The 72,089-nt window shown below is 34.2% G+C and overlaps 3 protein-coding genes across 3 annotated transcripts; all 3 read left to right on the plus strand.

Annotated features, from left to right (window-relative positions):
* The first annotated feature begins 18,055 nt into the window (after positions 1-18,055).
* Positions 18,056-37,971, plus strand: LOC118737375 (major royal jelly protein 1). The gene is made up of 5 exons (XM_036467829.1): positions 18,056-18,309; positions 35,340-35,712; positions 35,847-36,186; positions 36,468-36,654; positions 36,736-37,971. Exons 2-5 carry the CDS (start codon positions 35,389-35,391, stop codon positions 37,604-37,606), a joined length of 1,722 nt encoding a protein of 573 aa, XP_036323722.1. The 5' UTR covers positions 18,056-18,309; positions 35,340-35,388; the 3' UTR covers positions 37,607-37,971.
* Positions 37,972-45,981: 8,010 nt separating this feature from the next.
* On the plus strand, positions 45,982-53,363 carry LOC118738446 (protein yellow-like). Its single transcript, XM_036469384.1, has 6 exons — positions 45,982-46,201; positions 50,779-51,023; positions 51,126-51,310; positions 51,390-51,617; positions 51,907-52,419; positions 52,486-53,363. The coding sequence occupies exons 2-6, from the start codon at positions 50,816-50,818 to the stop codon at positions 52,615-52,617; spliced, it is 1,266 nt and encodes a 421-aa protein (XP_036325277.1). The 5' UTR covers positions 45,982-46,201; positions 50,779-50,815; the 3' UTR covers positions 52,618-53,363.
* Positions 53,364-65,524: 12,161 nt separating this feature from the next.
* On the plus strand, positions 65,525-71,464 carry LOC118738447 (protein yellow-like). Its single transcript, XM_036469385.1, has 4 exons — positions 65,525-65,666; positions 69,916-70,172; positions 70,242-70,429; positions 70,495-71,464. Coding segments are annotated over exons 1-4 (1,308 nt in total). The 5' UTR covers positions 65,525-65,664; the 3' UTR covers positions 71,356-71,464.
* The last annotated feature ends 625 nt before the right edge of the window (positions 71,465-72,089 follow it).

The following is a 72,089-nucleotide window of genomic DNA, read 5'->3' on the forward strand; positions in this document are numbered from 1 at the left end:
AAAAATTAGTTCAAATTAAGCATATACAACTTGCTCATGTCAAGTATTAACAAATTCTTTAAAGGGCTAGCGGCAATTTTAAATCTATATGACCAAAAAACGTATGTGGTAGCTAAATCTAGCCACGAAAGGAATAAAACGGCAACACTGGTCGAGACTGACAAAAAAAAATATTTTCGCGGAATTAAATTTCATCTTCCTAAAATTTGGCTTTTATGATGCTAATTTATGGTTATTTAAATTTCAATTAACAAGCAGATCAACCATTATTCAAAACCGTGTGAATTCTGCATGAACGCATACCACACCCGCAAATAAGAGCTTATAAATTTTTAAAATTTGATGTTAACATGTACTTATTTAATAAGCAGTCAGTTAACGAAACTAGCAACACATTTTGCCAAAGATGCATTGCCTCACTTAAATATTATTGAACGCTTAGCTGTCAAAATAAATTAGGTCTAAAGTGTTAGTATAAGTAATTAATGCAGATGATATCGCCTGTGAAACATTCTCATGGCACTAGAAATGATACACTGAGGGAAAAAAATATTCAAATCAAATAGAAACGTAATTGATCTTACTATAAACGTCAACAAAAGTACTGTATACCAATATTCAATTTAATTACGCGCATATTAAAATGACCGCGTTCGTACTGAAAAAGCATCCGTCAAGTGAATATACAAGACAAAAACTAAAACAAAAAATTTATTTGCATGTTGGCTGCAGTGGAATTCGAACCCGACCATCTCCGGATATCAACAATTTGTGGCAAGCATCTTTGCGCACTCAGCTACACCCAGCCATATTAATTTGCTTTCAAATGTTGAATATCCATCAACACCACAGCACGCGATTTGTACTATGTATGTATGTGTGTGTTGTCACCGCTCTCAGAGCAGCGCTCCCCTGCAGGGAAACCGCGGACTGGTGCATAAAATTTCTAGTTCCGTACAAGATCTTTATCGCCAAAAACGAACCAGTCCGATAGTAAGTAGATCCCCACCAGTTCAAAATCAGCGAAATGTGGGACTCTTAAAAAACTATTTTGTTTCTCTTTTTTCATTAGAAATCTATATGTAAAGTGACGAATTTAGAACTGGTTCGGAAGTATAAAAAAGGGGACGCAGAACGAACTAGATCTTATCTGTCGAATTTAGAACTACTTCGAAACTATCGAAAAAGGGATGCAGCTTGTTTACTTTACATAGATATGTGTTTGGCGGCTTTTTCGTTCAAATGCACTTTCATTCTGCACTTCGCAGATGCTATTTCATAGTTTGGTAATACAAAACAAAACTATGTGTTAACATATTAACATCTTGGGGCCGTCTGAAATCTGACCAATAACAGCGAGCACCTCTGCAAAGTCAGCTACAGCCAAAGGTATGTAAACGTACATGTCTTACAATCATTCAAACAAATGTAATTTCAAATTGAAAAAAAAAAACGTTTCTTTGAAAATAATGTAAAATCGCACACGGAAGGATCGAAAATATTGAAAAATCATGATCCTTTTTTCTTTCGTCTGGCGATTTTAAAACTGGTTCGGAACTATAGAATTTAGAACTAGTTCGGAACTGTCGAAAAAGGGACACTTTCTAGGACATCGCCATGTTAAATTCGCCAGTTGTTTGTATGCAAAAGAGATTTATCGTGAACCAGTGCTGGGTCTAAACGTACTACAGGCGCACCAGTTCAGAACTAGAGATTTTCCCCACAGGGTCTGCATGCTTGGGGTGCGTATGTACACTTACATATACATACTCAGATGTAAACAGTCAAATACGTGCGTAATAAATTTTGTATGAAAATATTATTTTTAAATACGAACATTTTTAAACGATAATCAAATATAAAGTATTCATTTTTACTATGCATTATTTCCCTCAGTGTACACATATCTTAAATACACGTGCATACATACATACATACATACATACATACATACAGAATGAGCTAAATATGTTATGTACATATATACCCAGCAGGAAATGTATCTAACTATAAGTTAACTTGAAGTTGATTAGGAAGGAACTGAAGGCACTAAATATTATTTGAATATTTGCTTTGCGGCAAGTTAACTATATTCGTATGGCAATGGCCGCGAAATATTTAAGGGTGGTTACCTCTATATTAGGTGTTAACTAACTTGTAACTAACTACTTTTGTGACATAAATTACACGGTGTTGCAATGATCATGAACTCTATAAGTGAAGATAAAACAAAAATCCCACGAGCTTTCTAAGTTTACTTCTAAAAGAAGTAAAACTAAATACCATTTATAAAAATCAATAGACAAATTCGAAAGTTATGATTTTTCTAAAGATTTTTCCAAAATCAATTCGCTAATATTTCACATACTACGTTTATACGCATGCATAAGTCGCTTTAATTCATTTCGCCGCGATTCAAAACATATGTATAAACTGAATTTCAATTCGCTTTGAAAGAGCAAAGTGTTTTGGCTCACACTCCATTTCAAATCGGTAGTTTATTTCTCCAGACAGTTAGAAAGAGTGTATAAACACCACTTTCACTCAAAGCGAATTGGAGATCAGCTGTTCCGCTCAAATTCCAAATAATCGCCTCAGTATTTAAAAGCTGATTAATAATAATCGTTCCTTTTCTTTGCCACGATTTTATAATGCCGAATAAAACTAGATTTTTATCACTTTCCATTATGTTAACTTGTAAAAGGTCAAATGAAAACAGCTTATTTTGTTAGCTTTTGAAGACGGTTACTTTGATGCCGATATAAAGCCGTAAGTATAAACACTAGAGCGAAATGTGTACGGTGTCAATGCGCTTTCAATTAAGTCGATTATTCTGTGCGTATAAGCGTAGTAACAGAAAATTTTAATCATTTTAATTGAATTCGCTTTGAAGCTTCAATAGTTCGTCTAGTTGCATTCAACAAAATTTAAAAAAAAATGTCATAACTTCATAATTTTTTGTTGATTTTAATGAATGGAGTTTTACTCGAAAATAAACATTTTTTTCGAATTATATAATGACTAACGATTATATAATGATTAAAAGTTTGGCAAAAAATGTTATAGAAGTAAAAAAATTAATAAACATTTGTATAAATTTCATACTCATTCCAAACATTTTCAACATATTTACAATGTTTTCAAAAAACTTATTATTTCTTTAAAAAGTATAAATATACTTCTTTCTAAAGCCATACAAATAATTAAGTTGAGAACTTGATGGTGTTATAAAAACTCTCAAAACCCGTTTCGTGAATTTTTGTGCAATTTTTTATTTTATTTTGTAGGGTACGGCGGTGTGCCTTTTCAATGGACACGTTCAGCAGGCGCAACAGCTCAGTAACTGTTGCAAATGCACCTTCTTAACGCGTTATTGTGTACTTCTGATCAACTGAACAGTTGAGTGTTCGATGATCGTAATATTTCTCTGACAATTTGAGATAACATGCTGTGTGCAGTGTTGATATTTTAAGTACAATTGTACTTTTTCAGTACAATTAGTTTTAAAAAGTACAATTTACCGATTTTAAGTGCAATTTCAACATCAAAAATACTTTTTGAACAAAACGCTGAAATCTCTGCCACTTTGATTATTAATCCGTTTGCGTTTAAGTAAATGCATACATGCCTACATTTCATATTTGCTACGAAACGAAAAGTCTGAATTGTAATTTTAAAAGTAAACATGATTGTGAATGGTAGGTAATATTAGTGTTGAGCGTTGTGATTACTGCGACTTTTTTTTTATAACCGGTGGGTGAAATATCCCTCATCGCTATGTATTTATTTTGAAAAAATCTTTGGAAATGCAGCTTGCCTAATGATGATCCGGCAGAAAATGAAGGAATTGAATAACTCGGGGAGTTGAAAGTAAAAAAGTTGTACGTAAATTTCATGCGTTGAAACTAAAAATTTCTACTCTGGACTTCCATTTTAGTGTTACTGATCTAATTTTATGTGATTTATTTTTCCCTAATATAGACTGATCTATCTTCTGTATTTATTTTTTGTCGTTATTGTTTTCATATTTGAATATATGTACATCTCGCGACAAAATTATACGGTTACCCGGGTTGGGCTATTTTTTTTTTTTTTTTGAGATTAATTTTATTTTTTTTAATATAATTTTTGAAATATAATTTAAGAATTTATTTGTGGTCTTATCAGCTAGCTACAGAGGTCTCCTTCATAAGTTACGTTAAATTAAATCTACACCAACTTAGCTGTACAATGAACTGAAAGATAAACTCACTGCAGTAGAAAAAAAAGGTGTATGTTTAGTTGAAGGAAAACGGGAGGTAGTACATTGACAGAAATGGTGAAAAGTGCAGTTATGCTCAAAAAGTTACAGTTTTTGTAGTTAATTTTGTACAATTTAAAAAACTCAAATATCAACACTGGTTGCGTGTATCTTTGGCAGTTTAATTTGACAGCTAATATATCAAGCCGTTCAGAAGACACATAACGATCACCGATTTTTTTGTTTTAGCAACGGTTGCGCTGAACTGCTGCACAGTCGGAACCTACCCAATAAAAACAAATATACTTCATTAACCCTTTTTCGAATTTACGACAAATCAAATGAAGATCGAAATTTTATATTAACATTTTGAAGTTATGTCGGACGTAATGCGAATTTAAACAGGAACGTGTTTAATGAAAATAAACTCACCATTACTTCGCCATGGTTCCTGCATTACTTTTCAATTAGTTTCAAGTTAGCATTTTGTAGCTACCTGAAATATATACTGAAATATATACACTTAACTCTCTTTTTATGTGGTTTTTTTATGCGGATCTGAATTTATGCGGGTTTTCAAACCCTTTTTTCGCTATAGCGATTTTCCTTTTTAGAGTTTTTATTAAATTTTTTCGGTGTGTAAGAGACAATGCTTCTGATAAATAATTTGTTTTTGTATTCTAACATAATTCATGTATTTTTTGTGGTATTTTTTGTTTTTGGTTGAAATACAGATACAATGTTTTTATTTCATTAATGTTCAGTTTTACACGGAAGAATAAGTGTTGAAGCGAAGAAATAAATTGTTTTTTCCCCTCTGGATTTTTTATGCGGTTTTCAGAATTTTTTACATAGAGTATCTGAAATTATGCGGTTTTTGAAAATGCTAGAACGCATGAGCTTTTTTTGTATGAAAGTAAAGAACTTTTTTATTTGGATTTTTTTTATGCGGCTTTCTGAGGAACGCAGCTACCGCATAAAAAAAAACCTAAGTAAACGTACATATATACATATTTAACGAAATCCCGCAAAGGCTAACTGCAATTGGGTTATTTTTATCAATTGATAATTTTTTTCTGCGGGTACATATGTACATATGTCCATATGTACGTATGTGTTAGCTTTCCCACAGCTGCGGACAAGTGGATAGAGAATAAGAATAATTGATTTTACCAAATTGTATGTGGAACAAATCTCGTATGAAATCGAAATTAAAAGCAATAAAGACCTAAATACATATGTATAAGCTGAGAACAATACCATTATTAAATTATATATAAAGATACATATGTACATCCTATATGTACACATGCACGACTTTGCTTCGTTTTGCTTTGGAGCAAGAACAGACTCCACCAGAGCGCCAACACCTTCAACATAGGCAACAACAACAATTGCAACAATATTACTAAGCCATTCTTGGGCATAATTGAATCTAACGCTAGGCAGTATAGCAATCAAACAAAAGTTCACCGTTCATTTACTCAACCATTGTTCATTCTTTTGCATGGTGGTTGCCCGTTCAATTTAACGATTTACGCTAATGCTTTTGCTATTTTTGTTGTTGCTGCTATTTTACTGTTATATTGTACAATTTTCGCATTCAAGTGCAGCAATGCAATTCGGAAACGGCGAACAATCGCACAGCCATATGTATGTACATATGTATGTATGTAGATACTAGTACATACTTACCTATTGGATCCATTGCCAGTGACTGGCAAGTTTTGCTGCCGCGACTAAGTGGCTAGCTAAAGTCATACCAACCGCTGTGGCGCCTGCCCGACCCAACAATGCGCCCAAGGGGCGAACACTGTAGCCTTTGTGTGGGTGTGGGTGTGTGTGTGTTGTTAGCTGAACGGTGTTGATATTAGCATGACTTGCTTTTTTGTTGTTTCGCTGCTCAAATTGGCTTTTTTCTATTCTTTTTTATTTAAAATTTTTATTGTTTCTGGTGGCAACTGGCATTTAAGTAAGTATCGATCCCGTGCGTTGATCAAATTGTTAATGCCACAGCAAGCTGCTTTGTCAAATTGAGAATGTTTGTATGATAAGTTGAGCAAATGGTTGCTGCGAGTCGTGCAACAGATGTTGCCTAGCCGGCTTACTTAGTTTTACTTTATTACATTTTAGTTTTTTTTTTTATGTAAAATAAATGGTTTTAAAGCACACAACTGGTAAATTTAAATTATTTCAACATCTGCGGCGTGACATGAAAGGGCGAGGCTTTCGCTGTGACAGTAAAGATGTTTATGTTCGTGGAATTTGTATGCAGGGATGTACATACGTATGTATATGTACATATATAGTAGACTGGTTCAGGGATGGGCAGATTTTTGGATCTTAAAGCCACCAAAGAGCCAGCAAGTGCTACGCAAGAGCTAAATCAGCTAAATCAGTTCTCCGGGTGTACAAAATTCATTAAAATCATCATATATATTAGTAATGAGAGTCGGAGTAACTGAAATTTGAATATGCTCTTCTTCCCCCTTCATGCTGGCTCTTGATGTTACCGCTCATCTACCACCTAAAGTGGTAAAGGCTTATGGGAGCCACTTTGCCCATCTGTGGACTGGTTTCAAAAATCCATTATTCTTATCAAATCCCTTACGAAATATTTATATTTTATATTAATATTTGGAAGTCGCTAATCGCGAATTTCTATTTTCCATATATACAAAACGGAATTTTTTAATTCCATTTTGAAATGTTCTAACTCGTTTTAAATCAACGTATCGTAATGACCGATATATATATTCGAAGGAAATTAAAGACTGCAATCAAGGTTAAATGCTTTTTCAATATTATAAAATCTGGGAAATTGAATGGTTTTTAATTTTCATTGAAAAAAGATTAATTAACAATTTCCGAATCGTAAAACTTATTATAGTGTGTATCGCAATTATATTTAAGCCACCCATGCATTGATAAGTTTTGACTATTAATTTTTTTATTATATAACTATAATTGTTTTTTTATGAAAATATATCTTTAACAAAAGCCATATAAAGTTTCAAACTTTGTGAAATATATAAAAATATTTCAACAAACTTTGTTAAAAATTTCGAAATTTTTAATAAGTGTTTTTAATAAGTGTTTTTAATAAGTGTTCCTGAAAATATTTTGAGTATGCAGTTTTGTAACCCATTAAATTTTCGTATACCAAAGTGCAAGTGTGAAGTAGTTGAGACTTACATACCTTGTATTTTTGGAATTTTTTTTCTTGACGGTGTCAGTCACTTTATTCTACGATAAAAAAAAACCTTTTAAATAATTTTAAGCTTGGTGATTTAAGTGAAATGATCTTTGTGTGTTGGTGTTGGTGTTGGATGATCTTTCTTTAAGAAAAATTAAAAATTATAAAATTTCCAAGAAAAATTTTTTATATGAATTTAGTATGAAAACGAACAGAAGGAAACACTTATTTCTTTACTCGGCATTTCCAATTGGCGTCAGTTGGCACAGAAGAGAAATGACTGGCGTGCTGTTTTGGACTCGTCCAAAATGGCTTAGGCGGTTACAGCGCCAATAAAGAAGAAGAAGAAGAAGAATAAGAAAATATTTCACAAAATATTGTTGATTTTTTTAACCAGCCTAATGTAAGAAACTGAATTATATTTTGAGACTTTACCAATTATGATGTATTTTTATGCGACTTTTACCCTTTAATGTGCTTCAACGCATTATATAGTTGCATGTAATTGCCTGCAAGCATTTTCTATAGGCTGCGCAACCATGCAGATAGTAGATGACAGCTGAATTATGATGAACCTGTGCTTTTGCCACACTTTTCCCTTTTCAATACCAAACTTTACCTTATTTCTATTTCAATTTCTCCATAAGCATTCAGCAGTGAAAACAAAACGCATCCATGAAATCCAATCTTCAGTTTAAATTCAATACCTGGTAAGTGTCAAGTAAAGCACAAAAATTGTGCTCCGTGTTGCACTGTTATATTCATTCATAACTTTTTACATCCGGCATATGCATTCGGAAAACAAATGCATTCATATACATATACATGTATATTTACATACATATGTATGTACATATGTATGTATATGTGTACAATTATATGCCACATGCACATTTACCGTATCTTCCGGTTGCACTGCCACATTGTATCGAATTGGAGCAATTCCATAGCACCGGTGTCTGTGTTACATAGAAATGCCGCCGCAATGCTCACGTACTCACCATGACCTCGACGCGACTCAAATGTCAGCTGGCATAAAATAAATCCGCAACACTGCTGGTATCTGCTCATACCATTGCTGCATGAATTACCCAATAAACACAGAAACGAGGGCGCCATCGTATCAAATTTGAGACGAACTCGAGAAAATAAATTGCTCGAATGTCTTCGAGGCACAATCAAGAAAATAATTTATGAGTGCTCATTAAGGCATCTAGTACCGGGATTTGGGTGATTCTTTTATGAATTCGAATTCGCCGATCTGTCGCCGCGAAGTATCGTCTCGATAGTTCTATCCAAGGCGTATTTAACAGGGTGGCGTTATCCGTATATAAAAATTACACTAACAAATTATACGCAGATATCCATACTGTCATTGGTATGACTTACAACAAACACATCATTTTGACGTAATGCCCTTCACGGCGAAAAACTCACCTGTCGCCCCAACACCACCTTGGTTCTATCAGCGAAAACGAGCTCGTCTCACATTCGAGGCGAATTCGTTGTGTTTATTGGGTATTTACAATTTTCGCTCCCACCAGTGTGATTAAATCGCATTGCATGCATATATAAATGATATGCATATGTATGTGCCTGTACACATACCCACATATGTATGTAGTAAATACACCTTTGCAAATTCTCATTCTTTGCACCGAAATGTGCTGCAAGTATATTCAAAAAAGGGAATTCCCAAAAACGGGGGAGAGGCAGGATCTTAACCACGTTCCAAACCGTGGAGGCTGCCATACATGCCGAGCGTTTATCGCCCTCTTTACACGCTCGACTCAATGGTAAAGATTCTAGGGAGAATTATTTATAATGCACTATTGATTCGTTAAAACTTTCCGCTGAAGCACGATGAACGGTGGAAGGGTGGAATAATAAAGTATTCTCGGCATTAAAAACGCGTTAAAAATGGCAAATCGGCTGAAAATAATGTCGAACAATTTTCAGTTTCTAAATATTTTCTTGAAGTGTATAAATACGAATCAGAGATCGAATATTTTAATACAGCACAGTAAAAAGCAACAGAACCACCAGTGGTGTTCCACAAGCTTAGGCGATGGGGCCGCTCTGTTGGAATGAAATATTACTACTTCGTTCACCGAAGGAGGTGACATTCACAAAAAAAATATATATAAATAGTTAGACAGATATTACTGTTCGAATAAGTGGCAACCCCAATTAAAAATATTTTCAAACTAAAGTTGTTTGAAAACGCCTTCGGTTTACACTCATATTTTAATTTTATTCAACTTGTGTAATCCTTGTTAAAATTATTTTCAGATTAAATTTTTTCTCATCTCTTTCGTCTAATATTGTTACAAATATTTAAATTAACAGACAAATTAAGTTGAATTTGTTTTTCAAACATGTGACAACCCTCCAAAATAAAGTTCAGAAATAAATCGTTTTTAAGCGCACGTAATTTGATACCCATTTAATTATTAATTTTACTTTTCAAGCTCCTCGAAAAAATTCGTTCAAACGTTCAAACAAAAGATTTCTTAACACTCTTATTTTAGTATTTCATATAAGTTGCGTACAAGTCAACTGAATTCGACCTTTGAAACTGGTGACAACCCTTTTGAAAACTATTTTCAAACTAAAAACTTATTAAACCTCTTTCGCCCGACATTGTAATACCTATTTGAATTGACTAATGAGTTAAGTTGAATTTGATTTTTTTAAATACGTGACAACCTTCTTAAGTATAGCTCAGAAAATAAGCCTTTTCAAGCCCGTTTCTATAGATATCCACATTGTAATGTGATTTTAGTTATTAAATAACTTAAACCTAATTTTGTAAAAGGTGGCAATTCTTTTCGAAAAACAAATTTACACCCCATTTTTGAAAGTCGATACAGCAATGCAGATCTGATGGCATTGGTAATTAAATAATTTTAATTTAACAGGCCAAGCCTTTTAACTCGACACCTCTGGTCTGATTTTACGACCTGATCTGATGACCTGAACAAAAAAAATCGCTTTGCATATTACACTCAGTATGTATACTATATAGATAATGCGAGATATGTGGCAGAAGAAATAAGACGGATTTTCCAATGGACACTAGATACATCGCCCGATCCCAATAACTCACGATATCGCATATATGTATTTATATGTACAGATAAAGCAACTACATATATTGAATAGCGCAAATAATTTCTGAGAAATTATATTTTATATAAAACCAAGTTTAAAACTTAGTACGAAATGTCAATATTCACAATCGACTTCACAATCTACTATGCTTAGCCACCAGATTAGCAAAAAAAAATTCAGTAGTCGAGTTGAAGTTTTTGTTCTTCTGTAAAATTCTATCCTTTTCTTGAAGATTTACAAAGTAATTATCCGATGCTGGAGGAAAAAACGATTAGCACCTAAATTAAAAATAAAGACTGAAAAAGATCATTAACCAAATTTAGAGACACCGATCTAGGAGGTTTGGGTTAGAGTCTCACGCTGACAGATCGGGAGTTAGGCTTTGATATGATAGAAGTTTTTTATCACAGGGATTATGTATGAAGGTACATATGCTAAGTGTTTTTCTAATCGTTCAATTTTTGCTAGTTTTTCAAAGACAGTCTGCAACTCGACCACATCCCTTAAGTGCTCATTTACATATACTTGCAGTGCTCAATTAGATGAATGACAGCGATAGATCGTTCAGGTTTTATATATGCACATATTTTAGAAATAAAAATGTTGAATAATTTATTACACAAAAATTCAAATTTAAATAAATAGTTCGCGCTAGCAAGTAAGTACGTCGTGAGCATAAGCTTTTGACTACCAAAAGGTTAATCCAAGGGGACTTGAACTTCCGTAATTGTCTTTAAACTTTTCTACTCGTTGGATTTCGTTGTGTATTTGTATTTTTGTACACTATATATACATACATACATACAATGTATCTAAACACAAATGTATCTATTTGACGCGTATTGACGCTCCATCAGCATAAAAACAGGATTTTTACAAAATAAAAGAATTGTATTTTTTTATGTTTAGATATACTACATTACCATATACATACATACATGTACATATAAATTAAATGACAAGACCTGTTGTGCAAATCTCATTTCAAATCCTGTGCTGTCGGGGAAAATTTCTTTTTTTTACGCAGTAGTATCGATACCTAAACGAAATTAGAGGATGACTGAACACGAGCGCATTGCGTGCTGTCTTGCAAATACAGCCACCACAAGTGAACGATGCTTATAACTGCTCATACTGATATTGACTTCGGCAAATCTGTACTCTGAATGATCGTGCACGAAACCAGCAAACGTGGCAGTTGAACGGCTCCGAAAACATGAGAGTCATTATTTGTTGCAGAAGTCGTTTGACTTGTTGCTGAAAATCATCTGACTTGTTGCTGAAAGCCATTTGACTTGTTGCTGAAAATCATCTGACTTGTTGCTGAAATGACGACGAATGTGGTAAAGGGTAATTTATCGTCTCGTATGCATGTATGTATGTATTTATAGCGCGTCTACCATTCAATTGCATTGCTCACTGCTGGCTAGTTGGGAATATGCATACGTACGTAAGTATGTATGTATGTAAATATCAATGCTTCATTTCAAACAAGCAAGTGTCTTTGAATGTTTTTGAACTACAGTATCATCACTTCGGCAACACGTCAAACGCGCCTTCAGCAACAAACCAAAGGCGGCGGTTTAGCAGTGTTTGCATTATTCAACTTTGCGTTCAACAATTGCGTTCAACTCAACGGAGGGTTGCACGAAAAAAAAGTTGAATGGCTAAATGTTGGCTGGCGACCAACTTTGTTGAAAGCGATTAGTTGAAAGGCCATTCAACCAAAAGTTGAATGCAAAGTTGAACAATGCAAACACCCTTTTATGGCGAATATTTTGATATTTTTTCATATTTTGATATTTTTAGCCATTCAACTATTTTTTCGTGCAACCCTGCGCTGAGTTGAACGCAAATGTTGAACGCCAAGTTGAACAATGCAAACACACTTTTTGATTTCTGCAACAAATCAAGTTAGCTAACTGCGGCATCTCGCCTTCGCCAGTCTTTCACATAAGCTGTCATGCTTTCGGCAACCGTCCAAAGCAGTATCGTGCTTTTGGCAGTCGATCAAATACGGCGGTTGCTGGTTTCATGCACGATCATTCGGAGTACAGATTTGCCGAAGTCAATATCAGTATGAGCTTTATAAGCATCGTTCACTTGTGGTGGCTGTATTTGCAAGACAGCACGCTTTGCGGTGGTGTTCGTTCATCCTCCGTTTTTAACGTGAGTAGGCTTAAAGTCACAAAAACAGCACCCTTTGCCAATCCCTGGTCACCAGTTCCGAGTCTATTCGATTTATGAGTATGAGACCTAATGTTGCACAAAAAGGAGTAGTATAAAGGACACACAATTGAGGAAATTACCTTATGGTTACAGAAGATATGGAATAGGTAAATTGGTAAATCGAAATAAAATTTAAAATTTAAGGACTAATTAATAAAATCGAAGTAAAATCTGTGGAAAACTAACAATCAAATACTTTTTTTCGCAAAATATATAAAGGACCTTTTTATTTTTCTAAAAACCCTGGATAACAGTTATTTGTTGGCACCCTGCACTATTTTTTTATAAAAGTATAGTCCCTTCTTTAACAAAAGCTGTATAAATCAAAGTTTCAATGTAGAACAAACTCTCATAAAAGTTTCAAGCTTATTAATTAGATTTTCTAGAAAGATTTCGAGTATGCAGTTTTGTAGCCAATTCAGTTTTAATAAAATAAGATGTAAGTTTAGTGATTTTTTTAATGTTGCACGAAGATTGAAACTGGACTTTTGGTTAAAAAATAACAATATTTTTATAAAAAAAATATAAAAACTAAAAACTACTAAAATAACTAGTCAAATATAACATATTGTCTTTAGTCCTCGCTATATACAGTATTTCAAAAAACTTTCCCCGCCTTTATCTTCCCAGTCTATCACACATCCCTGAGGAGCCCCTTGCAAAATCGTGGTTTTCAAGTTCTACGCAAAAATATTGCAGACAGCTTTGCACAGTGGTTCGGATAGCAGATCTAGCTGGACGAAAGTCAAAATTTTTTTTGTTTTTAAAATACTTAATGGTACTTGGAATACATTCCTGACAATACATTTAAATAGAAATTGCATTTATTAAAGCATTAACATATGAAAACAAACAAAAAAAGGTAAGTCAACGCCGCCTATTTGAGAACTCTATTTTAAAAGCTGAAATTTAACTTAAAAGATTGCTAATTGCACTCACAAATATTTGCATAATTGCAAACAATTTATAAACAAAAAATTACACTTATTCCGCTATAGATTCAGAGGTCATAACGCAATTTATGTCCACATTGGTATAAGCAAATTTATTCTGAAAAATCATCGTTTTGATTAATTAAAAAAATCAATTAAAGAGTAGGAAAAGTAAAGGCCGCTGAAGGCCGCTATAAAACCACTTGCATATTATTCTTTACACCTTCGCAAATGCAGAGGGTAAGTTCGATAACCAAGTCTAACCAATTGGCTTAGCTATTTACATTTTAGTGACAGTATGACAAATCTTAAAATTCAAAAGTAATTATTAACAGGAATGTATCTGAATATAAATATGAGATCAGTGGCGGATCCACGGGGAAGAGGGGGGGAGGGGTGGGGTTGTGTGTTAAAACAGAAAAATACTTGGAGTTATAAAACCTTTGGTTATGAAAGAGTTAAAAAAATAGTACCCAGTTACATAGAAATCTACCGATTTTTTTAAATTTTCGTCCGCCATATTGGATCCGCCATTTTGAATTTTTAGTAAATGACTTTAGATATGTAATCAGCGACCCAGAAAACCCCCAGGTACCCAGTTTCATAGAAATCTACCGATTTTTTTAAATTTTCGTTCGCCATATTGGATCCGCCATTTTGAATTTTTGATAAGTGACTTCGGATTCGTAATCAGCGACTCAAAAATCCCCTAGGTAAGAAGTGGTGTAAAGATCCATCAACGAGTATTTGTTTAAATAGTTTTGTCCAGCTAGATTTGCCATCCGAACCACTGTGCGTTGTCGGTGTTGGACTGGCCAGGGATAGTTTTATGAAATACATTAAAAGAAAATGCCCTTTTCCTGAAAAAGTTACATATGTTTATATTAAATTCGATTGGGTGGAGCTTGGCCAGCACTTTGGGTAAAAAAATTAAGTCAGAAAGCAAGTTTTTAGTACATAACATATTTCTGAAACTTTGCATATTAAAAAAAAAACGAATACATAGTTTAGTAAGTCATTGGCTATTAGAAGATCGGCTTAAAACCTTGTTCTTTAGTTAAAAATAATGGCGCACATAATTTGCGATGGAAAATTTTTTATTCATAAATTTTACTACACACTGACACTGTGGCACGTGAGCGAGCCCACAAGGCACGAGCCTTCGCAGCTGTCGGCACATGCGGTGACACATACAGGTGAACTCAATAAAAAATAAAATATAGAAGTTTGAGGTAAATGTGTAGACACAAAAGTGCATTACTTACTATACCAGAAAAGATAGCTTTGCAAAACTTACCTACCCAATATATAGTATACTCTTAAGGCTGTCCCTAAATGTTATTGAGATAAGGCTTGTGTTGCATACTGAGATAGTGGCAACTTTATTCAACGATTCTCTAGATAGTTATGGACATCGTATTGACTTAATTAAATATTGTCCTAATATTGAAGTCCTTGCGAACTTTTTCCGATAATATTCAACCTCTCGTAAAAAACATGAACCTCGATCTTCGTCACGTATGCAATAGTAAGAGTATTATTTAAAGTTTCTACCCTTCTTATGGTTATAGCCGAGTTCCTGTGGTCTCCTTCAACAAACAACAAAGAAAAGCACCCAGACTAGTTCGCAATACAAACATTATCTTATACTAAGCATGTATTATAAAAGAGTTTTGGGGGTAGAGTACTCGAGTACTCAGCGAAAGGCATTTGTGCTACACCCTAATGTACAAGTGCAAAATGCAACTTTGTATGTGCACTTTAACGCACGCGTGTATATTTAGGCGTTCGATTTTATTTTTATTGTTCCTTTTTACCAACTCATGATTTACTGCCATATCAAACGTGTGCGATTTGAATTGGTTATGTAAATAAAATCACTATTTTCTCTATTAATTAAAGTAAGCTTTCCATATTTACGATGTTAATTGAATTCTCTGAATGATTTTGAACAGGCAATTAACATATAATAAGCAAAGTTTATGAGACTTAGTTTTAAATTACTTACATAAAAGGTATACAGATTTTAATTGGAAAAGCCGAACCGCAACTTAACATTTGAGTAATGATAAGTCATTGTACTAAGTTTGCAACATTTACTACACAGTTCTTGTTCCTCTTTTGCCTAGGCTCAGATAAATCAAATAACAGTTAAAGCTTCTCAATGTTTTATAAGAGAAAAATTTGGATAGAGAAGAGAGCTGGTAGTGAAAATCTCTTTGCGACTAAATCAGCAGTAAATCATTCAGAAAATGAGTTAAAGAAAATCGACATGAATGGATATGCAGATTCGCTACGGCGCTTATTATTGTTTACATTGTAAAAATCATTACAAAGACAGTGGGTTCTTGAGTTTTTGCACCTGGCCATAGAAAGGCCAGACTCTTCGGCTAACCTTTCAAGAGAGAGAATAATTTTAGAAAAGAAGACGGTCGAACTTTGACCAGACAAAAATTGATAACTTCTAAAGCGTCAATGGGTATTAAGAATTCGCATAACAAAGCCCCTTTAAGATTCATTAAGGAACCCAAGGTATCTTGACCACACGGGGTTAGGTACTCTCTCTTTAAGAGATACAAAACATATTTAAGGTCGCGGTTTCTCTTCTTCTTTTACATCCAGGAAATCACTAACACCGACTTCTCGTAGCTTTTGAAGTAGTATTCAGTGTCCTTTTTCTTAGTAACAAAATAAAAATAAAAAATTTGTTAGTGTGCAGGTATAGAATCAAATTAATGTCTTGGTTGGATATTTCGAAACATTTCAAAACTGACACACTCAGACCACTGTGCGCCTTAGTGGTGTGGTTAGAGCTACCACAAGTTCGATTTCTGGCCCAACCAATACCCAAAGAACTTATCAAAATGTGTAAGCGATTTTTTACTTTTTTCATTCTCTAAACAGCTTGGGACTACTTCGTTTCAAAAAATCGAGGCAATTCAAACAAATGCAGACAGAGGTATTTTTGGTAATCATTAAATGTATTTCTAAAAATATATTTTACTAAGTAGTCTAGCTTTTTACACTTTACCATTCGCTCCTAACGAGAGGATTATCAAAACAGAACAGAGAAGTGCTTATATAATCCGGCTAGATATAGTATCTAGACTTTTTGTGTCAAATTTTGGCTTTTCTCCAAGGCATGTCAGATTGTTTGCCTAGCATAATTACGCCAAGACTGAAATTTATCGCAAGAACGATCGATAGAGCTTCACCAGGCTAAGTTAGCCCCTTAGTACATACATATGTACGTAATTGTATATATACATTTTTAAGTCTAGACACTCAAAACCAGGGTCATTTTTTCCAGAGAAATTAATGCCCTACAAGATTATGTCTAGAAAAAAATTATCTCAAAAGGTTTAATAATTATACATGGTATTTTTTATGAAAAACAACAAATTTTCCATGTTGTTGACATGGAAAATTGCTAATTCCCACCGTCACGTTTTAAAACTGAAAATCAAAATTTTTCCGTATAGGAGAATTTTCTTCTCACTTAATAAGTAATTTCAAGCATAAATTCGTTAGGCTAGTTTATTTGTATCACCCTAATGTACTGTATTTTTACTTCCAAAATATGGTCACCGTAGCTGTAGCGCCTACAATCAGCTATTTACTTACAAAGAGACAAAGTCCCTACTACGCTTCGCTAAAGGAACGGCAATGTTCTGTGATATTGCCTCAGGTTCGTAAGTAACGATGCATTGCTCGTCAATGTGCTTGGCAACACTATACCAACAGTCTGTTGGTCTACATAAGGCTTTTACATTCCAATCAGCTTAAACTAACCTAACCTAACTATCAGATTTTCAACGAATCCAAGGCTTTTGACCAGATTTTTCTAAAAATTTCTAAAAATATATATATTACAAACTACCCATTATTCCAATAGTCTACTGTAATCAACTTCCGAGTGCAACAAATCACGCCGCTTCCAGCACTCTCCAAACTGGTGGCAATGAATTTGCGCCAGTTGCAAGCGTCTCGCCACTGACCATCCCACAATTGGAGCGCATAAGCTACCCAGCAAAAGCTATTATAACTGATGAGATTGGCTGTACTGGTAGTTTTATACTCGTTTTAACATAGCACTGAATGGACGACTTTATGTTTTCGGCTGGCTTCGAAGAGATTTTTTGTTTTACACTCTGCATTGTAATTGCAACAAGTTAAAGCAAGGAGCAACAAGCGCTCGTTGGCTGCTCTTATTGTTTGTTTATTTAGCTGTTGTTGCTGTTTTGCTTTGTTTTTTAGTGCTACCACAATTTGCTGGCTGCTTGCCGCCACTTTTAAACTGAGCGTAGTAATTTATAGTCAAACAGTTACTTCGTGGCCATCTTACCATACTGACGGACCTAGTTGGCATGCTCGCTGCCAACAATCGCATGTAACCGTTAAAAAATAACGAACGGCGGAATATTTGAACTAGATAAATAAAAAAAAACTTATTTTCGTATCGAAAAAGAAGCTAATCCATTCACCATTCAAAACAGAATTGTATCGAATTCAACTGAATCGTTCGCAGTGTTCGTGAATTTGAAAATTTGTGAACTTTAACGCGCTGCATTAATCAGATAGAATTGTGTCGAGAAGAGGTAATAATACTATAATTTAAATATTAATGCAGAGTGGCTGGCGGCACATTAAAATATGGAAAGTGTTGAGAAGAAAGTGTTTTTAGCAACTAAACGGAAAATAAAATGGCAAACAAATGCATAAATAAAGAAGATTATTAATATTGCCGCACACAAAGCTACGCCGCAAGCTTAGCTGATGGATAATCGCTTAATAATTACATGCGCATGCGTTGACTGTGTCTATTTGTGCGGTTTAAAGCGCGTTTGGTCAATTAATTTTTTTATTGTGGCAATAAACTTCCTCCGGGTTTATGCAGATGCTAATAGTTACCAATTCAATTTGCGCGGAAATGCGGCTAAAGCAGCTAATCGCTGATGGACCGTCAATGATAAATGTGTTAGAAGTGTTTATTGAAACGTGTGCAAAAATATCTACATACATACTTTCGTTAATTATGTGCAAAAGAATTTTCAAGCGAATTAATTGAGGGAAAAGTAGTGCAATCATAAAAAGGAAATATTTTATTTATTTAATTACAATTTTATAATCGGCAACTCAAATTAAAAGTGAATGTAAAACTAGGTTACTGTCTCCGTAAATAGATCTAAAAAAAAACACATAAATTTTTGTGGTCAACTCCGAGTGAATGTACACATAAATATTTCTTTCTCATTCACTTTTATTACACTGCTCCCTTTTCGCTGAAGGTCTGCTGTCCCATATTGCAGCGACATATGTAACTGTACAACGTCTAAAAAATAAAATTTACATTTGACTACCTTGATAAAACAATACACAACTAATATGCATACATACCAAACATCGCCCGTTTTCTGGAAGAACGTCATAATCCAAGAAATTTTTGTTTGAGTTAATTATGCAGAAAGAGATGTCAGGCTTTATTTTATGTTGTGTAAAAATTTCCCGACGAAATACATACATATCGTCACCTGCAATGCAAAACAAACATCAAATGCATGAAATGCAAAAAGTCATAACTAATGAAAAATTTAAAATTCACTTTTTGATTTATATGATGGATTTCGTCGAATTACAACTCCCCACATCATTTTATCAAAAAAAAAAATTAATAAAATATTAGTCACTTCATTTACGATGTTGTTACGTCTTTTTTTAGTTCAGGTGACGATATATTAATTGTGGCTTTTAGAAAAGAATTCGTCTTTCTTATAATTTCAATCTTTTCCACTTTGCTAAGCTACTGTCTGCAGTTCTCAAGAAAAATCACAAGAAATGTTTTTTATTATTTCTATACCGAAAAAGTACTTTACTTTTGCTGAAAATTTTCGTGAGGAAATAAATATACAAGTGTTTTTTTTCTGGAAACCTATATACTTATTTAAGAAATTGTGATAGAAGAAAGTTCCTTTTTTTATATGAATTTTTTATTTTTCTTGAGAACTGCAGAAAGCCTTATAAGTGGAAAGCAATCAATATCTAAATTTTTTATTTTTAGATGATCCAAAGTCGTGGTTCTTTGATTTTTATTTTTTAATTCAAGAAAAATCTTAAAATTTTTATTTTGTCGATAATTTTTAGCCGAGACTACATTTTTATGACCGATTTAAATTTTTTCTGGTCTAAAAAATTAAGTTCGAAAAAAATAGTTCAAATATGAAAAAAAGAAAAAAATGAAGAATAACTATAAAAAATGGTTCGGAAAAATAAAAATCCAAAAATAACGATTATTCTTTATTGAATAAATTAAAGTCATAAAAAAACGGTTAAATTTTATTGGAAAATATAAATCCAATTTTAACAGTGAAATTATGATTTTTATTATATAGATCACAGCCGTTAGTCATCATTCATTTTTATTAGTGAAAACTAGGATTAAAAAGAGTCGATTTCTTGAATTTTTATTTGTTGATTTATGACATTCTTCCAACAAATGATCATTTTCTACGTATATATCGCTTATTTGCTTCAATAGTGTCATAATTAAAAATATGCAATTATTGAGTTAAGTACGCTGAAATTAGCGCTACCTTTTCTTCAATATTGTGTAAAAATGTCATATGTCGGTATACCAATTACCAGTAGCTCACTATACCAAAATATTTAACACATTAATTTTTTGCTAAAAATTAAAACCGTTTTTCTTGAGTTTGGTTTGTTTGAGTTATAACAATATTGAAGTAAATGAGCGATATGTACATGTATGCATACATATATTTTTTTTATTAACGTTCGCCTATGGCCGGCTGCTTAACTTCACATTTTAAAGCCCTAATGCTTTATCCGTTTGCGCATGCGCAAGCTCTTTCTTATACGTTTAGCCCATTGACCAAATATTTTCAACAAATTCTAAGTTTTGGAAATTAGTTTAATCGGAATAGCTACTGAACTGTGACCTTGACTCATGTATTTATACACAAATATTTTACTATACTTGCATACATTTGTATTTAATTACTATTTATGTAGTCTGTGTGAATGTTGTTTAGCAAATTTAAATTATGTTTTATAGCATGAACTATGAAAAATTAGTTATTGTGACACTGAGATACGAATACATACATATCGTACCTTTGCTGCAAGAGTGTCATATCATAATCCAAAATATTAAAAACTCCACAGAATCGGCTTTAAGGTTTACACAGTTTACATACACTTCCGTGGTAAAAATTAATAATAAAGAAATTGTCTCCTAATGAGCTATTGTTAATCCATACACGACATAGAAGAAAAAGTGGTGGTCATTTCTGCATACTTAATTCGATTTTTTTTTTTTGTTTACATATATACATATCATGTACCTATGAACATATATTACACCGATTAAAATAAATCGACTATCTTTCTAAAATCCCCTTTGAAATAATTTTTGGTCACTGAAAAAAACGGCTATCACAAGCGCCGCCCTTAATATTAAGATTTAAAATTTCTGTTTTCCACGTAAATAACAGAGGAAGAAAACTGTTTTCAATTTTAATATTTTATAACTAGTTTTAAATCAACGTTTCGGAATGAGCGATATTCAAACATATGTATGTTCATTAGGCCGCACCATTCCCCATACAAAAAAATCAGTAGTGTTCCCATTGAAATTATAAACTCTTTCAAATATTAAGACTTCCACCAAAATTTTCGGAAAATATTGAGATGTACCTGAGCTGGACCGATTTGAAAATACCTCCATAAATTGAGTTTGTTATGAATAAAAATAGTTGTTTAATGTATTTCTTTGAAAAAAAAAACGCTCTTAAGATAATAAACAGTTTGAACTTAAAAAATTTGAATAAATACATTTGATTTTTTTTTTCAACGGAATAATGAGATTGTTAATGTTGTTTTTGAACTTTTTTCAAGCATTGGTTTAGGAAAAACGTAAATAACTTAGCCAAAACTTTACCCATTTAGACTTATGAGGTATCATTGGAATGGTATTTTTTCACCTTTTTTATTTTTTTTTTTGCAAAAAGGTGAACCTTTCTACTGATACCTAATAAGTCCAAATAGGTATAGTTTTGGCCCAGTTTTTTTAAGTTTTTCCAGAAACCAATCCTTGAGAAAAGTTAAGAAACAGCATCAAAAATCTCATTATTTGCATCCGCTGAAACATATTTTTTTTTTTAATCTTTATTCAGAACTGTTTTATCATCGGACAACAACAAACAAACTACATTTTAGGAGGTACAGAGTAATGTAAAAGATAGTAGATTTTTTTTTTGAACCTGTCTAATGTATGCATAGTTATATACATATACGCAGCTACTACAAAATTTGACATAACGTGATATTATGGTCCTGTAATAGTCGTGAACTATCCCGAAGTGGTCCTAAAAACGTCTTCGACTAGTCCCGAAATAGTCCTAAAATAGCTTCAAAATGAAGAACTTTTGCGTTAACAAATGTCAAAATACCGTTGTAAAGTAAAAATTCATAGTTTAGGTTCAAACACTAAAGAGCAGAACCGTCCTCACACTTTGGCCAATAATACATAGTATCGCTGTGATACCATGTGGAATACTAGTCCCTTTCGATGTCATGAGCTTTATTGATGTCTTATTTCCATCTATCTAGTCAGAAAATGTCCTCCAACCTCCCCAACGAGTTAAAAGTCCTCCTTGAAAGCTTAAAACTTAAAATTTTTACATCTTTAATTGCTAGTAAACAAATATCGTAAATCACATTCAGGAATAAAATATAGCAAAGAGAAATCTGAAATTGGTAACCATGAAATGGGTGGCATTTCATCAACTGCCAGTAGAATAAATATACTACACAATACTGCAAAAAAACTAGTTGCATGCACTTTTTTTGTCATGTGGTAGCACCTCTAGAGAATTTTAAATGACTCCGTGAACCAAAAAGTTTGAGAAAAATTCGAAAAATAGTTATGGTGACTTTGGGTTAAAATTACTTTTGTTAAACCCATACCTAATGCTTTACCTAAAATATCCTAGATTTTCCCCTCTTTTAAAAGAGCTATCCGTATCCCATTTGAAAATTTAAATGTAAACAATTCATATATTTGACAACATTAACCCCTTTTTGGCTTTTGTTCATGTATGACACGATGGGCTACATAATCTTAAAGTGTACAAAACCCACACGCTTTGCTTTGGATGTATGTATTTATAAGAATGCATTATGGTTTAGCGAATTAAAACACGACTTCTTCACTTGCTAGGCCACGTCGTCCTTAAAGATAACAATTCCATAGCCCTTAAGGTACTGGAACCTGCTGGCGTTGGCAGGAGAAGACCAAATGAAGTTTGACTTGACTTCATTTTGTATTTCTATTTTGCGCTAGTTAATATATATATATATTTTTTTTAAATCATATATTTTATTTATCTTTATTGTGCATTAAGCAATATTTAAAACTTATTACTAGATAAAAATAATCATGTATTGAGTACACCCAGTGGTGCAACCATAGTTTATTCGCAGGTGTTCAGTATTAGTAGAGATCTAATATTGACTTCCTTTTAAGTCGCTTAAATGATACTGTATGAGAAATGAGTATAGAAGTGAGAGGATTTGGGTGATCATGTATTTTTTGTTGGTGCACCAAGACGTAATTTTTACTGCAGGAGCACCAATATGGATCACGGTCACGGTGTTCGCAATCAATTTAAGATTTTTTAATAGGAACCTTGGAAGTATCTATTTCTTTATGGGAGGAGTCTGCAGAGCCATATAATTGTATTCCATATGTCTCCACCGAGTTTAAAACATATGAATAGAATAAAAGCTTATCCCAGATTGAGACTTGAGATTTTGGGTTCAATAACCAGTAATATGAGAAACAAAATGAGTGGCGCTTTAAGGGATTTGTCCAAAATCGCTTAGGCGGTTACTGAGCCAATCAGGAAACAGAATAGTTAAATATATATGAAAATATTACGAAATAAGGCAGTTGAATAATTGATTTCACTCGATTGAAGTGCAGGGCGCAAACCGTGGATAGATAATGCAGTCAGCTGAACACCACACGCGTTCATCGATTCCCTTCTCCCTGTAACATCCTACAGTTTTATTTGTGGTTAGTTCTGCATAAACAGCAAGTCTCTGAGGCATTTTTTATGAAATTTTTTCTTCGTTGTGTTAAGAATTAAAAAGAGGTCAGGGTTGAAAAATCGTTTCGTGAGGACCATAATTATTAATTCTAAGTCTGATGAAAGCTGGGTCATTTCAACTTCCAGATCGTTTATCATTAACTTGAACTGTTCATTTATGGAATAATTTTTTATTTTCTTTGCAAGAAAAGTTCGTGTCTTCAGTCTTTCGTTAACTTTATTTACATAGATATCTATTGGTTTTTTTTTTTATACCCGAGCGCACTTGTGCACAGGAATCGAGATAGATATAGACAAATGTATAAATAAATGATCAGATTGAAAAGAGAAGTTGACTAAGCTATGTCTATCTGTCCGTCCGTCTGTCCGTGAGATATCGCAACGAAATTTGTTATGTAGATTGGCCTTTATCCAAGGTAGGTTGCGAAATCGGACTGTAACCTTCTCATTTAACGATGTTTTCCAAAAAAAAAAAAATAAGATATTTCAGTAAATATTGAATTCAAATCATTGAAAATTAGTATGTGAAGTAGAATTTTGGTGCAAAATAATAATATTATGAAGTTTTTGGAAAAGGTGCGTAACCGACCCCGCCCACTTATGATGAAATACTGTATCTTAGTAGCCGCTTCACTAATCCTTACCAAGCTCGGTACGAGCCTTTCGTAGGATCCAGCAAAGAAATTTATTGCAAATCATTGAAATCGGATAATAGCCATGCCCAACTCCCATATAACGGTAATTTACAGAAACACAAAAACTGCGATAAATCAGTAACTACTGAAGCTAATTGACTCAAAATCCATTATTGTAATGACCACTGAGCAGAAAATTAGATTGTTATAAATTTTTGGATTTCGGGCGTGCCCTGCCCACTTGTGACGAAAAACGGTCACGGTAAACGATTTATCAATTTCTACCACACTCGGTGAATGGCATTTCGTTTCGATGATACCTTTTGTTCTCGGTCCCTGTTTTACAGTCCTCTGGACGATCTCAGATAGAGGTCGAAATATCGACAATAAAAACTAATTAAACTAAAACTTGAGTTTTATTTTTTTTTGCTGGGCCCCGAGCTTAATAAATAAAAATTGTCATAGTTATTTTTTTTTTTTAATAAATTAACTTACTAAAATGCACAAAAGCCTTTAGCGCTAATTTTTTCGCGAAATTAAACGAATGTTATGTCCTCCCAAAGCAAAAACGTCATCCTACAAAGTCCTTCTTAAGAAAATTTCTGTTCTTCCTTAGGTGTTTTAAAAGTTGGCAAGCTTGCAGCTGTTTTTCAACAAACTTTACCAATCACAGCCAAAAAGTTCAAACTTTTTATTCAGATGTTGATTTTTAATAATTTTTTTACTGACGGTGCGAGGCACTTTCTTCCATATAAAATAAGTTGTCGGACATACTTGAAGTCTAAGAAAACGCACATCACCGTCAGCTAAAAAAATTATTATAAAGAAATGCGCCTTGAAACTTGCACTGTAGTAAAACGTAAACGGCTATAAAATTGCATATCTGAAATTTTTCTAGTAATTCTAGTAATTCTAAATAAAAAGTAAAGTTTGTTGCATTTTAATAATTTTTGTACAAATTATAAAATGTAAATTTGTACCATACAAATGTATATATGCTTGTGTGCATATAATGGACCTTAAGAATAAATGTAAGCACTTGCTTTTTCTCAAAATTTCAGACCTTTAATTCGATTTTTCCAAATAAATTTCAGTAAAAGGTTTGAAATTTTAACAAACGCAGTTGCTTAGTTTTTATTCATAAGGCCCAATGGGCTAGACTTTCATAAAAAATATAATAAACAATAAATAAAGAAAAGCAAAATAGCCAAAACTGGTCCGAATGGCACTTAGATATAGATATAGATTATATCACTTGTATTTGTTTTTATCGTACATATCAGTATTTTATTGCCTTATGTGTGCATGCCTTAAGCTCCTCCATCACAAGTAAACAGCATCAAACCATTCAATATGCGTTTGCAAAAAAAAATCAAAAAAATTTTTTCAAATCTCATTGGTTACTTAATATGTATGTAGGTATGTATTTATTTTTGTTAGTCTATTTGTCAATCAATCGGCACCATTTGAACCAAGCCTTATTAAATAAATGCGCGAATGAATAGAATCAGTTCTTTTGTTTGATGATGTAGCCATATTTAGTGATTTTAATTACCGCTGTGGTTTGCACATAGTCTCTACGGTACTGAAAGTGAACGTTGTGAGTAGTTTAGTAAAATATAATAGAAGAAATATTAAAAGAAATAACTAGTTAGAATATCCAATTAAAATTCGCACCCATAACTTAAAAAAAAAGAAAAGTTATCTAGGTCATATCGAAGGAGCTTTAGTAAAACTTTCTATGTTAATTATTACCTCGTTTATTTAAATGATCTCCTAACTGCATCTAATCGCGTCTCCTAATAGTTCAACTTCATCGGCCAAAACCCAACTGCTTTGTTATTGGTTAGGATCAACTTTTTCTGTTATTCGCGGGTATTCCGCGGCCGAGGCATCGAACCTGGCTCTATGTAGCGTTCGTAGCAACCTCCAACCACTCGGCTATGGCGAAAATAACATAATTCCATTAATTAAATACCCAAATATAATCACTTATTTATTATATCACTAAATGGCATTGTTTTATTACTTTGTTTCTCCTCATATGTAATGAAATCAAGCAATTTAGCCACTCATTATGACCACTTATAGGTGATTAACAAAGTAATACTTCACGCTGGTTAACTGGCTAAAGATGCTTATTACGGAAGACAAAAACTCATGGAAGAAATTTAAAAAATTTTCTTTCTATTTATTACACAACGTCGCGCCAGCAAAGCCACATAAATGGTATTATGAGTAGGCCTATACGGGCAATTTGGGTGGCGAGCAACGTAAAATATTTGAATACTTATTTTATTTGCAATGTGCATTTTCTTCAACAAAAATGTGCATAAGCGCGTGGTAGGTATGGTATTTAAAGCTTTTTCTTTTGTTTTCGTCGCGCCCAGTCGTCGTCACCTAGCCGTCGTCGCCTAGTCGTCGTCACCTAGTCGGAAGCATTAAGTTTTTATGTATTCATGTATTTACAATTATTACGTTGGGTTGTCGCGCTTGCGTGCTTTAGTATTTCTGAAAAATGCACAAAACAGTTGAAGATTCATAGCATTTTTATGACTGTTCGTGTTTATGTTGCGTTTCACCGATATGCGTTAGTATTACAAAATTTAAAATAGTCTGGAATCCCGCTTTTATGAAGTAATTTTTTTTAGGGTTCAAGTTTTCACAGATAATCCTAATTTGAGGTTAAAGTGGTTCGCAGAAGTCGTCTTGGCTGATTTGGGGACTAGATGAGAACAGAAGCCGACGAGCGCAAAAAACTTGTTTGATCCTCTGGTTTATTTTACTAATACAACCTTCATCTAATATATAAAAATCTCGTGTCACGGTGTTAGTGGTCGAACTCCTCATGATCCATGATGGTTAAAAACAACTTAATATGGATATAAAATGAAATGCATTTTTTTTTTCAAAGTGTTCTATTTATATTTTGTTTCTCTGAACAATGAGGTGCCTTTTAGGCTAAAACATTAACGCATTGATAACGCCGTCCGCCAAAATAATAAAAAAAATTCGAACACGCGCAGCAGTTTTTAGTTTTTCTCTCTGGCGCGAATACTAAAAAGTGACTTTGTTATTTCAAAAATATCATTGATTCCAAAAAATTAAAAAAAAATTATCAGAAAAATAAGAGTATGTAAGAGAAAATTCTGTAGAATTAAAAAAAAATATTTAGTTTATTTTTTTATAAAGCTTATGAAGTTAGAAAGTTAAAATATAATTTTCTAAAAAAAATTTAAAATTTCAAGAATACAATTTTCAATACCTACTTGTCCTTTTCTTCTTTGATTCTATAGAATTTTCTCTTTAATTTGATACCCATACGGTTTTTCTAAGCTGGACTGAAATTCGTAAATAATTTTTTTAGGTAATCATATTTTTTCATTTCTTCATGTGCTTTTTACAAAAAATTCTGACGTCTGAGAGAAAAACGCATTTTTTCTACACTTGGCCCAGGGTTTCGCGAATATATTTATTTTTTAGCGCGTAAAATTGACAGCCCTCATACATGACATACATGACATAAAAAATATTCAAAAGTAAAGCTATCCAAATGACCACCACTACTTGAAACCTAAACACTGAAAATTTCAAAAGCTATATGCACTCCAAGCAAAACTTTATTGACCTGATACCTACTTAATTTAAATAAAAAAATAAAAAAAACCATTACTAATATTTTCTAAGTTCCAACAACTAACATGTACATACATACATAGATTTGCAGTTATTTCAATATTTTATTTCACTTGCGTGCAAACTTACGTGTGCCAAACGTAAAACGTGATCGATGACTCGACAAATGCTGACATCAAAAAATCATTGGAACAGTTGAACTTTTCAACTTCGAAATGACATTTATAGGTCGGAAAATGGTTTTAATTGTATTTTCGGCTCATTGCAAAGTTTTTAGTAACACCTTTTTACAATCACACATCAACGACTTAACAAATATTGCTGAAATCTAAAAGCGTTTTCGTTTCTAGAAAAAATGTTGCCTTCTCATCGCCCGCTTCTTAGAGTTTTGTGAGTAGAGGGCAAAGAGATGGTTGCATTTTTCGGTAGAAACGAAATCGGCTTCAGTGTTGCATGCGATGCAACAAGCCACTGCCAGCGTAAACTAACCACATACATACGTATGTACACATATACACATTGCAGTCATAAGAGACTAGACGTAATGAAGATGGAAAAAGCGTGGAAAAAAGAAGTCAAAAATTGACATTTCCAGCGCGCCAGGAAGGTGATGAATGCACATAAACTTGCGAAAAATGGATCAACGTAGTTGCTAAAAACAAGTAGCAACAAATCCAAGCATTACCTGTGAGCATAGCAATAAATAAAAAAGAGCATAGCAAAAAAAAACAAATTGAACAACAAACAAACAGTCGCGAATATATAACTATTCGTATGTAAAAACGTATATAATTCGTATGTACGTAAGTATATATGTATGTAGAAGCAGCAATCATCAACACTACCGACTAGTTACCGGCCTCCAACAGATTTTTAGCATCTGGCGGAATCAAGTATAGCAACGACTTTTCACGCGACTGACGTTTAACACATCTAGATAGGTATATATGTATGTACATACAAATGTATGCTTAGTAGATATAAAATTTCTCACATGTATGTAACCCTATTATTTAAATTTCAAATAAAATTCAGAAGGCTTTCTATTTTGCTTAACTATGAAATATTGATCAGTGAACGTAACATCAATCATAGAACAATATAAAAAAAAAAATCATGTGGGAAATAAAATTATTGCTCAGTCGCACAGTGTGAAAAAGTTGTGTGTGGATCCTTCTTTCTCTATTAATCCTATTACCACATTACTTGTGAACCCGCATGGCATTAAAACGTCAAAATTGAATTTGGCATTTGAATTAGGTGCGACTCTCTTCAAAAACCTAACGGATATCCCAAATGTTAGTCACAGCTGCATACATACATATAAGCGGTTCGTGTGCCAAATTTCATCTAAATCCTGCCCACCGTTTCTGAGTGGATGGAAGTCTCGCAAGGTGGGGTTTCTCTCAAAAGCTCTAACTTCAAAAGAAACGTTAGTTCACATCTACAGGCACGCCTCTTTAATATGACATCTCATTTTTTAAATTCGAAAGAACATTGCTGATCTGATCATCTTCATAAAAAATGTCTTCGCGTATAGATGGATACTACTTTTCAAATAGGTGGCAACCTTAATCAAATGTATTTTCAAACTAAAGCTTTCATAAAACTTTTTCGTTTGACACTTACATATTCGAAGACACTGACTCAGACAAGTGACCACATTTTTTTTTTGTCTGTTTGTTTCAATATTTAAATGTTTTTTTTTTTTTTTTTGTTATTTTATATAGAAGTATTGTCCAAGCTTTAAAAAGAAACATGCATATAAAAGCTTCAAACTTTATACAAAATTTAGGAAAATGTACATTTTTGGGTTTCATTATAGCCCATACAATATTAGTTTAATGAAGTGCGCGCAACTTTTTAATATTTTTTTTTTCTGTCCATCCATTACTATTACCTTGGGCGAGAAAATATACTAAAAAGTTTGAGAAACACTCTGTTTAGGCAATTCAAACCTAAACTATATTTTTACTTACAAAAAATATGAAATTTAGTTGGTGTTACATGAGTAATCAAATATGTAATAAACAGGGAACGGATTTTTGAGACCTAAAAACCTATAAAAAAAAGGCAAAATAAAATAGTAAAATAGGCAGGAAAAGGTACTAGAATACGCAAAAAAGGCAAAGGAAGGCACTAAAAAAGACAAAAACCGCAAAATAATCAAAAAAATACTTTTATTTTAGGAATATTTTTTTTTTTCAAGTAAAAAGAGAAAAACTATAAACTAGTTTGATTATATGAAAAACTTGTGCTTTAAATCTTTGACAATTTTCTCTTTTCGTGTTTTTAACTCATAAAAGTTTTAATTTCTATAGTTGTAGTAACATTGAACCACAAGATGTATTTTGAAGTTTTCTGGCAGCATTTTCATTCGATTTTTGCGAGTAAAAGCCTTATTATATTAAACGTGTGGTCCTATATTTAGACATGCCCCAGACGTAGCAGGTACAACTTATGTATATGGTGGATATATGCACAGGAAGTTAGTTTGGCCTTTTGGCATCATATTCAAGTCCATATGAAAAAAAAAAGTATTGTTCGTGTCACCTTTGCCGTCATTTAAAACTTTTTCCAAACTTGGCTTACCTATTTAAAAAAAAAATGTACTTCTGCTGTTGCGAAAACGCAATAAGGTCAATTGATTTTATTTCGCACCAGTATGCGAAATAGTGTAAATTGACGTTATTTCCGTTGATATTGTTAGCAACCACCTTGAAATTTAGATGAAACTTGTTGAATTTTTCAAAATTTTACATAAAGTTTAAAACTTTTTTTTATATGATTTGTTAAAGCATAAACAAAATTTCAAAAATATTGTGTTTGAATCACTGTATATCACCTATGTACATTAGACTGCATCACCAAAAAAAGTTACGGGTTTTCCACCGGGACTACAAAATTTATTATATTTTAAGACGTCCGCCAAAATATTTCGGAAAATTATTAAGATTTGAGCGAGCTGACTCCATTTTTGGAGGTATTTTCAAATCGGTAAAGCTTGCTTACATCTTAATATTTTTCGGAAATATTTTAGTGGACGTCCGCAAATGTAATAGATTTTATAAATCCAAAGGAAAATCAGTGCCAATTTTTTTTTTGTGGGGAGTGACGCAGTCTAATGTACATACATATCTTGTGTATAAGTTAACTAAATTCGACCTTTCAAAGTATTTTCAAACTGAAATCGTTTTAATCTCTTTCGTATGAGTTTTCAAACATGTAACGATCCGGGATTTCTACCTCTAATCGTACGAAAAGGCGCAGATCGTTAAGCATGGCTGATTTGTGGAGGATGCTCCAGTAAGGGGACGGAGAAGAGTTAAAACATTTCATCACCAATTTGTTATGGTTGCACTCTCGAATGGCAAGAAAGGCTTTTTATGTGAAGTTTTTTCATGTCAGAAGTAAACACGAAGTTCTGTCATTGAAAAACGTTTTTGAATATTGCTCGGATCGAATTAGGGTCCTAGCGGTAGAATATCACATCGCCCCCTCCCTATCCAAAAATTATGCATACACCCCTGTCGATACAATCGATGAACTAAATGAGGCGAATAGATGAATGAACAAATGAGTGAACCAATTTAAACTCAAGCAACGTAACGAAAATATGTACATATGTATGTACATACATATATGGGAAAGCATTCCTGGGAACTTTAATGATGTTAAGTCACTGAAAGTTCCCTCAGCATATACATATGTATGCATACACAATCGAACTATTTCTACATAGTCGGTGGCTCAAACACAGTATACACCTCTTGTAATCAGTGATGTTGCGAATATTTGCATTCGCATTCGTTATGCGAATGATTCGCATCATTTTATACATTCGCATTTGCATGAAATGATACGAATATTTTGCGAATGCGAATCTGCACATAGGTAGAGCGCGCAGTTAACGACCACTAATAAGCACACAATCGCAGCGTAAAGCCCATATGTACATATGTTAAAGGTTGTTTCAATTTAACGTTTAGTATTTAGTCCTTAGCATATAATTTTTTCAAAATAAATATTGCAAAATTTTAAGGATAAAATTTTTAAGGACATTTTCAATACCTTATGCACCAAAAAATTTAATCTGTTCTTTCTCTATAGCATTTTTTCTTTAATTTGATACCTATACTGTTTTCCTAAGTACATTGTACTAAATTTTTCAAACCATTTTCTGAATTACTCATATTTTTTTTTTTAAATCCTGACTTCACAGAGAAAAACTAAAAACGCAATTTTACTGCATATATGTATGTGGCTTCGGGAGTATATTGATTAGTTGTGTGTAAAATTGCCTGCCGCACGGTGTTATGTGTATGTATAATTAGCTAGACATTTATAAAAAAATATTAAATATTAAATAATCAAAAGAAATATAGCAAAAACTGGTCAATATAAGGCTTTTCTCTTATTGCCACCATTGCAAATTACAAATCCCGAATATCCCGGGACTCTTGGCAAATATTCCCGGGATTTTCGGCTCTTAAAAAACGCCGGGATCCCGGGATACCGGGATTAACATCCCGAATAGTAACTGATGAAGTAAGTGTACATGACGTCTTGAGACCGTATTGGCATAGGTGGAGCCTAGGTCAAAATGTACTTTAACGATTATAAATGCTTATAATGCTTTTTCCTACAAATCAAAATATGAAATATGTGATTATTCCGATTTCCACCTGCATTAAAAAATTCCTTCAATTGTATGAAAATTTCATCCTTTTAGAATCTTAATTTCACAATCTTCTTAATTATAAGAAAAAAGAACACATGGATGCAAAACTTGTAATCAGAAATTGGCTAAGCATTACAATTATTATAATTACATAATTGTTTTCCAACAAAACTATGTAAACTTACAGCATTTAAAATTACATTTGTGAGAATATTAAAATGATAAAAAATTAAACATCCACTTACCTGTGCGTGCCTTTTAACTTATACGCGATTGCAGATTATTGCGTAAATTAAGCAACACTATGCGATTGGCCTTAAATTGCAAATTGAAAAAAAAAATATGTGAATTGCCTTACATTTAACAATTCCTTGCTTTTTCACCAAACACGCGTACCTATTACCATTTCAGTAGAGAATACCATTCTTGAGTGGTTAAAACATCGACTTTCAAAACTATTCAACCGTAGCTAAGCGTAGAAACAATAAAACTGACTCATTAGTTAGCCATAAAACGGCTTGCCGCAGTTAACCAAGTAAAGTAATTCGCGAGTGCGAAGAAAAAAATTAGTTGCAACGTTTTTTTTTTTCTTCAATCAACTTAATTTCTGGACAGTTGGACTGACTTTGTCGTTTTTGAAGTGTCGCTTTTGACGCGCAAATGCACAAATATGAGTCAACAAATAAAATAAACACTTGCATCTTTGTGCCATTAATACGTTTTGTGCATTGCCACTGCTCCATATAAGTTAAAATGTATGTATGGTATGGTTGCGGGGAAAAATGATTAATTGTGGCTATTTTAGCCGCCAGCATATTTTGCAATGCCGAAACTAAGGCATTTTATTTGGAAACAAAGTAGCAAATTTAGGCGCCAACGCTTGGCCTCGTTATCGTGCTTAATTACAAGCACATACATGTGTAAACACGTAGTAAATCTGAACATAGGCATACTTTTGAAAACTACTTGTTACAATTAAATTACCAATAAATACATATTAATTAAGTGTGGGTCCACTTGCATTGTATTTTGGCAATTAAGTTATTAACAAAGCACGAGTGACAGACACTTCAAAATGCTTTGCTGCGTGATGGTTTCATTAGCTGATTGGCTCAAGCGATGATCGATAACAAAAAAACACACAAGACAATAATTACCATAAAATAAATATTTTATACCCAACGCACGTATTAAATGTAGTTATTTCACCTTTCTGTAAACAACATTATAGCAACAAGGGTGTTTTTCTGCATTTGAGACATTTTCGATAATATGCTCAATTAGAATTAATAAAATAAATGAATCTAGATTGATAGAAACCGATAAATTGGTTACGTAGATTCACTAATGTTGTCATAGATGGGCGGTTCCACGCCCATTTTCCAAAAATCCACAATAATATTATTTCTTGTTAAGAGATTGTTGTAACTATTAACTTGTAATAAATGAGTGTCTCTAGCTATTGAAATATCGGAGTTTTCGTATTTCTGTAATTTGCCGTTATATGGGAAGTGGGCGTAACTTTGGTCCGATTTCAAAAATTTTCGACATAGATATACATATACATATATTTTTTACCACCGCGTCGAGTTTTGTGAATATTGATAAATCGGTTATCGAGATGCACATATGTATGCAGGGTGTCCTAGACCTCCTCTAACATGGAGCGGAATTTTTTTTTATTGAAAAAAAAATGCAAAAACGTAACGTATCAAAAAAGGGATGTTATATCTTTTAAGGATATTACCGACTTTCGGTTTCGACCAGAAGTGGGTTAAACATACCGGAAGTGCATTATTTTATGCGGAAGTCCATTCCATTCGTTTTTCAATAAAAATATATTGGTAAATTTTAGAAGTAGTGGAAGTGCGAAGATCATATCCGGGCGAAACCCTTAAGATAATGTATCCCTGATTTGGTAGGTCATATTTTTATGAGTTTTCAATAAAAAAAAAGACAAATTCCCCTCGGTTTTAGAGGGGTGGACGAGCGGTCTAGAAGACCCTATATACTTATAAGTGGGCAGTGCCACGCCCATTATCCCATTTACTACCAAGAAATTATTTTAAAAATCGATTTTGAGTGAAATGGCTTCGGTGGTTACGGATTTATAGTAGTTTTCATGTTTTTGTTATTAGGACCCCCCCTAGATAGAAATAGAGCTTTTCTACAGGTGAGCCACGCCTATTTTCTAAAAGTTTCATATTTTTTTTATTTTATGCCAAAGTTATAATAAGTACCCTTGTTCGCAAGTTCACTCGGGTATAAACATGCTTCAACAATTGTCAGCCTGTCTTTGACGGCAATTGCTTAAGCTTCGACTGGTCGAAAATCTCACTCAGTCACAAAATCTGAAATGATTATCCACGAATAATTGACTGTACAAATTCAAACTGCAACTAGATTTTCGTCACATGTACATACCTACAAACATAGCAATACATACCTACATACATATGCAGACACATATTTTAATGTGCCATTATAGCTCAGTCATTAAATCAATAAAAACGTAAAATTTTCGCATTCATTCATTCATTTTACAGTCATTTGTGCCGCATTACAGTTGTAAACAACTTAATCAATCAGCCAGCAATGATGAAGCGATTTACAACTGCCGCAACGCTCTTGATCTTTGCTATCGTGACTGCCGTCTGGCTACCGTGGACTGGCGTTAGTGCGTTGGCTGAGTCCTCAACCTTGCAAACGGCTAAGCAGTGGAAGCTGTTCACCTATAATTTCTTACCGCATGCACCCATACACGATTTGAACTTCTACAATCCATCCAATGTGCTGGCAACCGGTATTACGGTTTCCCACGACCGGATTTTCATTGCGACGCCGAAATTGTTCTCTGGCGTTTCGTCGACCGTGAATGTCGTCTCGAAGGCGGAGTTCGGCGATTCACCAGTGCTTCAGGTGAGCAAACAAAATCTCCAATATTTAGGCAGAGTTGGAAAAAGGTCCAAAATATGCAAACACATACTTGCACGTTTTTGCTCTTTCTATACTCACACATACTTATAAGTATTTTTGCATGCATTTCCTTCTAGGCTTACCCAGATTGGTCATTTTCAACAACCGGTCGCACAGATTTCAATTGTAGCGACTTAGTTTTGGTGTCTGTCTACCGCATGCGTATCGATTCGTGCAATCGTTTATGGCTTTTGGATGCTGGTGTTTCACGCTCACTCGAAGACTTCGAAGTCACTTGTCCGCCAAAGATTTTAATTATCGACTTGAATACCGATCAAGTGGTGCGACGTGTAGACTTTCCTAAGGAGATACTACGTGGCGAGTCGTTGTTCACAAATCTGGTCATTGACGAGACGACAGCGAAACATGGCAACTGCGATGATGTGTTTGCGTACATAACGGACACTGTGGAGCCTGGTAAGTGAAGCAATTAATGAATGCTTAAGGAAATGTTAGTAATGGACAGTGAAAAAGCGACTTATAAAATATGGCAAAAAGTACTAATTGTGCTCCAATTTTGGTTTATTTTTTTAGCTGTAGTGTATTTGCTTTGGCAAACTACCACGCCCACTACACTAGGGGGTGGCAGGGGTAAATGTTATCAAATTTTTATCAAATTCGATTCGCAGCTTAGCTTTAGCCATAAAGACATAACTTTTTCAAAATAAATAAAAACATAACCACTCTATACTTTTCAGGGATCATCGTTTACGATAGCGGACGCGATGTTACCTGGCGCGTTTCACATCCTGCTATGTATCCCGATCCAGATTTTGCGCAGTCAGAGATTCTCAACGATCGCTTCATACTAATGGATGGCGTGGTGGGCTTAGCATTCGATCCCAAATTGGGTGTGGTATACTTCCAGCCGCTGGCAACTGATCGGTATGACATAAAGATAACAAACTCACAATAATTAATTTCTAAACTTCATTTCTCTCACTCCACTTCTCATCTACTTCACAGCTTATTCTCTGTCACCAAAGAAGTATTGCGTGCCGGCCCGCTTACGCAAAATGAAATACTTAAAGTGAAATTGGTCGGTAAGAAATCTTCACAAGGCATCGGACTCACCGTTTCGCCAGTGGATGGTAGCATTATTTTTAGTCCACTTACTGAAACTGCAATCGCTGCATGGAATCCACGCAATAACAATCAACTTGTGCTCGCTCACGATCGCGAACGCCTGCAATTTGTTGCCGATATGGCAACAACACCACATGAGCCAGGCGTTATCTACGCTGTTTCATCGAAATTCCATCGATTCTTTTTGAAAAATCTCAACCACAATGAAGTGAATAATCGTGTGCTTCGTTTGCGCTTAACCAACGATTACGTGTCAACACACGGCGCTATCGGCGCTCAGCCCTATGATTTACATACGATCAACAAAGCTTCCAACTACTTCGGAAGTCCATATAAAAAAAATTCTTTGGATCAAACGAATGTTATTGGTTACGGCAATTACATCTACAATAGTTTACATGCTGGGGTTAAGTCCCAACCGCCCTATAACTTCGAAACTGTCGGGTTAATCAATTTCTCTCTGCGAAACCCCTTCACTGCTCTTAATGCGGGCGAAGCTTTTCCGCCGCGCAAAGAACAACGTTCGAATGATCAACGGCCTTCGTATTTGGATAGCTTGAATGGTGAGCGAAGCACTGCTAGTCCAGATCTACGTTACCACATACCAACAACAACATTATCTCCAATACTTCACAGCGGTCAGCACACGTCGATACCATTCAGTGTCGAATACGATCTGCCGCGTCGTGTACGTAATGCTGAAGGACAAGAAATAAAAGGGGCCATAGAGTCAACCACTGTGAAGCAGTGATGGCGAGCGGTATTGTGGTTGGTGCTCTGGCGTGCCTTAGTAACTACTTAGCATTTATTCGGCTGTCGAAAACAGTGTGTACTATGTGCAACTGTTTAGAAGCATAATTTTTGTATTGTATGTGCATACATACATTGTTATACTCATATACATATGTACATATAAGTATTCAAAATTGGTAGTTCATTTAGTAAAACTTATTTTTGTATGTAAATGTATCTACGTATACAAATACAAAGAAGTGTATATAAGTAAATAAGAAGTTGTTTATTCTAAGTGTGCATAAATTGATTCGAGTTAATTCAATCACAAACAATAAAAATCAGCTAATTTGTATTGTAAATAAACTAATAAAATAATTTATATACGCCAAAATTGTGTTTACAATGACTTGCAGTAGCGTAGTTATTCATTTCTGTGCTACGGAGTAACAAAATAGTTACGGTAACCATAACGCCGGATTTTCACCAGGCATTAAATGACAAAGTTAGGCATTAAAACTACTTGCGCCATTAGGTTAACAGCAATTGTCATTGAATTCGTTTCCACATGGCATTTTTTAAGTGTCACACATTTTTCGTCAATACAATGCCTAGTGGAAATACTACATAATAAGTGGGCCGAAAAAGCACCACAACATTGGTAAATATGCTTGCAAATATGCTCGAAAAAAAACACACAAAAGGTTAAGTACAGTTCAATTTTTATACCCGAGCGCACTTGTGTCCAAGGGTATTTGTTCACATAACGATTGTTTGTAACAGCCAAAACGAATTACGCTATGTGTCGGACGGACACGTCTATCTGTCTGGAGCACAAATTGAGATATGTCAACGAAATTTGGTAAGTAGGTTGGTTGCCCTTTATCCAAGGTAGATTGAGATTGCAAATGGGCGAAATCGGGAGATAACCACGCCCACCTCCCATATAACGTTTTTTCGAAATATGCAAAAACTAAGATATTTCCGTAAATATTGGATCCAAATTGTTGAAAGTTGGTATATGAAGTCGAATTTTGGCATAAAATAAGATAGTTGTAAAATTTTTGGAAAATAGGAGTGGCCCCGCCCACTTATGATTAAATGCTGTATCTGTGTAGTCCCTTTACCAATGCCTAGCAAACTCGGTGAGAACTTTGCTTAGGGCCTCACTAAGAAACCCGTTGAAAATTTTTGAATTCGGACAAGAACCACGGCCACTTCCCATATAACGGTAATTTGAAGAAATACGACAACTACGATAAATTAGTAACTATTTAAGCTAATTTACTCAAAATCGGTATATGCAAAGACCTCTTAGCAGAAAATGATTTCAGGGAAATTTTTGGAAAATGGGTGTAGCACCGCTCACTTAGACATGTGTATCTCGGTACCCGGTTTATCACTTTTTACCAAACTCGGCACATTTAGCAACCTTGGCGCAAAAGAGCAATATGTTGAAAATTTTTGAAATCGGACTAAAATTACTGCCGCTTAACATATAACGGTAAATTTCAGAAAGACGAAAACTCCGATCTTTCAATAACTAAAGATGCCAACTTACAACAATCTTTTAACAAAACACAAGATTATTGATTTTTGTGAAGTGGTCTTGGCACCACCCATTTATGACTATAGAAGTATATTTCGATAACCGCCTTACCGATTTCCACCAAATTTGGTCCAATTAATTCAATATAGCATAGCATATTATTGAAACTGTTTGACAGTGGGAAAAATACTCTTCCTTATCATGCAGTTTACTGAAAGGTGAAAAAACGTTATTTAATACGTGCGCCGGGTATTTAAAGTTCGGTTTCGCCGGAACGCGTACCTCTTTAGATGTTCTTTATTCAGTTTATTTCAAGGATTGAAAAAATTAATTAGAAACGTAGAGAGAATAGAGAAATACGAATATGCCTAGCAAACATTTTTTTTTTTAACTAACTAAACCCATAAATATTTCGAGATAAGATGAGAACCTGCCTAACGTCCGAACACAAGTTTAGAGGGTAAATAAACCGCAATTACTTTAAATTTAAATTTCTACTATTTGATTCGCATAAGTACTGCTGTAAAACCCTTCCCTGAAACTATAAAATTTTTTCAACTTATTTGCCCATATCATTTAAAACTGCGTAATTTAGTGCTTTCGAGTGAAAAGGGCTAATTATTTTTTTGTTTAACGAATAACCTTTTTTTTGTCTTTCAAATAAATAATTTTTATTATTGGCTCTATCAAATTAGTACTTAACGTCTAACATTAGCAAACCCTCGATTGAAATTTCATGTTTGAGAAATGCGAATTCATGTTGTTTGATTGACTTGTTTTTTGCTTTTATAATGCAAGTTTACTTTTACATTTGCAAAAAATTTTCATCATTTATCATTTTGAGTTATTCATTCAATAATTGCATACTAATATCGCACCTAAGCAATGCATGTTCAGCTAATTTTTACACGTTGAGAATAATTACATACAAGTAAGAAGCAATTTGTAAGCAAACAAGTAAGAAAGTCTAAGTTCGGGCGGATCCGAACATTAAATACCCAGCGCAAGTATTAAATATACGTTTTTCACCTTTCCGAAAGCTGCCGCTACATGGTAAGCCGGGGTGTATCAATTTTGAGTAAATTAGTGTCCTTCAATTTCGAAATATTGAAGTTTCAAGCATTTCTGAAATTTACCGTTATATGAAAAACGGCCGTAATTTTAGTCCGATTTCAGTAATTTTCGACGTTTTGCTTTATGTAATGGGGCAAGCACAATAACCATACCGAGTTAGCTACAAATTGGTACAGCAGTTACCGAGATACATATATGTGATCATAAGTGGGCGGTGCCACGCCCATTTTCCAAAATTTGATCATAAACTTATTTATTCGTAAAGAATTGTTGCAAGCATCAATTTTTAATAAATTAGCTTTAAATATGTACTAATTTATCGAAGATTTCGTATTTCTCAAAATTACTTACTATTATTATTTTTAATTTTAAGTGCACAATCAATCTCACAACAATTACATACTTCTAATTGATCGTCAATTTCGAATTTTTCGATATAAAAAGAAGCCGTTTCTTCGTCCAACACTGTTGTGAAAAAATTTAAATCTTAAACATGTCGCCATCCTTTTGTTTACGACAAAGTATGTGCATGAAAAAGAACGTGGCTTGCGTTTTTGATATATTGATGGACGGTGGCGTTGTGTTCCATAGGGTGCAATAAAGCGGGTCAAAAACTTATCTTGTTGAACTTTACATTCGTTCTTAAAAAACAATTGCCTTTGTTTTGCTATTACAGTGTTATCTGGCTGGAGTGAACACCCGATGCTACGAACAACTCGAAAGAGTGAACATGAAAATTTTTCCATTGAGTACTCTATAGAGTGAACAATTTTGAGTCTTTGTAGAGTGAACAAAATTTAAAACCAATTCCTTTCAAATTCAAAACTATAACGACGAATTTGATAACAAAAAAGGTAATCTCTTCGCCAGGCCGATCCCGTAAATCCCCGTATCAGGGATCTCAACTCGGAAATTCGGCAACTAGTGAACGTACATAAGCGGAAGAAATGGGAAGACCATCTGAAGACCTGTAACTTCGCCTCTGGTGTGAGCAAGCTTTGGTCAACCGTGAGGTGATTGTCCAATCCGACGAAGCGTGATGACAGAGTTGAAATATCTTTTGGCGACCACGCTACGTCGAACCCGGAGCGATGCGCGAGCTATTTTAGCCGAAGGATGCAGTATCCTCCGGCAGACAAAGCCAAACGTAGAGCGACCAGAAGGCTGCACAAACTGTCAACACTAAGTGCGCCTCTTTTTTCTCCAGCGACAAGGTAAGGATAGCCATCGGGAAGACGAAAGTCTCCAAAGCCATTGGACCCGACGGAATTTGCATGCTGATGCTCAAAAATTTGGGTCCTGGAGGAGTGGACTATCTAACCAAGGTCCTCAACCTATCTATGGCCACTCTCATCGTACCAGACATCTGGAAAACGGGGAGAGTGGTTACACTGCTTAAACCGGGGAAACCGTCCAACAATGGAGACTCTTCTCACCCGATAGCTCACCTTTCCCCGGTAGCGAAGACACTAGAGGCCCTTCTACTCCCACACTACACAAATCACTAGACCCCAGCGAAGCATCAGAATGGGTTCCATAAAGTGCACAGCACAACAACAGCACTTGACGCCATAAACTCCCAAATAATTCGTGGCCTTAACCGAAACCCCCCATGTAAGAGAACTATTCAAGTAACGCTACTAGAAGACAAACGATGGGCCAAATGAATTCCCGGCATACGGAGAGACGCGCCATGACTCGCAGCATATCTTCGCATGCCCACTGAACCCCACCTGCTAACGCCTCTGGCCTTATGGACAGACCCCATCGAGGCTGCACGCTTCCTTGACGACAACGATACAACAACAACAGGAAACCTGTGTTGGCATTAGCTGAGGGAAAAGACGACATTTCAGAGTTCTTAAAAATCTAACTTTAAAAGACGCACTGCGCAATAAAATTGACTTTAAAGAACAAAAAACTCAATCTGGATATAGTGAACAATCTGTTTTCTATGAACTGGTCTTGCATTAATTAGTTCACTCGACCCAGATAGCACTGTACTTGCATAGCAATAATCGAACACATCAATTTACTATTTCCCTTATGAGTACATGCCCTCTTGAATTGTAGTAATAAAGGATCCTTATTTGCATATCTAAAACAACATCAAACATAAAAATATAATTCCTAAACTTTTTCCAAAACTCGTAAAAATTCAGCAAATTTTCATCAAAATTTTCCACTTTTTAGTCAGATTTTTTAGAGTATGCAGTTTTGCAGCCAATAAATTCTAGTAAAAAATGCAAGTTCCAAGTTAGTCTAAAATCGCGTTGATTTTTGAGACTTTTTTTTGTTGAAGGTGTTTTGCATTTTTTCCATATAAAGTATTTTCGAAAAAAAAAATTATATCCAGGAGTTACCGTTGATTTTTGGCAATTTTTTTTCATGCTCAGGGACCCACAAAACGTCACAAACAAAATAAAAAAAAGTGTGTGAAAAAGTGAGGTGGTCGAATTTTGACAAATGGGCGATACCAGTTTATATGAATTCTTTTATATATTCGTAATGCCACATATACCAGATATTTGCTTCCTTTGTCAGGTGTTTAGCCAAGCTGTCGTAGCAATACTTATGTGTTGAAAGCTTATTATATTTATTAAAAGACTCAATTTAAAAAAAATATTTAGTTTAATTAAACGAGGCATCGTGCGCGTGCGTAAACGTAAGCAAAAATCACTCACGTGCCCACCGCCAGTCGCTACCACTGAAAATGATACATCGGAAATCACGCCAGTATAGCTTTTGAGATAATCATTCTTCATTAAGTAAGAAAATAAAACGCAATCATATCTTTGAGCGAAAAAATAAATGTTAAGTAATAATATCTTCTTCTTTCTCACGCGTGAGCATGTGTGGTTTTGAGAGAAACTTAAAGTAACTTCCGTGATCGTGCGTGACTGAAACTTTGGTTAACGTGAGCGTGCGTGAGTTACATTTTCTGTCAACCACGTAACTTTCACATCTCTCGCCCTAACTTCCAAAAAGATTTAAGCCACATTTTTTCAAAATTTTCCTTTTCGATGCAGAGATGTTCTTGGAGCATCTAGATGCATTTCTGGAACCAAAATAAATAAAAAAAATAAAAAAAATCGCTTACGTCTTTTTGGCGTTTGGAGCTCGTATGATGTACATATGTATTATGAGTATTTTCAACCAAAATAAAATCGTTAACTATTACTGTTTAATTTATTTACTGTATACACTCCTGACGACTTCCCCACAGATGAATCTGCAAAAATTGATTTTGAAGACATTAATGCAGAAATACCGATTTATTTGAAAAAATTAGAGAACAAAAGTTGTGACGATGCTTTTCAAGGCAAATTTTACACATACCAACTAGTTTTTCTGTGTCAGGCAGAATTCTAGAAGAAAGACCTAAACGACTGCTTGGTGGAAACCTCGACAAAGTAATATTTTTAAACAAAAATATGAGCTAATGTCAATTTAAATTTACATTGAATGAATATTGGTATGTGAATTCTTTTTTATACTCGTAACACATTATTATTATTATAGTATTTGTAAAAAATAAATTATAGAGCGTTCGTCCCAGGCAAGGCATTTGGCCAAGCTCTTATAATAATATTTATATGAAATTCTGTTTATATAAATAAGGTTTAAGCTGAAAAAAATGTCCGTGAAAAAGCGTGCGTGATTGAAAAACTAGACGTCGTGAGCGTGCGTGAACGTGAGCCAAAATTACTCACGCGCCTATCTCTAATCCTAATCTGTTTGCATGGACGACGGGTAGATGATATGACGAACTGTCAGATGTTTATAATGACATGAACATAATTGATCGCCTAAAAATAAAACGATAGCTTCGGCATTTGATCGCATCTCTCAGCTGTTTGTTGATGGAGTTAACCAATTTGTGCACTGAACGGCTCAAATGGTGATTCGGCTCGGCACCCATGGGTGGACAACGAGACTGCAAAGGGCGCCCACGCACTTTATGGAAAGATCAGGTACCAAAGGGTGTGAGCAACTGGCGGAGCTTTGGAAAAAAGAATGGAAATCAGCGAAGTTTTTTTTTTGGTCTCGGAACAAACAGTTGTAGCGCCAAAAAAGAGCACTGTCACAGAAAACACAAACGGCAACTAAGTACATACATATGTATGTACTCTATGGTAATCGCAAGCTGAAAACATTAAATAAGTTTATGGCTAATACAATGAATATTTAATTTCCGAGTAACTGTCAAAAGTAGATTGTTTCAAAATTCAAATACGAAATAAATAATGGCTGCGTTTCTTTATACATTCCGGATAATCCCATTTCACAGCCGGAATAAACAGAATGCGTTTGAAATATACGTCAACATATCATCAGGAACGTTCTAAAGAATAAATAAACAAAAAAGTTTATTCCAAACATTCAGAATGAATAAAGAAATGCAGCCAATATATATCAATACTTATCATCGTTTGGAAAAACCATGTTACGTGCATAAAAAAGCCTCTACGCGTATTGCATTACTCAATTTTTGCAATTTTAGTATTTCCCCATCTAAAGTAAACAGAAAAAAACAGAAACAATTCCATAAATTTCTAATATTTATAGCCCGCCAAACAAATATCAGTAACATACAAGTGGGAACATACATATGCATACTTACATATACATACATATGTGTACATTAGTGTGAATCACCAAAAAAAAGTTGCGGAATTATAATGTTTATTAAATTTTAAGATCTCTGCCAAAATAATTCGAAACAATTTAGATTTACGTGAGCTATGCCGATTTGCAAATACCTGCAAAGATTTTATTATTTTCATTCCGTTGATGAAATATTTATACACATTTTTATGCATACCTACCAACATATAAGCTTAAACTCTTCTATCACCTGAGGTGATTTTAAGAAAAAAATATTTTTAAAAGCTAATTTTATTTATAAAAATTGGATATTTTTGAGGTATTTTTCAATAAGTTAATCTCACATAAATCTAAAAAAAATATTTTTTTCCAAAATATTTTGGAGGTAGCCCTAGAAATATTGAATTTTATATTTTCGATGGAAAAAGAGTACCGGTTTTTGTTTTGGGTGGAGAGTAATGCACCCTAATGTACATAAGTACATGTAAACGTCGACAACGCCTTAAACTACTTCGTGTCCGTCTCAATCTAGATTTTAAAACAAGCTCGGCGATGCGACATAACTACCTAAATAGTATGTATGTTGAACCTGTACGACATCCGCGCATCATAAAAGAAACCAGGCTTTAAAGATATGCTTACATATACATATATGTGCACTATGGTTACATGTATGTATGCATGCATCCCTGCAGAAAAAAATTATCAATTGATAAAAAATAACCAACGTGTAGTTAGCTTTTCGCGGGACTTCTATAAAATATATAACTTTCAGTCGAAAAGTAATGCAGGAGTAATGCAGACGTAATCGGAATATTGTTCTCTTTAAACAAGTTTGTTTTTACATAAATATCGTCATACAAATTTTACTTTGAATACACTTTCTTTCTGCCCTTCACAAATACTTTTTCGAATTGAGGACAAATAAATGGAAGGTCGAAAGAATTTTGTTTTCTTATCAATACTTTATATCCAAAATTAGTTAGTTACAAGTTAGTTGACATCTAAAAAATATCAAATAATAGTGACCTTTAGTTACTTAATCAACGTCAAGGTAACTTATAGTTAGATACATTTCCCGCAGGGATGATATAGATAACAACGTATGAATGGGGCGAACTTGACGCTGTTGTCATAGCGTTCGATGCTTCTGAGAGATCTGAGTGTGAGTATCGATTTTCTGCGAATATATAAAATAGTTTCTCCGTGTAATCGCACACGATAACATCGTTTCCGTTATTGTTAGAAAACAAAATATATGTATTTGTACTAAGCAGTGAAGAAGCGTAATGTTTGCCGGAAGAACATTGGAGGACTAAAACTCTTCAAGTAAAAAAGCAAATCGATTTCGGTGTAAAAATTTATTAAAGCAACACTGATTAGGTGAGAATGAAGAGAGTTTATCATAAACCATTTATTCATGATGAAAGAGTGGTATTTTTCTCAATCCGGAAATAATTATTTCTTGAAATGAGTTTAGCCCTTATTTACTTCGAAAAAGATTATAATTCAACTCAAAAATTAAAGAAGAAAGTGATCTGTTTTGGTATGTTTGGAAGCCTTTTGCTGTGAAAGTAGTGAATGGTGTCAAAAAAAAATATAAAAAAGTGACTCGAATCTGCTGATTACAATGTCAAAACATTAGTATCTGTGAATGGTAATCGAATCATAATTTCTTTTGCAGTGGGTTTACGTTTACACGTTTTGGTCAAAAACTCAATAGATCAACAATTAAAAAATAAAATAAAATTGCGCCGACATATTGTTAGTGGTGTATTAAGCATTAGCAGGGCTTTCAAAAATATACCAGAAAAAAAGTGAAAATATGCGCTATAGAAAGCTTGATAAATTACCAAAATATACTCTTAAATATGTGAAATCAATGAAGGTTTACTCAAATTTTTCAATATTTTTATTCAAAATTTAGAAAACATGCTTTTTTAAATTAGCAATCTAAACTGAACTCTTGTCGTTTAAATTGTTGAATAATTAGAAAAACTCCATTCCACATCTGTAGATGTAGTTGGGCAACATTTAAACAAACTTAATTCTGCTGGGGAGCACTTCGATAGATCTTCACTACTAGTTGTGGAGCTAAGAAATAATATCTGGCCAAAATACTTTCACGTTTTTTGAATGCATATACATATATTTGTGCTCAATATTTGGTAATGCTCTTTCACAGGTGTCACAATTTGCAAACTATCTTTCATGGTCAAACATTTTTTTGCTTGAAGCTTTATTATAGCTACTTTCACAAAACCAAAATTTTCCTAAATGAGTACCAAATTTGTTCCGACTTCTTCAAGCTCTAGCAGTATCAAGGCGAATTCATACCAGGTGGTAGCAGAAGTATAAAAACATATGTACATATATAGGAATTCACCTTGTCACACGCATTTCTATCGTGTTTCCCCAAAAAATGTGTGAAATGTTTTCAAATATTCAAAAATAAGCACTTAAGTCGAATATATGCAAAAATCAAAAAATTTCCAGACATATGCAAAATAAGCTTTTTCAAGCATTTGCCTAGATTTGCCAGCCTTGGTTATTAGGCAAAGAACATAGTGACGCGATAAAGAGAGCGACAAGACATTATCGGATAAAATAGGCAAAAACAAACCTTTATTTTTCAGAAACGCAAAGAAAGCGGCAAATAGCATAGCGACAAAAATATCTTAAATTTTCGAATTCGCCGCGTAACACTCTCATCTTTAGTGATCGCATTTTTGGTACTTTAACAACTCTCAGTAAAATTCTGCACTTAATATTTAATAGGATATTTTAACCTCTCCTTAATAAACTTTTACAGAAAGGAGTCAAAGCGACCCATAAACAGCGGTGTTAAAGGGTTAAAAAAATGCACGAAAGAATTGCTCGCTAAATTTTACTATAGGTTTTTGAAGACAATACTTCGACACATGTACATTTTATCTTTTAATTCAAGTATATATTTAAAAAGATCCTCCTACACCAAATTTATATGAAGGCCTATAATATTTCTACATTACATCTTTGTAGCTCAAATGTTACTTCTTTACAACAAGCGGCATAGAAACCCATTACGGTTAAAGTTGAGAGTTTAAAATGTTCTACGAAAAAATTGCTGTCTCAGTTTTACTATGTGTAGTAGATCCCTGTTGATAAGAATTATCTTTGATGTCACTTTTTACAAAAAACCACATGATATACTCGTAGAATTAAAATACATAAGTGTGACAAATAAGTGTAAACTTTAACCCACCGCAAAAAAAAAAAGTTGTGACGACTTGGCGCGTAGATGCTACTTAACATTCGTACATAATTTTGTTGAAGCCCTAAGACAAAGCCTAATTATTTCGCAGTGTTATTAAATATACTAATAAATATTCACAGATCATTACACATGTACAGATAAACATAGAAACCTGCATACATATTTAACATATGTATACTTATTTAAATACTTATCGATATTATTTACAATTAAATTTCTACAAAATTTTGATACATAAATACATATGTATACATACATACATGTTAGTATACATATGCACACTAGTAATTTCCAATTGAACAAATTTCTTGCCGAACTTTAATCTTGCGCTTTGTACAATTCAGCAGCATTTAATAAGAAGTGATCTTCAAAGCGTCTGATTTTTTTTAGTTTAAGTGGAAAAGTGATAATTTTGTTTATTTAAATAATAAATGAAAGATAGTGATTACTCTATCACAAAACCGTTTAATATAGTGTTAATCTTTTGAATAAATGTGAGAAGTACGGGTTTGCTATTATTAATCAAGGGGAGGGACTCGTCTTCGCTTCCACACGAAATTTAAGCTGCGTGACAAACTAACCAAACGAAAGCAACACTTTTAATATTTCCAAAAGCATAAATCGCTATTGTTATTGTGCTGTAGTGTAGTGCTAGTATATTTCAGTTAACAGATGTACGTTTTTTATAATAATTAATTCATAAACACGCGCCCAAAAATTCAAAATCGGTGAAAGTGTTTACGTCAACACACCACACAAAACAAAAATTAAATTATATTCATTAATTAACATTTTTTGGTAAGCAATATTTGGGTAAGTTTTCTAATACATATTTAGCTATTCTACCGGTTTAGAAGTTTATGACGCTCTTATCTAAGCAAACTTCTATCAAGTAGAATTTTTAAATACTTTTATCTAATTTATTCAATGTAACTTAAACATGCAGTGGCTTTCTTTGGCATGGGAGACATATCTTTAACTTACAAATATTGATGTTTGAGTTAGGTTTTAATAGAAATGATTAAAAAAAATTCAATGTTTACAGCTGCAAATTTATTGTATCGATGCCTGAGTAAAATATCAACCTATCTCGGCAGCCAGTTCGTAAACGCCCTATCACAAAAAAACTTTTCAAGAACTCTCTGCGGCAAAATTTGATAGAAGAACGCCCTATTTCAGAATTTCATTGAAAAACACCCTATCTCAGAATTTGGTTGAAGAATGCCCTACCTCAGCTGCCGAGTAAAAAACGCCCTATTTCAGCATATTTTCAATATATTTTCAGGTGAGATAGTACGTTTTTGAACCGAATTCCGGAATAGGGCGTTCCCCAACCAAATTTGAAGATGGGGTGTTTTTCAATCAAATTCTGAAGTAGGGCATTCTTGAAAAGTTCTGTGAGATAGGGCGTTTTCGAACTGGCTGCTGAGATAGGTCGATCTTGCACTCAAGTGTCGATATGTAAATACATACATACATATAAAAGCAGGGCAATGTTAACATATGTGGGCGCTCGATGGCCGCAGCGGATGTGGGACGCTATAGCGATTACTGGCTTCACGGTTGTGAAGGATATTTTAGATGAAGATGAAATACGATTAGAGGTAACTACCTTAATTGCCACCCGACTGTCTACGTATAAGTTTACTTTTTAGTTGATTGCCATTTCGGTGGAGGCTAGCTCTGCTGCTATCCTCGTTGCGATAATCTCTGCTTGAAATATGCTGCACTGGTCAGATAACCTCACTGCCCACCTGACGTTCAGTTACCGGCAGTATATTTCGGCGCCCACTCCCGTTACAACATTAGTGCTGTCCATGAAAATGTTTTAGAATCTACGACTAGGTTTCATTCCCTTGCGCCAACTCTCCATCAATGCACTGTTCATTCCGCTCTTTGGAAAAACAAATGAGCATCAAATTCAGATTCAGCGACCCAAATTAGTCTGAAAAAATACAGATTAAAAAAAGTCTGCTTCGTTAATTAAAAATCTGTGAAGTAGAATTATGTCCGTTTTTTCAAAATTTGATGCTGTCGGGGCACCTCTAAATAGACGATGAGGCAAATAATATTTTGCATCCTTATTTCTGGGCGAGAAAGGCAGATTTCTGCATGTCTTCTTAAGCTATTCAAAAAAAATTTAATTTCACGCGACTTGATTAAACAGTTTAGTTGCTGTATTTTTTACTTCAGCTTTAATGCTCGGCGGCCGCTGCGGTGTATCGGTTAGCAGTGCACGCTACCATTCCGCAGGGCCTGGGTTCAATCCAACATCAAAAAATAAAAAAACAAAAAAGTTGTATTCTAATAGCGGTCGCCCCTCGGCAGGCAATGGCAAACCTCCGAGTGTATTTTGCCATGAACAACAGCTTCTCATAAAAAATACAATCGCCGTTCGGAGTCGGCGTAAAACTGTAGGTCCCTTCCCTTTGTGTGACTACAAAAAAGCACACGCCACAAATCGGAAGAGAAGCTCGGCCAAACCCTAACATATGTGTAAGCGCCAATCTATTATTATTCTAGTGCTTATCATTAGTATACGACACCCACATATTATCAAGTTTTGACTACTTTTTTTATTACTTACCCCAAATTTTAAGACCTAATTATGTTTGTCATCTTTTATATGTATCTTAGACACATAGAAAAAAATAAAAGTAAATAACATCAACAAATAAAAGCATATTTAATTTTGCTCTTACAGAATATTTATTACGCGTTCATTTCCAACCAATTACGTCATGTGGACGGGAGGCTTCATTCTATTACTACTGGCCTTAACACTCCAGGTCATAGTCTGTGTAAAGCAGCGCAATTCAGAAACAGTATATCAGTGGAAACAGCTCGTCTATGGTTTCCCTACCGAGCAAGATCGACAAGAAGCACTAGCCAATGGTAATTTAGTACCAGCAAATGGAATACCAATCGATGTGGCGCCACACCAACAATGTATGTATATTTATTTACAAAGCAATTATTGAAAAAATATATTATGCTCTTTAGTGCAAAATTTAAAAAATATACATATATTGCTTTTCTCAACTTTAACAGCTCAAAAGGGTTCGCGTGTCTTCATCACAATTCCCCGATTTCAAACCGGCATCCCGTACACGCTGGCCACAGTGAGTGATAGTAATGAAGCTAATGGTCCGGTTCTGATACCATATCCTAACTATACTTGGCATAATGCCAATGGCGAAGATTGTAATAAAATCACTTCCGCATTTCGTGTGGCGGTAAGTTAAAGCATTGAGCACATATGTAGAGTGCCCAGATGCCTAAATAATTTTAATGTATGTCTTCTGCTTCGCTTAGATCACAGAGTGCAATCAGATGTTTGTTATTGATTCAGGCGTAATCGGAACTACTCAAAACTGTCCGCCACAGCTACTGATATTCGATCTAAATACAGATACTTTAGCGCATCGCTATCGCTTTGAAGGCAACATGTACGTGCCGGTGGCTTCACTACTCATCACTCCACTTGTTGTCGTGCACGATCCTCCACCGAAAGGCCGCTGCCAACGCCTGCATGTTTACATTGTAAGTATGTAAATGCTATGTATTACAAACTGCAAGCCAAAATTTCCGCTCACGCACTCTTACAGTGAGACCAGTTTTTCTTTTTTGCTAGAGGCTGTGTTATGTATACTATATGTATCTTGGCATTGTCAGGCATACATAAAGTTCGACTTTGAAATATAGTCGCTTTCTTGAGTAGATTCCTTAAGTGACAAATTTCACGCACTGTCATGCAATGCTAAGTATGCATAAATGAACCATGCCTTCACACGCTCATGTTTTTCTTGTTTACATTAATATTTCATTCAAGGCTGATGTCACACATCACGGCCTGGTTATCTATGACTCGGAGTCGAATAGCGCCTGGCGTGCCGAGAATAAATTCATGTACCCAGATCCCGATTATGGCACGCACACGATTGCACGCGAAAGCTTCATTCTGATGGATGGCATGTTTGCTTTGGCCACGGATCACCGCCAACTCTACTTCCATCCGTTGGCCAGCAACAGCGAATATGCGGTGCCTTTGAGCGTCTTAAACAATCGTACAAATTGGGATGGCAACATGGAGGCAATGCAAAATGAATTCCGTATGGTGGGCAAACGTAGTAGTGAATGTGCTGCCGAAGCGATGGACAGTCAGCGGAATTTATATTGTGTCACATTCAATCCGATCAAGTTGATTAGATGGAATCCGTACAATGTAAAGAATGAAATTGAAGTGCCGGCAGATCCGCGTTTATTAGAGTTTGTCAGTGGCATGAAGGTGTACAAAAACGGTTCGGGAAAGGAAGAATTGTGGATGATATCGAATCGTTATCAGGTATAAGCATTATTTAGCATTATTTCTTTGTTGTGGACTAATATTAAACACATTTTTTTCTCATAGAAAATAGCTGCTGGCACTTTAAGTGACCGTGAAATTAATTTTCGCGTAGTGAGGCGGCCGCTGGATGACATACAGGCGCAGAACATTCCCACGCCTAATCAAGATCTGAGCCAACGACTGATCTTCTCTTGAAGAATTTAACAAAAACATTTACCTTATAAGTACATATTTAATGTTTTATTAAGCCTTTCTTGGCAGATACTTAAGTAAGCTTCTCATCTACGTATATATATATATATATGTATATATATATTATATATATATGTATATATATAATCAGCCTCATTGTGTACGTCGCAAAATAGCCTTAAATCCACGATTTGACTGATTGGCATTGCCTATTTTCGTGCTGAAATAAGTAGACGCCGAAAACTTGCCAGTTCTGCCAAGTATTCCCATTTTAATAAACTATTCGAATCGAAGTTTTAAGCAATGACATGTATTTTTCGATACGACTTGCATCCGATATACACCACACTCGCAATGTGGCTAAATATGTATGTTCACCTGGCTATATTACTCTGTAAGTAGGTACATAGTGAAATCAGTGTCATAACTTCATAACTAGGGCTGGGAGTTCTATCCCAGTTTCTATTTATTTTTTTATCCATATAATCCGGATATTCGAATATCTTATTAAAAAATCCGAATATCTGGATATTAACCAGATGTGAGTTGGATATCCGATATCCGGATTTTATCTGTATACACGAATATACGAACGGATATCCAAATACACTCGCTGCAAAAAAAGAAACCTAAACAAAAAGTTTACTAAAAATATCAGAGGTGGAGCAAAAAGAACTTAAAGGATGTTCACATATAAATATAAATTCAATCAAAGCTCGTTTTATAAATAACCCGTTTACACAGGCAAATCTCAGATTACTAGCTATCAAATTTTTTGTGCTTTTGTGATCGCTTTTTTCTGCTATATTAAGCAATTTAAATATATTTTAACTTAATATTTGTTTAAAAATACCTTTACAAACCTCTTTTCCTTGCTAGCGCATATTTTTTTTCGCATTTCTCCTCTTCTTCGCAAAAACAATCGATAAAACTAGGTTGGATACCGAAAAGTTATTGGTTTAATGTGAGATTATTTTATAATTACAGATTCAACGAGGGACGAATTTGGTATAGCTAATTTCTTTTTCTAATTACAGATTAGAGAGTTAAGCTCGAAAATGAGGATAATCTATTTATATGTAGACTTAGTATTAGGCTTAAAGGCCAAATTAGAAGGGGCCCTAACCATAACTCCATAACGTAGCAAAATACTTCAGAGCTGCTTTTGGTTCTGACGAAAAACTAAAATAGAATAGATCCGGCTCTGGCGTTATAATATGGCTCTAGTAATCGTTTACAGAGCTGCGTGTATGCTTTAACGGAACATTTAATTGCTATGGTTATGGTTATGGCTATGGTATGGCACCAGTAATTCAGCCTTCAAGAAGGTTAGTCCTCAATACTTATTTATTTCGGTGGTAGGTAACAAGATGAACAGAAATAACGTCAACTGACACTATTTCCCACAGTGATGCGAAATAAAATCAATTGACGTGATTACCTTTTCAAAAGCGAAATAAAGTCAACAAAAATTTGGAAATTAAGTAAATGATGCTATTTCCTAATTTAAATGGAAATACCGCCAACAATGCTTAAAGTGGGTCGATTTAAAGAAAAAATGCAAAATGCCCTGATTGCCACAATACAGAAAAACTCTTACAATAACTTACAAATATAAAAATGTTAAATATGTAAGATATATTTAATATATAAAACTTTAAGTAAAAACTATACTAAAAATATATCTACCTGCGTCACAGCACGGCGGGCAAGGTGACGCACCAGTATGCGAAATAGTGTCAATTGACCTTATTTCCGTCGATTTTGTTGCCTGTCCCCATTTGTTTCATATAAAATTAGTTTTGTAAAAATAGTTCATAAGATTAAAATCAATATGCACTTACGTTATAAATATTGTATGTAAGTATTTTTAAGAGTAAAATTTTATGAAAAAATAAATGGAAGCAATGCAAATAGTGTTTAATTATTTTAAAAAATTTTCAAAGCAATTTGGCTACAGGTCCGGTCTTTCAACTGAAGATACTCTACATGAATTTTGCTTCTTCGTAAGAACTGGTATATACATACATATATGCATGTCCGGAATGAGTTAATCCAAAGTGATATTAGTCGTGTAAATATCTGGTCCAAACAGCGTGGACTCCAGTGTAACTCCTACCAAGTCCGATATTGTGCTCGTCTTGAGGTAACATAAGCTTCCTCTATTCATTAAATGTGGTAGAATTCACTTTCTCAACCGTGGTCCTTGGGGTTATTTTAGACAGAAAAGTCGACTGGAAGCGAAACATGGAAGGTCACTCCAGGAAAGCCATTACCGCCCATACGCCAGTATAGCAACTATAATAAAAATTGGGAATAAAACCAAATGCTGTACACTGGATGTAGACTGCTCTGATAAGAACCAATGTCTTCTACGGGATCACCATCTGATGGTCGTCTTTAATCAAGACTCTGTCCATATGCAAGATAGAACGGGTAAAACGGACGATTTGTATGATTGTCAAGGAAGCACTACCCTTACACCCTTTAAATCTCTCGAATTAATTTTAAATCTTTCACCGGTGTATTTGGAAACCCTATAGAGTAATGTACGAAAACTAGATTGTATGTACTAAATACTCTACTATATACTTGCGCTCTTTAGGTAAAAATTCGCCCTAAGAATCCCAATTGGGAGGTAATTGGTACGTGCTATATATACCGATTGCTCTACGGCCGCTACGAAGGTCTTAGCTTGCGGCCCTCCAGTACGCCCTATCGTAATATTTGTATGTATATAAGTTGCTTTTAAATCTCTATAATCGAGCGGAACAACACTGAAAGTAGCCAAAGAATGCTGAAGAACTCTCAACCTGCTAGAATTTAAACGTTTCTGCTCCCTTTTTTGAGGCTCTATGCACAGGGATATTCCTGGTAAGTGCATGGCCGTCGAGTTAGCAAGAACAGAGACGGAAATAGCTGTAGTCAATTCTGCTCAGGACGTTTTTAACCCCCCAGCAAACACACATACTTATGGCGATCTTAAGCTGTCACTCGCCTTGATCGTGCCTATCTCAGATAAGTGGTCGGGGGTAACAACCAGGCACTGCCTTATCGTCGCATACGATATCGTATTACTCGTTACGGATTACGACATACGTAAACGCACTCTGTATCCCATGCAACTTATACGACTGACGTATCACGTAATTTTCTCCTTTTAGATTGTTAGTCAATCTGAACTTAGCGTACATTTTCGAGTAAAATTTTACACCACCCACATATTAACAAGTTTTGGCTATTTGTTTTTGTATTATTTAATTTTTATTATGTTTTTATGAAACATACTTTATTCTTGGAATAACCCAGTTTAAATCCAAGTTTAAAATTGTGTCCAATATTTAAAACAAATTCAGTAAACTTTCGTAAAAACTTCGACCTTTTTATTTAAATTGTTAAGAAAAATTTTGAGTGTGCAGTTCTAAAGCCCATTAAATTTTTGTATAATAGAGTACAAGTTTGAAGTAGCTGAGACTTACCGTTGATTTTCGGCATTTTTTATTTTTTTATTTATTTTTTTAAGGTTTCGCTCATTTTCTCCACATAAAAAATCGTCGTTGGCATCAGCAAATTTCAATACAAAGGCCAAAGATGGAATGAAGGCTTCAAATGTTTTGGACGTTTATAGAATCAGAAAGCCAAACATCGACTCAGATCAATCAATGCATGGCAAGCTCAACGTCGAAAAGCTGCAATAGCACAAAAAACCACCAACTTTTACGCCACGCTGCTGGTATTAAAGGAAAAACAGTCTTCCCCCGTGATAGAAATATCCGGTAAAGAAGGACTTGGCTTCCATCGGCATTTCCAATTAGCGTCGGTTAGACGGTTACAGCGCCGATCAAGAAGGTGAAGAGATGTAGTTCACCACTACACTGAGGGAAAAAAATATTAAAATCAAATAGAAACGTAATTGATCTTACTATAAACGTCAACTAAAGTACTGTATATTGGTAAATATTCAATTCAATTACGCGCATATTAAAATGACCGCGCTCGTACTGAAAAAGCATCCGTGAAGTGAATAATCAAGACAAAAACTAAAAAAAAAAAAATTAATTTGCATGTTGCCTGCAGTGGAATTCGAACCCGACCATCTCCGGATATCAACAACTTGTGGCAAGCATCTTTGCGCACTCAGCTACATCCAGACATATAAATTTGCTTTCAAATGTTGAATATCCATCAACACCACAGAACGCGATTTGTCCGGATAAACATGTATGCAGCGTTGCCATTTTAGCCGTTTTCCGGCTAGATTTAGCCGGTTTTGATAGCAACTAGCCGGAGAAAATTCGATCTAGCCGGCAGCCGATTTGTTAGCCGGTTTGTAAAAAAAAGCTAGCCGTTTTTAGCCGATTTTACTATTTGCCTAATTTTCAGGTGCAAAAAGTAAACAAGTTGTTCGAAAGCAATAATGCAGACCCAATGAAGATTTTTAATGAACTCAATGTTTTACTTTCGCATCTATGCTCCCTAGTGGTTATTAGCGCGGACACCTTTGATCCTATATGCTCCCTGTTGGAACCATACCTTGCTCCATTTCCTCAGTTTTATCACAGTTTTGAAGAGTATTTAAAAACAAAAGTAAGCACAAACGCTTTTGACCACGAAGCCGAGAAAATACTTCGAGAAAATGGTCGCTATTTTATTATCACTTTAATAAAGGAATTACGCCAACGCCTCCCTACAAATATTGCCACACTAAAAAAAATTGACTTTTTTCGGTTGGAAATGCATTAAGAGTAATTAAACCAAAAGTATTTGTTCAACTACAGCAACAAAAACACAAATATAATGCCGACGAAATAACATCCATAGAGATGCAATGGCAACGGTTAACGTTACATACCTGGAGTAATTTAGACTCAACTGTAAAATTTTGGGCCGAAGTTTATCAATTTCCAAATGCTCTAGGAGAAAACCCTTTTGCTGACCTTTCCAACCTAGTTTTTAGTTTTCTTGTTTTGCCTATAAGTAATGCAGACGTAGAGCGAATATTTAGTTCAATGAATATAATAAAAACTAAGCAAAGAAATCCAATGTGCGTTAAAACGTTAAACGCTATTTTATATATAAGATACGGTTTAAAACGTGAAGAAAAATGCTGCCATAATTTTACTGTAGATGACGATCTCTTAAAATTTATGAATTCAGGTGATATATACAATAGTGATTCATTTGATGATGAGGAATATACACTCGATATAAATTAATGGTGTTAACTAGTCTTTCGTTTCTTGCGATTTATTTAAATAAAGCATGTGAATTTTCACTAAAACATTTTAGCCGTTTTTTGCCAGAGTCTATGTGAAATTTCACTAAAACATTTTAGCCGTTTTTAGCCGCTTTTTTTTGCCAATCTAGCCGGTCGGCCCAAAAAGTTCTGGCAACACTGCATGTATGTACTATGTATGCACGATTGACAGAAATTCTTGAGAATTCTACTCTCATTCTACCATTCTTGCTATGTGTGTATGTGTGTTTTGTCACCGCTCTCAGTGCGGCGCTCTGCATTCTTGGGGTGCGTATGTACACTTACATATACATACTCAGATGTGAACAGTCAAATACGTGCGTAATAAATTTTGTATGAAAATATTATTTTTAAATACGAACATTTTTAAACGACAATCAAATATAAAGTATTCATTTTTACTATGCATTATTTCCCTCAGTGTAGTAGCTTTCCCTGCGAATATGTGTTGCCTTTGAGCGTCTTGAACAACTGTACTAATTGGGATGGCAGCACGGCGACAATGCTAATTAATTCCTTTAGGTGGGAAAATGTAGTAGTGCAATACCTTACCAGCAATTTACACTGCACCCGGCGTCCATACCACTTCACTGACGAATCTCCCTTACTTTAACAAAGACGTGGCCGCCTTTTGTGAGTAGGAATTTATAATGCCCATTTGGTATCAGACATACTTCTGAGCCGCTTTACAAAGTAAGTTACGGAGAATGCAGAGCAGTCGCTAGGAGTAGTTCGGCGCTTGGAAATAACTACGGTGGTACGTTATTCGGCCACTGACTACGTAATGTGCCGTGGGAGGTGTTCATTTTGTGCTTTACTAGAAGATGACATTGGTCATGATGACAATTTTGGTACAAAAAACTGAAGGAAAATATGGCTTACCTCCTAAATGGCTTACCTATTTTCACAGTGGGACGTGCATCAGTATGAATGCACACATACATACATAAGTACATGCATTTGTAAATCTTACTGTAATTTCTTACTTTTTTTATTATCAACCTTACGATATTATAACCAATAAAGAAATCGTTTGTAGTTTGTTAATTGTAGCTAATTTGTCGATTGAAGAAAGACATGCATGCTACAGACGTTCATACTTAACACCAACATTGTGAAAACAAATGTGAAGTGAACATACCCCGCAAACACCCCGCAAACATATTCTGAGCGCTCAGAATATATGAGTCCGAAAGGAGTCCTAGATAGATGTGCGACTTTTAAATGTATCTTTTAGGATTCATATATGATCCAAGTTATGAGCCAGCACCTTGTACCATTATAAAAACAATAAATATTCGAAATTTATTTATATTTAAACTTTTTTATACAGAAATTGAAAATAATTAGAAAACAAAAAAATGAGCAGCTGTTGCTATTAAATGCATGTTGGAATGTGTATATGTACGTATGTAAGTATCTATGTTATTTGAAAAAAAAATAAAATTGCTGAATGCCTTTGCAAATATAGTGCGTTGAATAAGGCTCAAAGAACAATCACAAATAAGAGTCCGAATGTAGTAACTTATGTGGCCGATAAGATCCTCAAAAAGAGTCTGAAATGATTCATATATGAGGCCAAAAATTGTTTTAAAAGAGTCTAAAATGAGCCGTATATGAGGCCAATAAGATTCCAATATGACTAATGTTGAGGCTCATTTGATGTATGAATTTAAGTTCATAAGCTCGTAAGTCGACCTTCGGAGGAAGGGAAAAACCTTCATATCGGACACTTAAATGAGCTCATTATGAGCGTAAAGGCTCCGAAATAGGACTCTTCAAAGACTCATTTATGACTTCAAATGTTTGCTGGGTTGATAAAAACAAATGTTAACTGCGGCATGAAAAAGCAATTTGCAAATCATTTGTCGAATAACGAGCCATGCAAGGAATTTCGTGATATCTTATATGCACTAAACTAAATATGTATATGTATGTACATACATGCATAACTTAATACCCGTACAGGTTAATAATTAAATCTATTTAGAAATGTTTGTTATCTTCTAATCTCATAAAAATATTTCAAACCCAAAGGCTTTAATTGTTATGTATACCCATATGTACATACATATGTATAGATGTATATCCACATGCATTTGTGCATTTATAAACACATTTTACACTTTACAGCAGCAATAATCGCAAATAAAAATATTTTTTTACTTAAAATTACGGTAAACAGTAACACTTGTTTAAAAAATTTCCAAATGCACTCAAGCGTTAAGCTAAGGCTACATATGATGCATATGTTGGTATGTACGCATCATATACATTAGGGTGATCCAAATAAACTAACCTAACGAATTTATGGCCTTAACTCCAATTTTAAAAGGTGTCGTTGGGCATTTGAAATTTTCCACGTAAATAACATGAAAAAATGTTTCATTAAAAATGTTATAACTATTGACACGTATGCGGTAAAATCTTTTTCTAGGCACATTCTTGTAGTGCATTAAGTTTGGTTGTCTTAGAGACGATTAAGAATATTAAATATGTTAATGATATTGCTGAACGAGGTATAGCATTGGTACAAAATTATAATGGGGCGATGAGGGCGATCGCCCCTCCCGCCCAGAGTTCAAAAAAGCAAAATTTCGGATAAAATATATTACCTCAAACGAGAAATTTGAAAAAAAAAATTTAAAGTTTTTTTTATTTAATTCTTCAATAGTAACCATTTTTTAGGCTTGCACAAGATTATTTACATATATAATAAGAAGTCGTGTAAAACTCTTCGTCAACGTGAAAAATTAAAACAATGGGTATGTAAATATTATGAAAGTATCTATGTATGTATGTCAAATCGACAAAAATTCGAAATGACAAATCAGATACGGCCGGCATAAAAAATACGCCTGTAGTCAGCCTACATATAATATAGTTTCCGAAGCCCACCAGGAGGAGGCTAGAGTACGAATTTAGGCCTCACTTTTTCAATTTTTTGTTTATAATTTTTCTACTTATTGCGAATGTGGACTTCACTGTTTTATTTTTTATATTTTGCATTTGTACTTTTGTTTTTTTTTTTATATTTTAATTTTTTACCCAATTACGAATTCAGGCTCTACTTTTTTAATTCTTTTCGTATTTTCCTTTTCTTTTGTTTTTTATATTTTTAATTTTTTTACCAATCAGGAATTGAATTTTTTTGTATTATATTTGTTTTACTTTTCTTTATTTATTTTTTATGTATTTTTTTAATTTCACTAAATTGAGGTGGTGGAATGCTTCTCTCAGAGAAAACAATTTTAAGTTTCAGTTTTAAAATAAAGCATAAAATTAAAGTGTGGATGAATCGTCAGATATGCTTTATTCTTCCTCACCATCTCGGAACTTATCTCAGCAAAAAACTAAAAATTTACAATTAATTATCTGCAGGTAGTGATTAACACATATAAAGGATTGAACAGAAATCGTTCACGCGGTTACAGCGCCAGTAAAGAAGATGAATAACATAAAAAAATTTCAAAATGTACAAAATTTATTAAATTTATATTAAAGTGTTTAATGCGGAATAGAGCTGGTACAGAGGAGTACTGCTAAACGACAATGATAAAACTAATGCCTGACTCAATAAAAGGTGTCGAATTATTTTAAGTCAAGGCTATATTGAATTATGTTTTTCTATTTTTTTATTTTACTGCATCTTGTTAATAAGAAACAAAGAAAAATATTTATTATTTTCTGAAAAAAAATGTAATTTTACTATACACCGGACTTGTAAATTTCAAATACAACTATTTTAATGAAAGTGTAATTGTGACCACAATATTGAAAGAATTGCTATAATATTTTACTTACAGTTACCTTAACTACTGTATATTTTGGCTATTAGCATAAACAATTAAAATTACAAAGTTGACTTTTGGCCGTTTTTGAATGCCTTCTGGCCCTCTGCGCAATGCCTATATTCTGGCCCAGATTTTTGGAGCTTTTCGAGAGTTTGAAAGTGTTATATTATTTACGGGGCAATTCTAGCTAAAACAGTAAAAAGTCTTTCTTAAGGCAAATAAAAGATCTTTGTTATTCTAGCACAAAGGTATTAGAAAAAAAGCTCTCACAGGCACCACTCCTAGTGAAAGCGCTTGTATATCATTTAGCTCGGGTCGCTTTAATGCAGAACACTGGCGTTAAATACGGGAGATCCGAGTTCGAGTCCTAGAACAGAGGACTTTGATTTAGTTTTTATTTTTATTTTAATATTGTATTGTTTTAAAAAGAAAAGACATATTTTTTTATGTATTTTACTTTTATTTAGTTATTTTCATTTGCTTTTAAATTTTAAATTTTAGTGTTTTCACAAGGAAAATATATTTATTTCGTTTAATTTTTACAATTGTTATGGATCCTTCGAAAAACTGTGGTGAGTTGAAAGACGTTGCCCGAATCGTCCTGATAATTTCAGCCCATCCAACGAATATTTTGACTGAGAACCTAATCGTAGGAGGGAGGAATAGATTTTAAATCCTACTCCTTTTGCTATGTTTTACAAGTTTTAATAGTTTCACCAAAGTAACTGAGCCATGAAATGAAAATGTTGGACTGTGACTCAAGAAATGCTCAAGGGTGTCATTATCATTGTTTCCATCCTAGGACATTTTCATTCTGCATCAATCCTAGGTTCGCCGCGTGAAATGATATGAGCCAGTGTACCATAAGTACCGCAATCCCGATCACATCCATCCCGAAATTGTATTTTTAAGTCCCGAACCAGTCCACAACGTTTTTTGAAATTTTACCGCGGGTTCCGTGCGTCCCGAAATCTATTATTAAGAAAATTTCACATGCCTTTCAAATTAATTTTAAGTAAAAGATAATGAAAGATCTTGCTTCGATTTTTTTTTGCTTTGCTGTTCGTTTTCGTCTCAATAAAACATAAAAAGGGCGTATTTCATTCAACGTTTTAAGGAAGATTTTCTGAATTTTCGGCGCTTGGGGGTTTTATCGGGAGTGTCGGGAAAGGATTTTGGTCCCGCCCCGCCCGCAAAATTATTAAATACCCACCCGTTACCACCAATCGCGGCCTTTTTGAAATCAGTACTGTGGGTCCCGCGGGTCCCGATATTCCGCGCCCATCTCTAACCCAAACCACTAGGTCAGGGAGTGGTGGTTTTTGGGTTGTAATATGGTATGTATGTATGTACAAATATCTAAACAAAATATATATGGTAAACGTACTTATATATATATGTATGTATGTATGTATGTATTTACTTACAATATTTATCAACCCAATTAACAAAGTCGTAATTTATCAATTTTACTCAAAGGCTCGTCATTTTTATTTCAAAAAGAGATATTACAAAATAATCCGTATTACTTTTGCCAGTAGAATGTAAAATTTATGAAGAGGCAAATTGTTACGGTGTAAATAACTCAAATGTTTATCAAATATGTACAAACAACTGTATGTACATATGTATGTATGAACTGAGCAGCAATAAATCAACAAAACGTTGAAAGCAATCTACAATTGCATCAGTTTACATGGGTAAGAAATGCCAATTATTTAGGATATTAAGAAACTATAACTAAAATATAGTATCTATGTATGCGTGTACTACATATTTATGTACATTAGTGCATACCTTAAAACTACACATTCGATATGAATAACTTGTAACTTAGTTAAGTTGTAATGAAATTAGATTTATGGAGGAGTTGAGTACGCTTACGGTACTTGAAATAGCCAATAAAGACCGAATAATTTATATACATGCATTTATTTTAATTTATTCCATTGCGATTTTCTGTTATCAAATTACCGTCGACACAGATAGTAATATACATTCCTTTAAATATAGAAGTTATTTGATGTTGCCGCTCTTTGGCAATTAAACAATTAATGATGGTAGGCAAAGTTTAAAATAAATGTCGTTTAAAAGATAATCAAAGGCAAGAAGTACACTAAACATATAAACATATGTGCCTAAAAAATATGCCCTAAGGTCAGCCACCGACCATCTTTATTTATTTTAATTTTTTCGGAATGTCGCAAAAATAACCAACGACTGCTGCTGCGCATTGTTAATAACCCGTTAATTTTTAGGGTAAACAAGCGCATTTAATAAGGAAACCTGTTGAACAAATAAGATAAGCAAGTTCAGGTGCATTCATTTATACTTGTACCAGTGTTGCCAGGTCTTCGGCATGAGAAAACGTCCCTCTTGGTTTGAAAAAACGTCATTTCCTACCCAAAAACTTCTTGTTCTTATTAAACTTTTATTGCATACAAAGGTATCTACATATCGAGCCCTAACCGCCAAAATAACGTAAGCTACATTTTTTTCAAAATTATCTTTTTGATGCAGAAATATTCCTAGAGCTCAATAGCAATAGGTCCACTCAATATCAAAAAAATGTTACGAATTGTTGCTAGTACTTGCAAGTTTTTACTGGAAATGCATTCAATAACCCAAAATATTTGCAAGAGGGAGCGAATTCGAGAGCGCAACAACCCGAGAGAGCTGCAAATTCTTTCAAGTAAAAATTTTACTAGCAGGAATTTGCAGGAGTCAAAACGTAAGGTTATGTTTCAAATTCAAATGTAAACAGACTGTTTAAGAGGATGATTTGGTGAAACATAATTAGTAAAATGAAAATATGGGTGAAAAATTTAAATATCGAGCCCTAACCGCCAAAATAACGTAAGCGAAATTTTTTTCAAAATTTTATTTTTGATGCAGAAATGCATCTAGATGCTCTAGGAATATTTCTGCATCAAAAAGAAAATTTTGCTTACGTTATTTTGGCGGTTAGGGCTCGATATATTGTACATTTTTTTGTTTTTGTAACGATGGGAACTATTCCCAATTAAAAAGAAATTTTCGCATCAAAACTTAACCGTCAGAAAGTGTCAAATGGCTTAAGTTGCAAGTTTTTACTAGTTTTACGTTCAATAACTTTTCCTGAAAATATTCTTTTGTTCACAATTTTACTCTCTATTTTTCTTTTACGCTCTCGCTGCAAGTACTTACTGGACAAGTTATTGAATAATATTTCTAATATTTCAGTCTTTTTTGTGTTCATTACATTTTCAATGAAGTCTTAAAAAAGTCGCCTACTTTTTTCTGACGTTTTATGCTGCAGAGCTTTTTTGATGCTTTTGCGAGCGTACCTGCTGCAATAGAACGGCTCTTCCTGAATTGGCTTTTAATGTGCTATTGCAAACATTACAGAAAGCCTCGTAACCTCAAGTGTTTACAAAACCAGCCTTTGACACGGGATCGTTAGTCCAAGAATCAATCTTTTGAAGCAGCTGCAGCAAAACACAAAGATTGCAAAGATTTATTAAGAAAATCATTCAAAATCAGTTCTACTTATAAGATTTAGTAATAAAGAAAAATTACTGGGAAGTTAAAAAATGTAATTTTTTACACAAAACGCCCAAACGTCAACAGGATACGAAAAACGTCCAAATGACGTTAGAAACTTCAACCTGGCAACGCTGACTTGTACATACTACATTCATATTCCTGCATATTTAAGCGAAGAAATGCAAAGAAATGTTATCAGGCACAAAGCAATAACAATTCTGTCCAAAATTACGAGCATTTATTTCAATTCGAAAAACTCGACTTTTGCACAAAAAATTTCACCACAAAACTACAAGGTAACGAGCTCAAGCCAGAAATGAATGTAAAGCCTACAATCAGTGCTGTTCGAAAGCGTTAAAGGGGAGCATTCTTCAATTTGTTCTTGAACCTAAAAGGTTCCAAATTTGAAAATATATATATATATAGCAATCAAATATTTAATCACTTTAGCAAACGTAAATAGATTGACGACTAATGTGAGTGTGTAAATTAATAGTGTAGTGTACATACATATTACATATTGCTCAACAAAATGTGTGTACAAAAATTGATAAGCAAATGATTTTTATAAAAAAAAAATTATTTAAATGAAATGATTTTTAATTTATGAAATTAAAAAGAATGTATGTAATAGTGCTAATTAATTAACTGTGAAATCAATTACTTATGCGAATTCATAGAAAAATATACAAGTAACTGAAATCAAAAATAATTGTTTATAAAAGTGCGTATTTGCAGATGAGCTTAAAAATAGATACAATGTAAAATATAAATTTTTAAGAAAAAATATATACGTGCTAAACTACAGGTGAAGTGTAGCAAATCTGTGTTTTTAGTTTTTTCATAAAACGTCAAAATTTTTTTAAAGGACCTTTAAGTTTCAATAAGGATAGTGGTTTCAAAAATAAGGTCATAAGACACAGAAATATGGATATCAAATGAAAGAGCGATATTTTTCGTTGCCATTCTGTAGTAAAAGACCCTAACAATGTCCTTTAAAATTATTTTCCTTGAATATCCTTCGCAAATTTTATTAAAATTCCTTAACAAATATATATTTTGTGAATTTTTGCTGTTAGTGCATATGAATCAATGAAAACCGTAAAGGATATTAAAGGATAAAAAATTTTAAGGCACATGTTTGAGGTATTGTGCCACAAGATAACGATAAAAAAAAACAAGTAAGAAAGTCTAAGTTCGGGCGGAGCCGAACATTAAATACCCGGCGCAAGTATTAAATATATGTTTTCCACCTTTCCGAAAGCTACCGCTACATGATAAGCGGGTGTATAAATATTAAGTAAACTAGCATCCTTAAATTTCGAAATATTGAAATTTCAAGCATTTCTGAAATTTACCGTTATATGAAAAGCGGCCGTAATTTTAGTCCGATTTCAATAATTTTCAACGGTTTGCTTTTATGTGGCAAGCACAATAATCATACCGAGTTTGGTACAAATTGCTAGAACTGTTACCGATATACATAAATGTGATCATAAGTGGGCGGTGCCACGCCCATTTTCCAAAATTTTATCATAAGCGTATTTCCTGATAAAAAATTGTTGCAACCGTCAATTTTGAATAAATTAGCTTTAATATTTACTGATTTATCGAGGATTTCGTATTTCTCGAAATTACCGTTATATGGGATGTGGGCGTGGTTATTGTCCGATTTTAAACATTTTCGGCCATTTGGTATGCTGTACCAGGGTCAACAACTGTGCCAAGTTTGGAAGAAATTGGTGCAGCGGTTTCCAAAATATACACATGTAACTATAAGTGGGCGTGGCTACGCCCATTTTTCAAAAATTTTTAATGTTCTTATTTCTCGTCTAAAAGTTATTCTAAATGTCAATTTTGAGTGAATTATCTTCAGTAGTTACTAAAATATCGCAGTTTTCGTATTTCTGAAAATTACCGTTATATGGGAGGTAGGCGTGGTTATTGTCCGATTTCGCCCATTTTCAATACCATCCGTCCCACGCCCAATAGAAGTGCATGTACGAACTTTCGTTATGATATCTCAATTTTTACTCGAGTTATCGTGTGCACAGACGGACGGACGGACGGACGGACGGACGGACGGACGGACAGACAGTCACCGCTTAATCGATTTCTCTTTTCATTCTGATCATTTATGTATACATTTGTCTATATCTATCTCGATTCGTTTTGCCTGTTACAAACAACCGTTATGTGAACAAAGTTATAATACCCTTGTGCACAAGTGCGCTCGGGTATAAAAATGCTTAGGATTGTGTGCACTGTCCTCTTTCATTTGGTACTCATATTTCCATACCTTGTATAATTTTAGACCTACATATATGATTCTTTGGAACCACTATCCTTGTTTAAACTGTAAGGTCCTTTTAAAAAATTTAGAAATTCTAATAAAAAAATTAAAAAACGCACATTTATTATACATGAGCCCCATATCCTCATGTATTATTTGGGTTGTCGCATGGTGTAATAGGCCTATCCGATTGACGACCAGTTTTTGTAAAATATCTGTTGTCAGTCATTACTTAAGTGAAGTTTTTTTAAATAATCACACTTTTTTCAAGTTAAATTTATTTTTGTTATTTTTCTATAAAAATATTAAATTATGTATTTAATCAAAACCATATAAATCAAAGTTTCAAACTTTCTACAAAATTTAGGAAAATTCAACAAATTTTCATCATAATTTTTTACACGTAAAAATATTCCAGTCTTCGGAACGTAGAGGGTCCATGTCTGCCGAACTTCCCCTATATTATACATCATCGACTAACCCTCTCTACCACACTGGCACCAAGCTGTTCCAAATTTGATACAAAACTATGCGTATGAAATGTCGCTAACTTTGAGTTTTCGAAAATTACAGTTTTTTACTTATAACTATTTCAGCATTTAAACCAAATGATTCAAGCAAGAATTCATTGTTTTTACAATCAATTTTAAAAAATTTAAAAATTGTCTTATTTACAGCCTTGAACTGGCCGGTTCTCGAGATTTGTGCATATGTATGTACATTAAGGTAGTCCAAACAAAGTAAAGTCGCAATTTTAACGCTCACACGACCTTGCAAATTCCAATACCACAAAAAAATTATACCCGTTTTTTTTTTTTTAATCAAACTATATTTAGCGGCCGCTCAAAGCGCCTAATCTAAACCTAAACCTCGAATTCGCATATATTAGGTTTCATAGCTGGTGACCATAGGAACAATGCCTCATACTCATGCATTTACTAGATCAATTCGTGTTCTCTAGAAAACAAGTTTGCAGGATCCAAAAATCTCAGTATGAGAGCATTAAAATTCCGACTTTATCATTTTTTTTTTACCACCCTAATGTACATACTTCTTCATATCCAAGCGAAATTGGTTAACAAATTCATAAGTGGGATTTCATTCCCCATTTTTCAAGTGTTTCATCACATAAACAAGATGTCCTAGAAATGATTGATGGGGCCACCCCGTTAAAATGGAGGAACATTTTTTTTTAGAGAAAACACACAAAAATACGACCTACCGAATCGAGGATGCTCTATATTTTGGTGGTATTATCGACTTCCAATGAGAATATTTATTGTTTTTTAATTACATGTTCAGGACTAACCACATCCTCGAATTTGGTCTTTATAAATTTATTTGATTAGGATAAAGTCATCTATTTATTAAGAGAGCATTTTCAATACATATTCGTCCTTGTGAACCAATTTTTTTTTAATTTTACCGAGTTTTCTCTTTCATTTGGTACCCATATTATTATTCTATATTGCACTGAATTTTTGAAATAATTTTTAGATTTAGTCTAATATTTGCAATTTGAAAGTCCTTAAAAAAAAACTGAAATCTGAGAAAATAAATGAAAACGCCGTTATACAATATATGTGGCTCGTAGTTGTACGCAAAATGTATTCAACAAATAGTGATTGCATTTGACATTGCTCTCAGAAGAGCCATCCTATAAAGTCAAATTGGAAAAATTTTTTACGAATTTTGAATCGCTTATTTATATTTTTTAACATTATAGTACCTTAAAAGAGAGCCTACCTGAGTTGACAATCACACCTTGTTTAATACACATTGGTTGTACGCGTATATTCATTGTTTTGTGTGTTTTGTAATTTTTTTGTTTTTGTCGCACGGTGTAATATCGTCGCTCGAATAAAGAAACAGTGTAAATGCCTTATACACTATTATTCGATAATTGCACCATTGGATAGACAATCCTTTAATCTATTAGAAAAATTTTTAGTTTTCTTAAATATCTCTTTGGCTCACTAATTTATTCCCGAAAAACGAAATGGTATTTGTATGGTTTGTAATGGTTTATAAAAACTTCCAATTCGTTTTTCTCAAAACTATACTTTTCATGTTACACTATTTCATTATTCCAGCGACGATATAATACATGTAATAAAACTAGTGAGTTTAAGTCATTGTTTATAAGCTTTGTAATATGATTTGAGCTGCATGTATGAAAGTGCGTACATACTTGCTTACATATGTGAAATGCGTATTGCAAATTTATTTAAGTAAAACAATAACATTCTTACTTTCACGAGAAAGTCTACAAAGGTCGTTGCCGCTATCCGACGTTGAACTGGTTTTACATACAAATACATAAAGTTGCGTTGTATATTTAAACTGCGATATGAAGCGCTTAATTAAGACTGTAATATGTACTCTTCTATTCTACAATCAATCCATCAGGTATACCATTCAATTTATTGCAGGCGTTCAACCTGGTTTTATTTCATATGGATTTTCCTCATCATCTCTGACAGCGAAAGTTCCTCCAGCTTTGGCAATCAAAGGCAACACCACGGCCACAATGTAAGATCAAATAAATATAAGAAGTTGGAAAAGGAGTACGAGGCAAAAAATTTGGAATTCGCTTTTCCCAGCGAAGCTGAAAGACAGGCTTCGTTGCGTGATGGACGTTACAATCCAGATAGTCCCTTGCCGATAGATGTGGATGTATATTATCCGCGTAAATATTTGTTTGAACAATCAACAGTTACAAGCAGTGCGTAGATATTACCTTTGTCCTTATTCACAGCGAACGAAAAAGATACCGTCATTTTCATGACCATACCCCGTTTTGGCAGAGGTGTGCCCTACTCGTTGGCGTACTTGACAGACGTGGAGCGACCAAATGGCACTGAACTTCAACCATATCCAAGTTACGACTGGCACAAGTCGCATGGCAGTGACTGCGACGGTCTCACGTCGGTTTATCGCATTCAGGTATATGTAAAATATGTAAAGCTTAATAAAACATACTATATAATCAAATCGTACAATCCCACCAGATCGATTCATGCGGTAAAATGTGGATACTGGATAGCGGTGAAATCGAATTCACGCAACACTGTGCGCCGCAATTGGTTGTGCTCGATATAGCCACGACAAGAGTGGTTCACCGTTATCGTCTACCGCAAGGCATGTTCAAACCCACAATTAGTCGTTTTGTTACACCGTATGTGGACATTGCGGACCCAGCACCGCTTGGCACTTGTCAAGAAGCTTTCGTCTACATGGCAGACCCCACTGGTACCGGCTTTGTAGTGTACGATGTGGCGAATGGTCGATCGTGGCGTGTTGAAAATAAATACACCTTCCCCGATCCTGACTTTGGTACGCACACTATAGCCGGTGAGAGTTTTGAGCTCTTGGACGGCGCATTCGGTTTCGCTGTGACGCCTAGACAATTGGGTGTACGTCGCATGTTATACTTTCATGCGCTCTCCAATGATGCACAAATTGCGATTCCATTGGATATAGTCAATGATCCAACCTATTGGAATAATGGTATTAATTCTGGTTTGGAACACTTTTTGCTCTTGGGCAAACGTGGTGTACAGTGTGCTACGCCGGCTATGACATCGAATGGTGTATTGCTTTGTGGACATCTTGAGCCGATTGGTATTTTCGGTTGGAACATACTAACACCGTATACATTTGCAAATCGCAAGTTGCTAGCTGAAAATCCAAAAACGCTGCAATTTATCAGTGGCTTGAAGGTGATAAAGAATTTAAAGGGCAAAGAGGAAGTGTGGATGGTAACAAATCGATTACAAAAGTCATTCACGGGTACCACGAATTTTGATGAGACCAATTATCGTATTCTCAAATGTGGTGTTGAGGAGTTGCTAAACGGAAGATCTTGCTAGACAACGGAACATCAGTAAATTCATAATATTTTGAATAGTTTTTACACATCCACTTACAATTGTGTAAGTATGTTTATAGAACTAAGAGCTCTCGAGAAACATACACAAGTCAGCATTAAATAAATATAATAAATATTAATGTAATGCATCAGCGTTTACTAACATCGCTTATAAAATTTGTTTTATTTAGGGGACCGTAGTAAAATCTTAAGCTTAACAATTTTAGGGGGCTAATTATATATTTTTTATCAGATTAAAAACATTTCGGTGTAGTTAGAAGTAAAAGTTGCCTAGAAAACGAACGACTGCGGGGCGGGGAGTCTCTATGACAAGTACAAGAATATAGGTAACGACTGAAATGACAGTAATGAATATGTACCCATAAGAAGCTAAAGACAAAGGCAATATTCCAGTCGAAGGCAACGAAAAAGACAAAAATTAAAAAAACTCAGCAGGGCGTCGTTGGTAAGTCGTGAAGCTGAACCCGAGCACCCAGTAGTTGACGACGGAATCAATGACCCATCGCTGCTGAATAACAACAAAGCTGATAAAGCTTTCCACCCTACCAGATAAACGGTTTAAGTACGGTGGCAAGGAGTTAAAGCGCCTCTGGCTCGTTTTCCAAAACGTCTTAAAAAAATTTAATTTGTGTGGAATAAGCCATATCTACCTTCATTGTTGTTATTGCAAATATTACACTGTTCGCGTGCTTTGTTTTGTGATGTACATACATT

This window comes from Rhagoletis pomonella, unplaced genomic scaffold, assembly GCF_013731165.1.
Source record: "Rhagoletis pomonella isolate Grant_MI unplaced genomic scaffold, Rhpom_1.0 Rhpom_scaffold_00004, whole genome shotgun sequence".
NCBI classification, from domain to species: domain Eukaryota; kingdom Metazoa; phylum Arthropoda; class Insecta; order Diptera; family Tephritidae; genus Rhagoletis; species Rhagoletis pomonella.

Bases quoted from the DNA above. Each gene is read 5' to 3' on its own strand.
- LOC118738447 (XM_036469385.1), top strand. The intron at 70,173-70,241 runs GTAAATATTTGT...CCTTATTCACAG, and splicing joins TGTGGATGTATATTATCCGC to CGAACGAAAAAGATACCGTC. The intron at 70,430-70,494 runs GTATATGTAAAA...CAATCCCACCAG, and splicing joins CGTCGGTTTATCGCATTCAG to ATCGATTCATGCGGTAAAAT.
- LOC118737375 (XM_036467829.1), top strand. From the start codon at position 35,389: ATGATGAAGCGATTTACAACTGCCGCAACGCTCTTGATCTTTGCTATC. The intron at 35,713-35,846 runs GTGAGCAAACAA...ATTTCCTTCTAG, and splicing joins GCGATTCACCAGTGCTTCAG to GCTTACCCAGATTGGTCATT. The intron at 36,655-36,735 runs GTATGACATAAA...TCTACTTCACAG, and splicing joins CAGCCGCTGGCAACTGATCG to CTTATTCTCTGTCACCAAAG.
- LOC118738446 (XM_036469384.1), top strand. From the start codon at position 50,816: ATGTGGACGGGAGGCTTCATTCTATTACTACTGGCCTTAACACTCCAG. The intron at 51,024-51,125 runs GTATGTATATTT...CAACTTTAACAG, and splicing joins TGTGGCGCCACACCAACAAT to CTCAAAAGGGTTCGCGTGTC. The intron at 51,618-51,906 runs GTAAGTATGTAA...ATTTCATTCAAG, and splicing joins AACGCCTGCATGTTTACATT to GCTGATGTCACACATCACGG.